This window comes from Eulemur rufifrons, chromosome 19 (assembly GCF_041146395.1).
Source record: "Eulemur rufifrons isolate Redbay chromosome 19, OSU_ERuf_1, whole genome shotgun sequence".
In the NCBI taxonomy this organism is placed as follows: domain Eukaryota; kingdom Metazoa; phylum Chordata; class Mammalia; order Primates; family Lemuridae; genus Eulemur; species Eulemur rufifrons.
Window position 1 is genome coordinate 48,407,365 of NC_091001.1, and position 60,948 is coordinate 48,468,312.

At 48.8% G+C, this 60,948-nt stretch overlaps 1 protein-coding gene across 1 annotated transcript; it reads right to left on the minus strand.

The window, feature by feature from the left end:
* Positions 1 to 42,638: 42,638 nt before the first annotated feature.
* SH2D6 (SH2 domain containing 6) lies at positions 42,639 to 59,931 on the minus strand. The gene is made up of 17 exons (XM_069493869.1): positions 59,783 to 59,931; positions 51,520 to 51,562; positions 51,363 to 51,388; positions 50,953 to 50,987; positions 50,482 to 50,552; positions 50,258 to 50,372; positions 49,558 to 49,679; positions 48,956 to 49,013; positions 47,467 to 47,625; positions 47,001 to 47,079; positions 46,696 to 46,726; positions 46,539 to 46,563; positions 46,067 to 46,125; positions 45,678 to 45,761; positions 45,363 to 45,521; positions 44,592 to 44,704; positions 42,639 to 42,726 (listed from the first exon to the last, which is right to left on the minus strand). The coding sequence occupies exons 1-17, from the start codon at positions 59,929 to 59,931 to the stop codon at positions 42,639 to 42,641; spliced, it is 1,416 nt and encodes a 471-aa protein (XP_069349970.1).
* Positions 59,932 to 60,948: the final 1,017 nt, after the last annotated feature.

The window sequence follows — 60,948 nt, forward strand, 5'->3', positions numbered from 1 at the left end:
GCCCAGTGAGTGAGCATTGGGCTAAAGCTACGCAGCATATAGGAAGGTAAACATTATCTCTGCCCTCAATAAGTTTACAGTCTCAGCTGGGCAAGGTGACTCATGCCTGTAATCCTAGCACTCTGGGAGGCCGAGGCAGGAGGATCCCTTGAGGTCAGGAGTTTGAGACCAGCCTGAGCAAGAGCGAGACCCTATCTCCACTAAAAATAGAAAAATTAGCCAGGCATGGTGGTGTGCACCTGTCGTCCCAGCTACTCAAGAGGCTGAGGCAGGAGGATTGCTTGAGCAGAGTTTGAGGTTGCTCTGAGGTAGGCTGATGCCACGGCACTCTCCCAGGCAACAGCATGAGACGCTGTCTCAAAAAAAAAAAAAAAAAAGAAGAAGAAATTACAGTCTCAGGGAGAGGTGAGACATACATGCATGAGACAACCTGGGACAGGTACGAGAGGCAGTGGAGCATTCATCAAAAGCTAGGAGAATGAAAGACCACCTCCTCTTGAAGATGGGAGAGTAAAGTCAGCCGTGATGAGCAGCTTTGAAGAGGCAGAGGGAAGGCAGAGGAGAGACAGTTAGGGAAGAGAAAACTGGATGAAGGGCATGAAGGTGTTGAATAAAGGGGACACGTAATTAGTTTGGGGGCCGCTAAGGCAATTGGCCCAACAAGCATAGGAGATGAATTTGTCGGGGAATGGTAGGAGCAAATACAGGAAGTTGATGGGAAAGAGGGAGAGATTTGGAGTTTCCTGAAAGCTGGACAGAAGTCCAGAGCTGACATCCCTGGGATGCAGGTGGTGCAGGTGATGAAATCAGTGCTATGGTACCCTTGGTCTAGCAGGGGCGCACGGATTGTCGTTGCTGTTTTGTTTTTGAGATTTAAGGGATCTAAGGGGATCTAAGGGGCTGGAGAGAGGGAGGTTGAAGGGGAAGCAGGCACATCAGGTCTCACAAGTAAATACAAAGTCAAGTGAGGACCTTCTCTCCTTCAATGCTCTTTTCCCACCTAGAACAGTGCCTGGTGCAGAGGAGGCCCTGGTAAGTATCTGTGGAATGAGAGCTGAATCAAGTCTAATTTTGAAAATTTCTGTACAAAGTTTGGCACATCTCTATTCCTGTTCTAGGCCCCAGTGTCACCACCATGAGATGGAGTGACTTTTTCAAGTGCACCTCATGGTCATTTAGGGACAGGTCAGGCCAGGGGACCGTGTGAGTCTCAAGAGCTTCTAATCCTGAGCTCTGCTGAGGCCCGTAAGGATTGGCGCTTGGGGACGCTGACTCGAGATCCCAATTCGTCATCCTGGCAGCTGCTTCCTGCCTCCCTTCCCTTGTTGCCGTCTGTTTGGGCCTCTCTGGGGTGGTAAGCGGATACCGCCCGGACTCATCAATTATTACTGCTGGAGGGCAGCTTACACAGCAGCTCATGTGCCCTCCTCATTGCACAGATGAACTCAGTCAGACCCAGAAGGGAGCGGGGCTGATGGAAACCACATGGCCGCCTGCTGTCAGCCCTGCGAGAACCCCGTGAGCTCACAGGCAGCCTCACTCATTCACGCATCTAGCAGATATCACCGAGCACACGCTCTGCGTCAGGCACCGTTACAGCGCTGGCGGGGCAGCAGGGAGCCAGCAGATACAAATGCTGGGGTGGGGAGACCAACGAGATCAAGGAGATCTAGGTAGATGGTGAGAGGTGCGCAGGAAAAGCAGGGGTGGGGCTTGGGGAACGATGGCGGTGTGCAATTGTAGAGAAGGCAGCTAAGGAAGGCCTCGGTGAGACAATGACATTAGAGCAAAGAGCTAAGCAGGAAGCGGAAGGGAGCATGGGGCTATCTCGGTGCAAGGTGGTGACAGGACACTGAGGCAGGAGTGGGCCTGGCATGTTCCAGAAAAATGAGGAGTGATGTGAGGTTTGCAAAAGGAAATGAGCCAGAGGGTATCAGGGCCAGGCAGTGTGGGCTCTTGGAGTCCGATGCGAGGCCTTTGGTGTTTATTCTTCCCAGTTGCTGCCCGTAGTCTAATTCGTGACCTTGCCTTTTCCTCTCAAGGGGACCAGGACCTCTGTGGACAGAAAGGAGGATGGGATGGCCAACAGGGCTCTCAAAAGCACATAGTGTGGCCGGACGCAGTGGCTCACGCCTGTAATCCTAGCACTCTGGGAGGCCGAGGCGGGCAGATTGTTTGAATTCAGGAGTTCGAGACCAGCCTGAGCATGAGCGAGACCCTGTCTCTACTTAAAATAGAAAGAAATTATATGGATAGCTAAAAAAATATATATATATAGAAAAATTAGCCGGCCATGGTGGTGCATGCCCGTACCATAGTCCCAGCTACTTGGGAGGCTGAGGCAGGAGGATCGCTTGAGCCCAGGAGTTTGAGGTTGCTGTGAGCTGGGCTGATGCCATGGCACTCTAGCCTGAGCAACAGAGTGAGACTCTGTCTCAAAAAAATATATATATAAAAAAAAGGACATAGTGGTGGTGTGGGCAGCTGCCTGTACACCTGTGCTAGGCCTGCCGCCTCACCCCTGCACCAGAAGCCCTTCAGGCCAATGGGACACAGTGGCCTCCCATTTCAGGGTGAGGAGAAAGATGTGAAGCCAAGCCAGACCAACTGAGCATTTAGAATCTGGAATCTATCAGAGGGGGGCAAGTTCACAGCTGAAGTCAGTGAAAAGAGCTGAGTCAGAGGCCAGTAGCATTCGTGTCTTGGCTGAGTGAACCAGATATATTTATGTAGAAGTGCCTGACAAACAGTGATGCCCTTATTATGATCCATTTTATTAGCTCAGGCTTCTAATTTCTAACGTCCTGTGCTTCCTGCCAGCACTCTGTGCCCACGTGAGGGAAGGCCTCTGTTCAGACTGGCTCACCAGGGACCAGTGGGGATGCCAGGCCCTGGGTGGGCAGCTGAGGCATTTCGTGGATTAGCACTGTAGTGTCAGAGCAAGCTCCTGCCTGCCAGGGTTGCCACCCTCTAGCAGAGTCAGGTGGCCAGATCTGTTTCCCTGGGCATCTCAGCCTCTCCCGGTGACCAGGCCCCCCTGCTCCGTGGGTGCTCTAAGAAGGGTCTGGCTAGAGCCAGAAGTGAGGGCAGAGCATCATCAGAGTTCAGTTAAGCTAGACTTGGACTCTGGCTCTGGCTCTGGTCCTCATCTGTGTGCTTCCTCTTCCTCCCCTAAGGGGGCTCAGTGCAGGAGTCAAGGTCAACTCAATTCCACAATCACTTATTATATTTCAGCTGCCAGGTACTTTATCTGTAGCAGGGAGTTGATAAGCCATGAACCCTCCCTTCATGGATATTGAATCTACTGTGTGTCTGTGTGTGTGGGCATTAGATCACATATGCCTGTGGCAGCCCAGGCTAGTAGCAGAAAGAGTCCTGAGCTAGCGTGAGAGGGCCTCATCCCAAGTCCTGGCTGCTCAACCTACTCCCTGTGGGCCTTTGGGTCAGCCACCTGTCTTCTCGAAGTCTTGGCTTCTACTGCTGCTCAACAGGGATCGTGAAGCTTGCCCTATCTGCATCTAGGGGGTTGTTGGGGGGACCAGATGGGGCAATGTCTATAAGTGATAAAGTACTTTACACACACAGGAGGTTGTACACACATGAATGTTGGCAGCATGTATGTGAACATAGAAACAGCAGTTACCAACATGAGCCAAAAAGAACAGGCTAAAATCAAAGAAGGGGCACAATGGGAGCAAGAGGAGAAACTCCAGAAAAGGATACAGATATCACTCCAAATGCATCTCTGTGTGTGAACATATTGGTTGATGAAGGGGGCTGTGCACTGCCCTGACTCCGGAAGTCCCAGCCCTCCAGAGTCCCTCTAGCTCCCCAGCAGAGCAAGAATGTCCCTCCCAACTCTGAGGAAGCTGCCTCCTCCCCAGGTCAAGTCCATCACTATCATCATTGCAGACATTACTGAGTACATGCAAGGGTGAGGCATTGGAGCTGCGAGGAGAGCTAACATTTGTGAAGTACCCAGTACCAGTACGATGTGTACAGCACCATGCAGACATTTCAAAGTCATTATCTCACTTTACTGTTGACCTTAACTCTACAAGGTAGTTACTGTTATCTTCATCTTACAGAACAATAATGATAAATAACACCTATTAAATGCTTACAAAGTGTTTAATGTGTCTTAATGTATTTAATCTTCACAATAACCTTGTGAGATAAGTACCATTATTCTTTATCCCCCCCTTTTGGAGGAGGAAATTGATGCAAACTGAGGTTTTCTCAGGCTTCCAGGTTGGTTCGGCCCATGGGAAGAAGCATTAGTGAAAGCTTGGAGAGAGGGAGGAGGTGGAGAGAAGCCAGGGTACTTCTCCCCCTCTGCTTCCCGTGGTGTCTCTGGCAGCAACTCTGTGCCCTACATGACTCCCGTATCTGCTCCCTCCATGGTCTCAGTTCCCATCAGGCAGCCTCCACGAGGTTTTAGATTCCACCAGATTGCCCCTACTCTGGGATTTAGTGGCACTACCTCCTTGTATTTAACTCGCTGTACGATAGCCTCCTGTGCTTGCATTAGGCTTCTCAGTTCTTCCATCTCCCATCACCAACTCCCTGTATTAAATTCTCTCTGCCTGAAAGACCTAGAAGACTTTGTTTCCCTGGGTGGACCCTTACTGATACCCAGACAGTATGACGGTAGAACCCACAATCTTGACCTTTTCAGATGAGAAAACAGACTCAGACTTATATAATTTGCAAAACTAATGATGTATGAAAAGAGCCAAGAAAAACTGGGAAAATAAGAAAAATGAGAGGATGTCCCTTTTAGATATCAAAACATACCTTAAAACTATAGTAACAAAAACAATGTGCCAGGCCAGGTGCAGTGGCTCATGCCCATAATCCTAGCACTCTGGGAGGCCGAGGCGGGACGATCGCTTGAGGTCAGGAGTTCAAGACCAACCTGAGCAAGAGCGAGACCCCATCTCTACTAAAAATAGAAAGAAATTATCTAGACAACTAAAAATGTATATAGAAAAAATTAGCCGGGCATAGTGGCGCATGCCTGTAGTCCCAGCTACTCGGGAGGCTGAGGCAGAAGGATTGCTTGAGCCCAGGAGTTTGAGGTTTCTGTGAGCTAGGCTGATGCCGTGGCACTCTAGCCTGGGCATCAGAGTGAGACTCTGTCTCAATGAAATAAAATAAAATAAAATAAAATAAATAAAACAATGTACTGACACAGAATCAGTGGAATAAATCAATGGAGCAGAACATAATTCAGAAATAGCTGTGGGAATAAAAGACTATTTTACTTGTTAAAGGGGGCATTTCAAGTAAGTGGGGAAATGCTACTAAAGGGAGTAATTGACCCATCAATTTGGGAAAAGACCCCAGAAAAAATTCCAGATGAATTGAGGAGCTAAAGCTTATGAAATTACAGAAATAAAGAAGGATATATTTTTATATATATTTTTTAAATCTTGGGATTAGGAAAGCTCTTTCCAAGCAAGACTGAAAACACAAAAACCATAAAGAGTAAGGCTGAGAGATTTACAATTTAAAATTTAAAATGTTTGGTCTGGAAAAGAACTCAAAGCTGTAAAGAAATCCTTGCCTCGCTGGCTTTGGGATCTCCACAGTACTCTGAAAACGGAGAAGGAAGCTGAGACTCAATTTCTCTTCTTGTTCCTTGAGCTGGAAAAATTGCGTTTCCAGCCCATTACCCGGCTTGGGGCACTAGGAGTCACCTCACCATGGTGGCTAGATCCTGCCTGCTCCCTCATGGGTGGTTTTTCTTGGGTCCTAAAGCTGCAAAAATGAGATAAATTCAAGCCAAAGGTGTTTGGAAAGTGGAGATGAATAGGGAAGGAATTCTGTATCCTTTTTAAAGAAAGTTATCTACTTGGCCTACTTACTCTTTGCTCATGAATACTTGGGGGAGGGCAAGGATGATGGAACAAAGAAGGTTGTGAATAACTGAGAAGTTGGGCCTCAAAAGCAGTAGGGGGGAGGAGACAGCGCCAGAGCCACAGGACTGCCAAACAGCATTTGATTCTTAATCAGTTTACATTAATAACTGCTAGGCTTTTCCTATGTTTGGCATAGACTGGCTTTACTTAGTTTCCTCCTGTGGCATGCACTGGGTCTCTGAACGATTTATATTATCTCTTGTTTCTAGTTTGAGTATCTTTTTCCACATTATTTTTTTTTTCTGAATTAGAGTTTTTCCTTATATTATTTAAATGCTTATAGTAAAAAGCAAAATAAGCTTAAATATCAGAGGTTTCTTGTGCAGTTGTTAATTGGACATCTTGCCCCGACTCAGGGCCCTGGACATTTTGTCCACTTTTTTGTTCTTTGTACTGCTGTTTGTTACCCCTGTGGACTTATTTAATGAAACTGTTTAAATAAGTAAGATTTATTTTTGTTGGAAAAAATTGAAAAAGAATGCAGTAGATCTATCCAAAGAGGCCAGGCACAGTGGCTCACACTTACAATCCTAGCACTTTGGGAGGACCACTAGGGGCTAGGAGTTCAAGACCAGCCTGGGCAACATAGTGAGACCTGGTCTCTACAAAAAATTAAAAAAAATAAAAATGAGCCAGGCATGGTGGTGCATGCCTGTAGTCCCAGCTACTCGGGAGACTGAGGCAGGAGGATCGCTTGAGCCCAGGAGTTTGAGGTTGCAGTGGGCTGTGATGGTGCCAATGCACTCCAGCCTGGGTGACAGAGCAAGACCCTGTCTTCAAAACAAAAAACAAATCCCAGAGCATATATATAATATTGTCTCTTCTTTGTAAAAGATATAAAAATGAAAGGAAAATTATACATGATATATGTATATATGAGTATTAGTCACCTCACAGGAGTCTGGTAGTGGGAAGGGTCATGAGCCATGGGGAGGATAGGAAAGGAGGAGGGAGAGGGTCCAGGCAAGGGAGGGATGGCCTGCAGGGGGTGGCAGACAACTGCTGGGCAGGTGAGTCCTAGAGGGCTAGCAGATAGGTAAGGAGGATGTAGGTGTGGAAGGACAAGGGACTGAGACTTGACCCTGAGGGGGCGAGGAGCCAGTGCTTTGGGGAGATGATCTGGACAGCAGTACTCAGAATGTGGTTTGGGGAAGACCCTTCCAGGAGGTCTGTGAGTTCAAAACTATTCTATTTTCATAATAATATTAAGATATTATTTGCCTTCTTTGCGCTCATGCTGTCATGAGTGTGCGGCGAGGTTACCAGAGGCTACATGATGTCTGACAGCATTGTCACTCTGTTGTTAACATGTAATGCATTTTTGCAATGAATTAATAAAAATCTTGAAACATTTCCCTGCTTTGATTTCCAGTACAGTAAATATTGATAGATATACCCACATAAACAAAACTCTCTGGGGTCCTCGATAATATTTAAGCATGTGAGGGGTCCAGACTCCCAAAGCTTTGAGAACCGCTGCTGCAGAGAGCAGCGGCAGCGGGGATGAGGAGGAAGGGACTGCGACAGGCAGCTGCTGGCTATGGATGCCCGAGCAAAGTCTTTAGGGAGACACCATTTTCTTCTTGCTGTTTATAGTAAAACACAAGAGGAGAGAGATAAATTGAGGGAAGGATTGTTAAACAAAAAGGGAGTCAGAACTTAATCGTTTAAAACATTCTGATGCTAAAATTAAGAAACAGCTCCTGGCCGGGCACGGTGGCTCACGCCTGTAATCCTAGCACTCTGCGAGGCAAAGGCAGGCAGATCATTTGAGCTCAGGAGTTTGCGACCAGCCTGAACAAGAGTGAGACCCCGTCCCTATTAAAAATACAAAGAAATTAGCTGGACAACTAAAAATATATAGAAAAAAAAATTAGCTGGGCATGGTGGCACATGCCTGTAGTCCCAGCTACTCGGGAGGCTGAGGCAGAAGAATCACCTGAGCCCAGGAGTTTGAGGTTGCTGTGAGCTAGGCTAATGTCACAGCACTCTAGCCTGGGCAACAGAGTGAGACTCTGTCTAAAGAAAAAAAAAAAAAGAAAAAAAGAAAGAAACAGCTGCTGGAAAAAGTTTAAATCCAAGACATCAGGAAAACAGTGGTCTAGAGATAAAGCAAAAGCTGTGACTATTAACCCTTAATGACCTATAAAGACCAAGGGTAGTACCTCAGAATATTATACAGGCACACAAAGGGCCCCTTAAAAAAATGTGTTCTTCACAGATTCTCCCAATCAAACAATAGGGCTCTCAAAAGCCTAAAGGTATTGTCCCTTTGCTGTCTCAGCAGGAGGATAAAGAGAAGGGCTTATCTCACAGATACTTGTGGGTGTAATAGAGTGAACCTCAATAAGATTCATGGGAGGCCCACAAAGTTTTTGTGAGAATGATATTGGCAAAACACTGTCAGCTTGGACTGAAAGAAATAGAGACAATATATACTGAAAAAAGGCCAATGGGCCCCCAAATTCCACTGGCAGGAAGAAGGCTAAGAAAACCACTCACCAGCAAACACATGTGCTACCTTTCATGAAAAAGAAGGCTCGGAGGGCAGAACCAAGAGCCCAGAGGGCAAAACCAAGAACCATGGAGAATTATTCCTAATCCTTGTAATATAATTAGGTAACTTCCAACATTTGCCTGGGTGGATTTTGGAATTGCTGTGAACATTGTGACATTCACTTGTGTCTTCCATTTCCCTTATTTTTGGAGAGGAGTATCTATAGCTTTTCCCCTGTGCCTATTCCATTATGCCTATATGTTGGGGGCAGGGCAGATAACATGCCTAGTTTCACAGGTCCACAGATTGAGAGAAAGTACACTTAAGGAACCTAGGGGCCTGATCTACGCTTGGTCCTGATGTAAATGACAAAATTATGGATTTTGAAGATTCTGTAATGGGCTGAGACTTTTGAGGACCTTGGGAGGGAGCAAATGTACTTTGCACGTGAGAGGGGATGTGGATCACTGGGGTCCAGAGGACAAAGTGTGGTAGGCAGCATCTAAGATGGTTCCCAAAGAGCCCCACCTTCTGGGATGCAGTCCCCTCGAGTGGACCTAGTGATTTGATTCTAACAAATAGGGATGCCATTGTGAGATAATAAATGTTTGGTTTACAATTTTAACAATTTTTTTTTTTTTTAGAGATGGGATCTGGCTATGTTGCCCAGGCTGGACTTCAGGGGCTGTTTATAGGTGTTATAGCTCACTGCAGCTTCAAACTTCTGGGCTCAAGTGATCCTCCCACCTCAGCCTCCTGAGTAGCTGGGACTACAGGAGTACGCACCCAGCTCCATTTTAACAATTTTTAAGTGTACAATTCGGTGGCATTAAATACATTTTACACTGTTGTGCAACCACCATCTACCATCTACCTCCAGAACTTTTTCATCTTCCCAACTAAACTCTGTACCCATTAAATGCTAGCTCTCCATTTCCCCTTCCTCACCCCTGACAACCACCATTCTACTTTCTGTCTGTGTGAATTCAACTATTCTAGGTACCTCATATAAGTAGAGTCATACAGCATTTATCTTTTTGTGACTTCACTTACCTTAAGGGTTCATCCATGTTGTAGCATGTGTCAGAATTTTGTTCCTTCTTAAGGCTGAATAATATTCCATTGTATGTATGTACTGCATTTTGTTTATTCATTCATCTGTTGATGGATACTTGAGTCCTTCCACTTTTTTGGCCATTGTAAATAATGCTGCTATGAACATAGGCATACAAATATCTTTTTGAGTCTCTGCTTTCAATTCTTTTGACTATACCCACGAATGTTTGTGATTTTAAACCACTAAATTTTGGGGTAATTTGTTACACAGCAGAAAACTAATATAGGGGTGTATTTGAGAAATATCACAAACAAAATCTTTTTCTTCCAATATTTTATTTTAAAAAATTATTTATTGTGCAAAATTTCTAATGTACAGAAAAGTTAAAAGAGCTTTTCAATTAACATTTCTATACTCCCACCTATATTAAATTATTTTTAATATTTTGCAATATTTCCTTTATAAATTAGGTCAAATCAAATGCAACATCTGTTTTCATAGGTTAGAAATGATAAAGTATTGGCAAATTTCATATGGTTCAATCTTATATCTTTCTATATATTTTTTGAATCTCCTGAAAGTATGTTGAGGACTTCATATTACTTCACCCCTAAATATTTAGGCATCTCCTAATAATCAGGATATTCTCTCCATAAATAAACACCATTATCACATCTAAGAAAATTAAACTAATGTCACCAAGGAAAATTCCATAATGAAACCTAACATATCTGCCATATTCAAATTTCTCTGGTGGTCCCAAAAATATGTTCTCTAGCTGAATTTTTGAACCAGGATTCAACATGGTCCACACATTGCATTTGGTTATGATGTCCCTTTGGCCTCAACACACATTACTTCTAAAAGCACTCTCAGCCCTGTGTCCATGGTCTTCAGGGGATCTCCGGGAGTGCTGAGAGCTAACGTACAATTGTGCATGTGTGAGTGTGTACATGTGTGTGTATGTGTGAATAGATGTGCTTTATTTCTGGAAAGAGAATCCAAAGTGTTCCTTAGACTCTCTAAGTGATGATCCACCAGAGGTTGAGCACTAGTGAGGTAAAAGTCATAGATGATTGACTTGAAGAGGGAAAAAAGTCACACCCATGGCTGAACAACAGTCCACCAGGAGGCTGATTTTGTGAGGTGACATAGTTTGGATGTATGTCCCCTCTAATCATATGTTGAAGTTTGATCTCCAGTGTTGGAGGTGGGGCTGAGTGAGAAGTGTTTGGGTCATGGGGGCAGATCCCTCATGAATGGCTTGGTGCCCTCCCCAGGTAATGAATGAGTCCTCCTTCTGTTAGTTCTTGTGAGACCTGGTTGTTGAAAAGAGGCTGGAACCTCCTCCTTGCCCTCTTGCTCCTTCTCTCACCATGTGACACGCCTGTTCCTCACTTTACCTTCCACCTGGATTGGAAGCTCCCTGAAGCCCTCACCAGAAGCAGATGCTGGTACCATGCTTCTCACATAGTCTGCAGAACTTGGAGCCAAATAAACCTCTTTTCTTTCTAAATTACTCAGCCTCAGGTATTCCTTTATGGCAACACAAAACAGACTACCATGGGGGAATGGCATGGCTTCAGACAAGTAATGCAATCTCTTCATTCATCTCTAATTCAGGAAGAGTAATGTTGATCTATCAACCTCAGTGGGGAGATGCATGTGGAAACACTTTGCATCATCAAAGATCATCAAGATCTATGTCAATTTTAGTTACGAAACTACAGGGAATTCAAGTTTCTGAGACCTTTGCACATGGACCTCCACCCATGTTGCAGTGAGGAGAGAAGGTATGAAATCTTAGGCTGGTTTCTTGCAGTTCCACTTTTCATCACACTCTGGGTGACGGAACGCGGAAGACAAGGTCTTGGCTCATCTCTTAGTCAGGGTAACACCTGCATGTTCACATATCAGCTGCTGTCACCTTGTCAGGCTAGCGCCTGACTGGCAGCTTGGCTAAACGCCTGCCTAGAATCGGGGTAGGATAGGAATAGGCCGAAACTTGTTGCTTACTGCTAGTGGAGCCCGTTCTCAGAGACTTTCCATTCCCTTGCTCACTACAGGTAGTCTGAGCGAGTTACTTGAATATTCTTCCTATGGAAAATGGTGATGTTATTTTTCCATGCATCTTCTGGACATCTTGGAGTAGTGGGTATTTGTGCCCAATAAGGAAATTTGTGCCCAGGGCAGAGCAGGGTGTGGAGAAGGAGCCAGAAGGAGCCGGAATCCTGACCCGGGCTTCCTTGACCAAACATTTCAGGCAGGTAAGGTAAGAATGATGAATGCCAGGTGGCTGTGAAAACTGAAATCCTCCCCCACCAAAGATTTCAGTTGAGAAGAAAGTGCTATGAAACCATATGATCCCTAATTTAATGAAAACATGGTCTTAATAGATAATAAGCTTAGGAAGATTTAGTTGGGCAAATTCCTAACAATACTTCCTCCAAGTTCTATGCCAGCTTTTGTTCTCAAATGCCAGGTGTGAATTTCTCAATTTAATGTCTTTATGAAACATGGCAAGTTTAAACACAACCATTCCCCTACTTCTCACCTCTAAATTCTGTTTTATGTTCTCAAAATGGTTAAAAACAAAGTAAGATCTTTTAAAAGGTGTTCATTAATCTTTCAGTAGCTTTCTACCTAATAGCTAGGAACTTAGCCAAGCTATGTGATCCTTATAAAACCTTAGACTATTTGGGAGCCGGTAAGAAGATGAAGTCCAACAGATGTGAGTTCGGATTAGCTGGTGACCTAACAGTTGGTAAGCTATTTAGCATCTCTAAGCCTTCATGTCCTCACTTATAAAAGAGGAACACAAACGTCATTCAAGAAATGCATTTTCAATGTTTACCACATACCAGGCACTGTTCTAGGAATACAAGGATGAACAAGACAAGCTTCCTGTTCTCATGGAACTTATCACAGGACGTGGATACTCAACAAAAGATTACATAATTAAGTAGTTAATTCCACTTGCAATAACAGCACCTACCTCAGCAGATGTTGTGAGGATTAAATGAGTCAACATGCAGTCAGGCAAATTCAAAACTATTGTCCTAATACTATTTATAAACTCAAGTGGGCAATGGTAGTCTTGCTAACAGTCCTAAATGGTATAAATATGTGTTGAGTATTAGTTTCTCTTTTATTTAATATTATTTATATATATTTAAATGGTTTAGAAGTAACAGCCATCACATAACTTAGATGTGTATCCCTCATAGCAAATGGCAGCCTTTCCCTCTGATATTGGAGACATGATCTTGCCAACCTAAGGAAAAGAGAAACTGAACTTGTTAATCGTTGTCAAGAAGAACAGTTTAGGCCAGTCACAGTGGCTCATGCCTGTAATCCTAGCACTTTGGGAGGCTGAGGCAGGAGGATTATTTGAGGCCAGGAGTTTGAGAACAGCCTGAGTAACACAGCAAGACCCTGAATGTATAAAAAAGAGAAAAATTAGCCAGGCATGGTGGTGCATGCCTGTAGTCCCAGCTACTCTGGAGGCTGAGGCAGGAGGATTATTTGAGGCCAGGAGTTTGAGAACAGCCTGAGTAACACAGCAAGACCCTGAATGTATAAAAAAGAGAAAAATTAGCCAGGCATGGTGGTGCATGCCTGTAGTCCCAGCTACTCTGGAGGCTGAGGCAGGAGGATCACTTGAGCCTAGGAGTTTGAGGTTGCAGTGAGCTATTATGAGGCCACTGCACTCTAGCCCAGCCAACAGAGTGAGATCCTGTCTCAAGAAGACGAAGAAGAAAAGAAGAAGAAGAAGAGGAGGAGGAGGAGGAGGAGGAGGAGGAGGAGGAGAAGGAGGAGGAGGGAGAGGGGGGGAGGGGGAGGAGGAAGAGGAAGAGGAAAAAGTCTTTAGCATTACCATTACTAGACCAGGAGTGCCTACCCTGTGAGTTTTGAGCCCCAGGGGAGTCAGAGGTAGGGCCAGAGTCCCTGCCAAGTGTCTCTGAATCCTTACCTGTCCCAAGTATTGTCCATACAATGAGAATATCTTTTGCCTGGATATGGACATTGCTATAATCTATGTAGATGCTGATGTGACAAATGCACTATAGATTCCTTTAAATGGATTACTGCAGTCTTACTGTCCCTAGCATTTTTTCTTTACATGTTTTCTCTGTCAAATCTTATCCTGCCTCTTCCTTGGCTTAAACTCTTTAACAGCTCCTCATTGCTCTGAAGATGAAGTCCAAATTCCCTCCTGGCACAGAAAGGCTCTGTTGACCTTTCTTGGCATCGTGGGCCACCCTTACTCTATCTATATTCACTAAGCTCTGACATGAAGACTTTTCTAGGCTACAGCTTAGGGGCCCTGGGGTCCAATTCAACACATATTATGACATTAACAGATCCAGAGCTCCTAAGTGGGGAGAAATATCTGTCCTTTCTGCAGGTGTTATGCTAGCTGACGTGGGTAAGAGCCCCCTCGGGCACCAGATCCAAGCGAGCCTCTCTCGGGCCAGTCAGTTCTCACCCAGACCACCCTCTCTGCCCAGGCTCCGTTCCACTCTCTCCCCCAACCTTCCCTCTGGGAATCCTCGAGGCCAGGCTGAGGCAAACTTGGGGCTGCGGTCCAGTAGCTTCTTCCTCCCTTCACTGTTGCATCAACCTGTCTCACCGCTGCCCCTCCAAACAGCCCACAGCCAGTTTCTGTAATAAAGCCATTTTCCTTTCAGGGGTTTGCAGAATAAGCAAGTCTTTTTTTTTTTTTTTTTTTTGGTTGAGACAGTGTCTCACTTTGTTGCCCAGGCTAGAGTGAGTGCCGTGGCGTCAGCTTAGCTCACAGCAACCTCAGACTCCTCGGCTTAAGCGATCCTACTGCCTCAGCCTCCCGAGTAGCTGGGACTACAGGCATGCGCCACTATGCCCGGCTAATTTTTTCTATATAGATTTTTAGTTGTCCATATAATGTCTTTCTATTTTTTAGTAGAGACGGGGTCTTGCTCTTGCTCAGGCTGGTCTCGAACTCCTGACCTCAAGCGATCCACCCGCCTCGGCCTCCCAGAGTGCTAGGATTACAGGCGTGAGCCACCGCACCCAGCCTAAAATAAGCAATTCTTGAAGTCACAAAACTTCTTCATATCTGTTTTCCATGGACTCACTCTCTTCAATGTTATTTGGAAACCCAAGGTCCATAATGCCTGTGCCTTCACACGCATGTGAACTATTTAATGTCTGGGGCGAGAGTCATGGAAGGGGTGAGGGGGAGTTAAATGCATTTTTAACTCTTCTCTCCACCCTTAAAATCCTCCAAAGAATGAAAAAGAGAAACGACTCCATCTTTCAAAAGATGAGGGAAAAAAGAGAGCAATCACTCCATTTTTTATTATGAAATATTGTGCTAACAAAAGAGTGTACTTAACATAAACGTATAGTTTAGTAACAAAAATGAAAACATGTACCTGTTATTCAGCTTTAAGGAAATGGAAGCTGGGCACGGTGGCTCACATCTGTAGTCCCAGCTACTAGGGAGGCTGAGGTGGGATGATGGCTTGAGCCTGTGAGTTTGAGGCTAGCCTGGGCAACATACTGAGACTCTGTCTCTAAAAAAAGGAAAATAGAATTTAACTGGTGTCTTAGAAAGTTCCTGTGTGCCCTTCCTCAGTCATACTCCCTTCCTCTTCCTCCCTCGGTAACCATTGTCCGGAATTTAACTTAATCATCCCCTTCCTTTTCTTTAGAGTTTTACTCTTCGTGTACATTTTCCCACACAATATGTTTCGATTTGGGAGGAGTTTTTGCATTTCATGTAAATGAAATCACCAAGTATATATTCTTCTCTGACTTAGTTTTTTCACTTGACTCTGTTTTTAAGACCCATCTGCTACCAGGTGCGGTGATAGTTTTGCTCATTTCCATTGAAGAATTGTGTTCCATTGTATGAATATGTGACACTGTATTTCCCTGTCCACCTGGTGAGAGTCATTTGTATGTTCCCAGCTTTTTGTCATTACAGACAGTGCTAAACATTCTTGCACCATCTCCAGCTTCAAAAGCAAGGTAGCTGCACAACCACAAATTGTCAAGGAAGATAAGGGCACTGTTCTGGAAGGCCCAGCTTAACGGTCTGTTGTTTAGAACCACTAGGTGAGCATCTGGAATGACTCCAGGGAAGTCAGCTCCATCTTCAGGATACAGGGAGTGGGGGAGGTGGAAACAGCAGAGAAGCCACGTGTAGATGCCATATAGATGTCATGTTAACTGTCTATGTCCCAGCCTCCCCAAGAGGAAACAGCTACAGGGGTTGGGGAGATGCTGAGGGAGAGGGAATAGGGAACAGTAATTATCAGAAAGTCTGTCTTAGGGGCTGTTGCCTTATCTAGCACTCTGACATCCTAAAAACTGGGGGGAGGCCAGGTGCAGTGGCTCATGTCTATAATCCCAGCTCTTTGGGAGGCTGAGGTGGAATGATCACTTGAGGCCAGGAGTTCAAGACCAGCCTGAGCAACATAGCAAGACTCCACCTCTACAAAAAATAGAAAAATTATCCAGGTGTGGGGCACGAGCCTGTAGTTCTTGGTACTCGGGAAGCTGAAATGAGAGGATTGATTGAGGAGTTTGACACTGCAGTGAGGTATGATCACACCACTGCACTCCAGCCTGACAAGACCCTGTCTCTTTAAAAAAAAAAAAAAGGTTAAAAACTGGGGGGATATGGCCCCAGACAGAGGAGAAGATACATTTGGTGATAGGTTGTTTGAAGAAAAAAAGCCAAATTAAAACTTTGCTCTTTCCAGGTCACTTGCCTCAACTCTCTCTAAACTAATTTTTAATAAATAGCTGGTCTCTTTCAAAGATGAGTGATGATCAGGAAGACTTTTGCTTGCATAAGTAGTGCAGCTTCCAGTTAAACAAGGTGGTATTTTTATCTTCTCCCACTCAAAACCCTACCAAAATGACAGTGAAGGAATAGAAAAGGGCCTGCCCCCACAGGAGTCAGGAGACATCAGTAGCTGAGAGGGCAACGAAGGTAGCCAAGTGGAGGAAGATCGGGTTTGACATGTCTGCAGTCTCCTTGGAGGCACCAGATACTGTGCAAGGTGGGGATGTGGCCTAGGGGGAACACTGCTGACTACTGAGATCAGAGACCCTTTCCTCCACCCCTTAAAGCCAGTGACGACCAGCAGGAAACTGGGGACCCAGGCTCTGAAGAAACTAAATCTGAAAGGCTCTTGATTTGCGGACACAGACCATTAAAGGGCCAGTGTTGTCATGTGGAGTTAGACACACAGCAGTTAAGAGTCAGTCTGCCCTACCACATCACCCAGCAATCCTACCGTTAGTATATTCCCAAGAGAATTAAAAGCATATCTTCATACAAAAACTGTACGCAAATGTTCATAGCAGTTTTTAATATAATAGCCAAAAGGTGGAAACAATTGCACAACATGGGGACTATAGTCCAAAGGTAGTGAATTATCTCAACTAATTTTTTTTTTACTGAGAACAGGTCAGGATCAATTGAATGTTAACAGTCAGTTTGTATACAAAAATAAAAAAATAGATAGAAACAACCCAAATGCCCATCAACGAATGAAAGGATATGGAATATTATTTAGTTATAAAAAGGAATGAAATACTGATACAGGTTACAACATGGGTGAGCCTTGAAAACACTATGGTAAGTGAAAGAAGGCAATTATAAAGGGCTGCAGATTATATGATTCCATTGGCCAGGTGCGGTGGCTCACGCCTGTAATCCTAGCACTCTGGGCGGCTGAGGTGGGAGGATCACTTGAAGTCAGGAGTTTGAGACCAGCCTGAGCAAGAGTGAGACCCTGTCTCTACTAAAAATAGAAAAAAGTAGCCAGGTGTCGTGGCACATGCCTGTGGTCCCAGCTACTTGGGAGGTTGAGACAGGAGGCTCGCTTGAGCCCAGGAATTTGAGGTTGCTGTGAGCTAGGCTGATGCCATAGCACTCTAGCCTGGGTGAGAGAGCGAGACTCTTTCTCAAAAAAAAAAAAAAATTATATGATTCCATTTATACAAAATGTTCAGAATAGGCAAATCCATAAAGATGGAAAGTAAATTAGTGGTTGCCAGGGCCCGAGAGGAGAGAGGAATGGGGGGTGACAGCTAATGGATGTGGAATTTCTTTTGGGGCTGATGAAAATGTTCTGGAATTAGATAGTAGTGACGGTTGCACAACTCTGAATATAAAATACTAAAAGCCACTGAATTGTACATATTAAGAATGAGGCCGGGCGCGGTGGCTCACGCCTGTAATCCTAGCACTCTGGGAGGCCGAGGCGGGTGGATCGCTCGAGGTCAGGAGTTCGAGACCAGCCTGAGCAAGAGTGAGACCCCGTCTCTACTAAAAATAGAAAGAAATTATATGGACAACTAAAATATATATATACAAAAAATTAGCTGGGCATGGTGGCGCATGCCTGTAGTCCCAGCTACTTGGAAGGCTGAGGCAGTAGGATCCCTTAAGCTCAGGAGTTTGAGGTTGCTGTGAGCTAGGCTGACGCCACGGCACTCACTCTAGCCCAGGCAACAGAGCGAGACTCTGTCTCAAAAAAAAAAAAAAAAAAAAAAAAAAAGAATGAATTTTTATGCTATATAAATATTTCAAAAAAAAGAGAGAGAGAATGTATGGGATCCTCCACAACTTTAGCTTTAGGTCTAGAGAGTCAAAATAAGGGATTTTAAATTATGCATCAAGTTGATTACAATACTAATCAAATAGTTATGTCAATGGAATGCTATGCAGCTACTTAAATAATGTGGGAGAAGTATATTTAATGACATAAAAACATGTTTGGGATATATGACATGAAGAAAGATTATAAAACAGTATGTATATGGCAATCTCATTTTGTGAGGAAAAATTACATATATGTGTGTCTGGAAGGATAAATACCAAAATGTTTACCATGGTGGGAGGGGAGGGGAGGGAAGAGTAAATCTGTCCCCTGAATGGTGGAACACTCAACCCCCTTACTTCACTCTGCTCCTAGATTATAAATTGTTCCTACCTGCTATGGTCTGAATGTGTCCCCCAAAGTTCATGTGTTGGAAATTTGATCCCCAATGCAACAATTGTTGAGATGTGGGATCTTTCAGAGGTGATTAGGGCTCTGCCTTCATGAATGGATTAGTGTTGTCATCGTGCAAGCCGCCTCCTTACAAAAGGCTGCATTCAGCTACCTTCCCCACCCCCACCCTCTCTTGCCCTCCTCTTGCCACCATGGGATGATGCAGTAAGAAGGCCCTCACCAGATGCTGAGCAGATGCCAGCAACAGGCTCTTGGACCTTTCTAGAGCCATGGGCCAATAAATTCCTGTTCTTTATAAATTACCCAGTCTCAGGAATTCTGTTATAGCAGCACAAAATGGACAAAGCCATCAGAAGAGGGATTATTTTGGGAAACAGTGAAGCCAATAGTCCTCCATGATCTCAAAGAATATATAGAAGAATATGTAGACAATGAAAGATGAAAATGATAGAAGAATAGTCATGTGCCACATAACAATATTGTGGTCAAAAACAGACCACATACATGATGGTGGTCCCATAAGATTATAATGGAGCTGAAGGCCGGGCGCGGTGGTTCAGGCCTGTAATCCTAGCACACTAGGAGGCCCAGGCAGGAGGATTGCTTGAGCTCAGGAGTTCAAGACCAACCTGAACAAGAGCGAGACCCCATCTCTACTAAAAATAGAAAAAATTAGCCAGGCAACTAAAAGTAGAAACAAAAAATTAGCCAGGCAACTAAAAGTAGAAACAAAAAATTAGCCAGGCGTGGTGGCGAGCACCTCTAGCCCCAGCTACTCAGGAGGGTAAGGCAGGAGGATCTCTTGAGACTAGGAGTTTGAGGTTGCTGTGAGCTAGGCTGACACCACGGCACTCACTCTAGCTCAGGCAACAGAGCAAGACTCTGTCTCAAAAAAAAAAAAAAAAAAAATGGAGCTGAAAAATTCCTATCTCCTGAGATAAGATGTGGAGGTGGAAGACAGTGATACTGATGATCTGTGTAGGCCTAGGTTAATGTGTGTGTTTGTATCTTAGTTTTTAACAAAAAAGTTTAATAAGTTAAAAAAATTTTAATATAAAAACTCATAGAACAAGGATATAAAATTTTTGTACAGCTTATACAATGTGTTTGTGTTTTAAGCTAAGTGTTATTACAAGAGTCAAAAAGTTAAAAAGAATTTAAAAGTTTATAAAGTTAAAAAATTATAGTCAGCTAAGGTTAATTTATTGTTGAAGAAAGAAACTTTTTTTTTTTTTGAGACACAGTCTTGCTTTGTTGCCCGGGCTAGAGTGAGTGCGGTGGCGTCAGCCTAGCTCACAGCAACCTCAAACTTCTGGGCTTAAGCAATCCTACTGCCTCAGCCTCCCGAGTAGCTGGGGCTACAGGCATGTGCCACCATGCCCAGCTAATTTTTTCTATATATATTTTAGTTGGCCAGAGAATTTCTTTCTATTTTTAGTAGAGATGGGGGTCTCACTCTTGCTCAGGCTGGTCTCGAACTCCTGACCTCGAGCGATCCACCCACCTCGGCCTCCCAGAGTGCTAGGATTACAGGCGTGAGCCACCGCGCCCGGCCAAGAAAGAAACTTTTTAATAAATTTAGTGCAGCCTAAGTATGCAGTGTTTATAAAGTCTACATTAATGTACAATAATGCCTTAGGCATTCACATTCACTCATCACTCATCCACTGATTCATCCAGAGCAACTTCCAGTCCTGCAAGCTTCATTTACAGTAAATGCCCTATACAGATGTACCATTTTTAATCTTTTATATCATATTTTTACTGTAACTTTTCTATGTTTAGATATACAAATACTTACCATTGTGTTCCAGTTGCCTACAGTATTCAGTACAGTAACATGCTGTACAGGTTTGTAGCCCAGGAGCAAGAGACTGTATCAGATAGCCAAGGTGTGTGGTAGGCCATACTATCTAGGTCTGTGTAAGTACACTCTAATGCTTGCACAGTGACAAAAATCACCTCATGACACATTTCTCAGAACGTGTCCCTATTGTGAAGCTATGCATGACTGTACAAAAGATGTACAGTCTTGGTGTTCCTAAAGTAGAAAGCACAGTCAATGGAACAGAAAAAATATTTTCAAATATTATAAGAAAAACTTTCCTGAAATAAAAATTTGAATCTACAGATTGAAAGAATAGACCATATTCCAGGAAAAAAACTGATACCCTTTGATAATGCCAACGATTGCTAGTGTTTCTCACTGTTCATTCTCCCTTCTTCCATAATAGTAGAATATTTTTAGCTGGGTACGTGATCACCTGGAATAAAGACTATTACCCAGCATCCCTTGTAGTTAGGTGGGGTCATGTGATCAAGTTCTGTCTTGTGGGATGTAAGAGATTAATATGTGCAACTTCTGGGTGTATACTTAAATGGAAGAAATGTGCTCTTCCCTGTCCCTTTTTCTTTTCTTTTTTTTTTTTTCTTTTTTTTTTTTTTTGAGACAGAGTCTCGCTTTGTTGCCCGGGTTAGAGTGAGTGCCGTGGCGTCAGCCTAGCTCACAGCAACCTCAAACTCCTGGGCTTAAGTGATCCTACTGCCTCAGCCTCCCGAGTAGCTGGGACTACAGGCATGCGCCACCATGCCCGGCTAATTTTTTGTATATATATATTTTAGTTGTCCATATAATTTCTTTCTATTTTTAGTAGAGACGGGGTCTCGCTCTTGCTCAGGCTGGTCTCGAACTCCTAACCTCGAGCGATCCACCCGCCTCGGCCTCCCAGAGTGCTAGGATAACAGGCGTGAGCCACCGCGCCCCGCCCCTGTCCCTTTTTCTATCAGCTAGAATATGCATCTTGGTCCATGTGGACAAGGGCAACACCCTAGGAATGGTGAAGCAACAACACAGAATGAGCCAGAACCCCAGAAGATTTAATTAGAACATTGGCACTATAAAGTTTATATTGTTAAATGAAAACCAAATACATTTCTATCTTTTAAAGTCACTGTTATTTTGTGTTTCTGTCTGAATTTATATCCTAAATAATATACTGATTAAGGTATATGTTGGTGAAGTTGTTGAATTTCAGAGATAAAGAAAGAATCTTAAGTGTTTTCAGGTAAAAGAAGTCGATGTCAGTTAGTCTTAGACTTACCTCAAAACCACACAATCAACATCAGAAGACAAGGAAGCAGGCCAGGCTAATGCCTGTAATCCTAGCACCTTGGGAGGCTGAGGTGGGAGGGTTGCTTGAGACCAGGAGTCGGAGACCAGCCTTAGCAACAAAGCGAGACCATCTCTACAAAAAATAGAAAAATTAGCCAGGCATGGTGGCATGCACCTGTAGTCCCAGCTACTCAGGGACTGAGGCAGGAGGTTCCCTTGAGCCCAGGAGTTGGAGGTTGCAGTGGGCTGTGATCATGCCACTGCCCTCCAGCCTGGGCGACAAAACCTGAGGCCCTGTCTCAAAAAAGAAAAAAAAAAAAAAGACAAAACGATATCTACAAAGATTTATTTTCTTTTTTAAAAAAGAAGACATCAAAGCACTGTCTACAAAGATTTATTTAAAGAAGAAGATGACGACAACGACAAAGCGATGTCTATAAGGATTTATTTGAGGGAAAGAGTGACACAGTAATTTTTTACCCAATTTACCCTTTAAGTAAAAAGACACAGAGTCTTTGAAGCATGCAAGAACTCATGAGACCTGCATGAAAAAGACTACTCAATAATGACTCCAAAAACAAGAATGGAGAGGTCATGATAAAAGAACAATAATGAGCACCAGATCAGTTTAAATATAGAACCAACCAGGCAACTGTGGGATTGTGGTAAAAGAGTGGAATGTAAATATCATTAACCTTTCCAGTGTAAAAATGCTACGGCCAACAAAATTAGAAGGAGGAGACAAGGGAAGAGGAAATGGGAGAAAGTGTAAGTGTGTTCATTTCTTTGTGTTCTTGGCTGGAAATCAATAGATATTGTCTAAAGTTGAAATATATTGTTTTAGAAAATGACTCAAAACTCCTAATGTTATCCTTTTTCTTAATTTAAAGGGCTATTTTTAGGAAGCTGTATTTCCTGTTATCAAGCATTATTTTTTTAAGTTCAAGAATTCCTTTGGTTTTTCCACCCGTTAAACGTTATGCTTTAGTTTTTAAAGAAAATATGTCCTGGTTTTTGTAATGCTATTGTGGGTATTTCCATTCTCTGTAAAACTATTTCTTTGTCCTCTACATACACACACACACAAACATACACTTTCTTTCATTCCCAATCTTATCTGTATATTTGTATAAGAAATATCTAGAATGATGGTTGCTAAATGTCAACAGTAAATTATCTCTGAGTGGTGGAACTTGGATGAAATTTTTTTTTTTTCTTGAAAATTTTCTTCACATTTTTATAATACAATAAAAGTTCAATAATTAAGTGTAGACCAGACTTGGAACGTGCCAGATTATTCGATTTTCTGTTTATTCAGTATCAGTCTCTTGCTATTTCAAGGTATTATGATTTCACAAATGTTTGTGTAATGTACTTCATTAATATGTTCTTAGCCTTAAGAATATAATGATTTAAGTAACCCTTATAATAATATTCTCTGGTTCAATTATATTGTAAATATAATTGGCTATAGTAAAAACATGCTAATAAGTCAATACAATGTATTTGATTATAATTCAGTATATTACAGTAGATGTACTACCTCTGTGTGATTTGAAAAGTGAAATAATTCCTTGCAGGAGATTTGTGTGCAGTACAGCCTCTGTCTTTGAAGAGATATATTTATAAACAATTTAGAAAAACTATTGTATTTGTAACAAACTGAAATTTCCTTTTATTATCAAGAACTTTTGGCTGGGTGCAGTGGCTCACACCTGTGACCCTAGCACTCTAGGAGGCCGAGGCAGAAGAATCGCATAAGGTCAGGAGTTCAAGACCACCCTGAGCAAGATTGAGACCCCTTTTCTACTAAAAATAGAAAAAAAATTAGCTGGGTGTGGTGGCATATGCCTATAATCCCAGCTACTCAGGTGGCTGAGGCAGGAGGATCACTTGAGCCCAGGAGTTTGAGGTTGCTGTGAGCTAGGCTGACGCCACGGCACTCTAGCTGAGTGACAGAGCGAGACTCTACCTCAAATAAATAAATAAATAAATAAATAAAAGAACTTTCACAGAATGCATAATAATTTAACTTAAATTTCTGTACTGCTCGAAACTTAACCAAAATGGTTTACTCCATAATAAAAAAAATTTACTTATTCACACACCCACTCAAAATTTACCTTAAAAATACTACAGTGGATGTTAATGGCTGAATGGAATTCCATCATACGAGTTTATTGGCAAATTCTCTATTGTTAGATAGTAAGGTCATTTCTACTTTGTTTGCTAGTATAAACAGTTTGCTAGCATCTGTAATTATTTCTTGGTAGAGATTTCTATAATATTATAATTGCTAGATCAAAGGGAATGTTTGTATGTATTGCCAAGCTGCCTTCCAAAAAGGCCTGGCTAGTTATACATTCTCAAGGACTGTTCAGGAAAGAGAGTTCTTGTCTCCCCATGCCCTCACTATCATGAGGTGTTATTTCAGGCCACATGAACTCTGAACTTTCTTCTGAGGTTCGCTAGAGAAATGCCCTCACTAATGAAGATTTAGACTATCATGTCTGCCCCTAGAGACTGGCTGGTGGGCGCAGGGCTTTGCACCTTCTAAAGAAGCCCTGGTGCAACCCAGTGTCCAAGTGAGTGACCTGAATGGACAGGTCTGGCCCTGATCCCCATGCTTTGCTTTGCTACTCATCTCCGATTTCCACCCCTCCACCCCAGACTCTGCTTCTCAAAGTTGGTCCACATAGCACCTACTTGTATCCGACCCCACATTGTAGTGAAATGACTCAGTTATTTTGTGCCCCTCTGCCCAGACATGAGTACCATGAGGATAGGAAGCATGTCTGCCTTGCCCACCACTGAATTCCCAGTGTCAAAGACAGCGCCAGGCACAAAGAAGAGGAGCCTGTGACAGAGACTGAGAATAGAAGCCACCGAGGGCTGGGCATGGTGGCTCATGCCTATAATCCCAGCACTTTGGGAGGCCGAGGTGGGAGGATTATTGAGGGCCAGGAGTTTGAGACCAGCATGGGCAACATAGTGAGACACTGTTTCTACAAAAAATAAGAAAAAAAAATTAGCCAGGGATGATAATGTGTGCTTGTAGTCCCAGCTGCTCAGGAGGATGAGGCAGGAGGATTGCTTGAGCCCAGGAGTTTGAGGCTGCTGTGAGCTATGATCACACTATTGCACTTCAGCATGGATGACAGAATGACACCTATAAAAAGAAAAAAAGGAGCCACTGAGGGGTTAACTAGATACCTCAGCATCTTCCTAGTTGTCTCTGCCTTTTCTGACTTATGCTAAGCCAACTTTGTCTCTCAAAACCATTCCCTCCTGCCCATCCCAGGAGTTCCTCTGCCTAGTTCAGGTCCTTAATCCATGGCATGGCCCTTGAACAATTAGCTTGCCCCTTAGCTGTAGCTTTGCTTCCTCTCCCCACCCCCCAGTTATTTTTCCCCTCTCATTCTGTGGTTCTCTTTTGAACATAAGGATGTGATTCTGTGATATCCCTGCTTATAAATTTTCGGGGCTTCCCAATCCCTCCAAAACCACCAACCTCCTTTCCATGGAGGTTTTGGGCCCTTGGCCACCTTATTTTGGCCTTATGTTCAACCAGGGACTCTGACAACTCTATTTTAAAGACACACAAAACCAGTCCAAATTCCCCTATTGAATCCAGTTGTCCATGTTCTCTCCTGCACCTGGAATGCTTCCTCCTCTGTTCACAATTTCTATTCTGCTTGAGACCCAGTTTAATTGTTACTTTCTATATGACTCTTCCCCTATCTCTCTAGACAGAAAATAGGAACTGCTCATTTCTATTTCCACAATTCTTTTTTTTTTTTTTTGCAACAGAGTCTCACTCTGTTCTCCGGGCTAGAGTGCCTTAGCGTCAGCCTGGCTCACAGCAACCTCAAACTCCTGGGCTCAAGCGATCCTTCTGCCTCAGCGTCCCGAGTAGCTGGGACTACAGGCAGGTGCAACCATGCCCGGCTAATTTTTTCTATTTTTATTAGAGATGGGGTCTCGGTCTTGCTTAGGCTGGTCTTGAACTCCTGACCTCAAGCAATCCTCCCCCGCCTCAGCCTCCCAGAGTGCTAGGATTACAAGCATGAGCCACCGCACCCAGCCTCTACTCTCACAATTCTTTGTTCGCATCTTTATAAAGTGCTTTTTCTAATTGTATAATTATATAATATTCGGTTGATTACTCATGCCTTCCTAAAAATTGTGGATTCTTTCAGGGCAAGGACTGTGACATCTTCATCTTTCCCGGGCCCAGCAGCAGCTTCCACAGAGCAAGTGCTCATAGCACAAAGTGCTAGCTGCCTACTTCAGCCTTGGTCATGATCCTATTTCAGGTAGCAACACATCCAGCTAAAAGACTACATTTCCCAGATCCCTTTGTAGCTAGGTGTGTCCACGTGATTAAGTTCAGGCCACTATAAGTGGAGGCATTATGTGGGACTTTCGGGAAGTCTCCCTAAAGTACAAGGGAAATGCCTTTTTCACTCTTCCTCTTTCCTTCTACCTGGAATGCAAATGTGACAGCTGGCTCTTGACAGCCCTGTTGAACAATCAGGGATCTAGGGTCCCCATACCCAGAAAGGCTCCATACTGACCCTGATTTCCCAATTTACAGACTTCTTTTACCTCTGAAAAAGAACATTTCTAGCTCTTTTTCTGTTATATGCAGTGAGACATAATCCCGACTGATTCAGTACTCAATAAATATTTGTTGAATGTGGAATAAATCCAAAATTATGTGATTTCTATTTTGTCTTACTACCAACACACTTGGAACAAGATTTAGCACTTCGCAACATCAATTTCTCATCACACGTTTTTTGAAACATTCCTTTCTCTGACCCTTTTTCTGGAGTTTTGGTCTGTCTTTATTTTTTAATCGTCTTTGTTTATATTTTGTTAATTTTGTAAAGTTGACTCAAATTTGTTTAAGATGTAGATGAGATATAAATTATTAAATATTCGACTTGGAATTTAAAGTGTAGACAATTAAAGCTGCAAGTGGAAAATTGGGGAGCAGTAGAATCACATGTAAAGGCTGGAAACTTAGGGCTCCGTTCTCCCTGCAGCCCTTCCCCCAGGGGTTGCTATCCAGGGTTTCTCAATGTCTCTCACAGTGACACAATCAATGAGGGCCAGGGCACACCGCCCCCCCAAAGGAAGTTTAGTTTTGGGTGTGGCAGATGCTGGTAGGAGGCCAGAGTGGGGGCGGAGAGAGGAGGTGAAGACTTGTTACATGGGTGTGGACTCGCAGCCAGGGATGGGAAGTGACTAGCCGGAGATGATGTTGCTAACACATTAGCCACGATTCTTTCAGTTTCAAGTAATAGAGGAAAACTCTGAGGAGCCTAAGCAAAAAGGGGGAATTAATTAGGCAGCGAGTGATATTGCTCCTGACACCCATGGAAGAGTTGTGGGTGCTATGACTTCTTTTTTTATTAAGGAGAGTGATAATTGACTTTCCATAGACCACAATCTACCCCCCACACACCGCAACCTCCCAATCATCCCAGTGGATTATGTTTCCTTTCCTGCACAATTTACTATTATCTACAGAGTCCTTAAATGTCTTGTTTTTCCTTTGCCTGCCTTTCTATATATTTATGGCGAATTCAACCCCAAACTCTCCCCTCCCCCAAGAAGGATATAATCTCCTCTCAATATGTTCAAATGCAATTGAGTGTTCCATCAATTTCATTATCTGGAAGAAATCTCTCCCAGAGCCTTGGACCTGATTGGGTCTGTACAGGCTGCTCTTTAGATCTCACTTGGTCACCACCCTGGGGACTTCTTGTCTGCACGCATTTAAGACTGGGGCATGCTATGATCACGCCACTGCACTCCAGCTTGGGCGACAGAATGAGACTCTGTCTCTTAAAAAATAAAAGACACCCTTTCTCTACCATTTAAGGCCTGGTTCAGTCTTTTCCCTTTGTATTTGTGGCAAATACAATTGGAAGCCCCCTGTGCATATGTGGGGCTCATCAACTGGAGACTTCACTGTAGAGTGATCTGGCCGGGCCAATCCATTGGGAAACCTGGAGTGGATGAGGGATAGTCACTCACTACAGGGTAACGGGGGCCAGGCGAGGTGGGTCATGCCTGTAATTCTAGCACTCTGGGAGGCCCAGACGGGAGGATCTTGAGCTCAGGAGCTGGAGACCAGCCTGAACAAGAGCGAGACCCGCATCTCCACTAAAACTAGAAAAAACTAGCCAGGTGTGGTAGCACTGCCTGTAGTCCCAGCCACTCGGACGGCTGAGGCAGGAGGATCGCTTAAGCCCAGGAGTTGGAGGTTGCAGGTTGTGAGGACGCCACTGCACTCTAACCCAGGTGACAGAGCAAGACTCTGTCTTTAAAGAAAAAAAAAAAATTAAAAAAAAAAAGGCAATGGGAAGAGATTGGATGTCTGAGTGCTTCTTAAATAGACATTTAATTAGACCTCCTGCTTTTAGGCCCACTTTTAAGCTTACTTCAGGTGTATCTGGTGCCTCCAATCCCTAGCCTCCTGAGGGGTTCTGTGGTATAAGTAGGTTGCTTCTTGGTTTTTCCTGCAGCCAACAGGATTCGGCTTTCTCAGGTCTTCTAACTCAGTTATCATTGATTTCCAGCTTCCAAAATCCTGTTGCTATGTCTCCTGCCTGGTTCCCTTTGTTTTTATTCATTTATGCCTATTTAAAAATTCTTCCACTTTCATTTTTAGTGGATTCCAGAAGGAAAGTATTAATTGTATCTTCCACCTTTCTGTTGTGGTTGATTTAAATTTTACATAGAGAAATACATTTGATTCTCAGTTCATTTTGCCAGGAGGGGCAGAGCACCACGATTGGTCTGGGAGTAGAACCCTGTCGCAGCCAGGAACAATAGTGTACCCTGGCAGTGGAGTCATATTTTATAAACATGGTGGCTCCCACGGTCACAGAGATGGGGAAGGGCAGGCCCTTTGGATCTATTACAGCTAGAAAATAGTAGGTTGAAATCTAGGGGTTCTGGTTCCAAGTCCACAGCTCTTTCTACTCTTCCCATCAGGTCAGTGAGTTGGAATGAGGGCAGAAATAGGGGGAGGGGACAGAGGAGGGAGGCCTCTCTGCTCCTGGGGTAGGGGCCGAATGTCCACAGGAACTTCTGGTGCTTGGTGCTACTGGCTTGGATCAGGGAGAAGATGGAGGCCCCCTGTGACTGCAGGTATAATCCTATTTGGAAATAACATCAAGAGTCTAAGTTTGAGGCCTGTTGTGAAAGTGAGACCCAGGCCCAACTGCCCTCCTGTTCGCCACCTTACCCCGCCTCCCTGACGGGGCCAGGGTGGAAGCCATTTGGGACTGTGGAGAGAACATAGTCTGAGAAGCTGGTCAAAATACCCTCTCCTGGGATTTATTTTGGCTCCATGGGTTGTCAGAGATGCTCCCAAGTTTCTAATCCTCAGTCTTCTGCTCTTTTCTCTCTACACAGATTCAGCGCTTACATCTACATGGGTATCTCTAAACCCTCCACCTCTGCTTGACCTCTCTAGTGACCTTCAGCCCCACACTGCCACCGGCCTAAGGACGGTTCCACTCTGTTGTCCCACCAAAGTTGGCCCCAAAGCTCAATGCTCCAAATTGACTTAAGCATTCTTCCACCTCCCAGGCTTGAAAACTAGGAAGTATTGTCAATTCTGACCCCTCCCTTGGCACAGGACCCAGTTAGTCACCACACAGCATAGTTCCCAGCTGCTAGGAATGGCCGTGACACTTGTCCCATTGTACCTGGCTGTGAGATGACTGTGGGTGTGACCTGACACACAGATCAGGCAGAAGGAACCCACCCAGAGTAAGCTGACATCAGGCGGGGAATTTGTCACAAACATCAGAAGTGGCCAGTGCTGGGAGGGCAACAGAGCCGACTGAGGGGAGGTGGAGCTGCGATCAAGGCCAATGCCAGATTCCCAGGGTGAGATCGGATCCCGTTAGTGGGGCAAACATAGGAATTGAGGTCACAAGCCGAGAGCAGACCCGGGGCTGAGTTGGTGGGGGCTTGCAGGACGGAGCATGGGAGCTCAGACTGGTGGCTTCTGTGGACAAAGTTGTGCTTGCTGGGGGTGGGGTTGCCAGTGGGGGTGGGTTCCCCCTGGAAAGGCCGGGCCTGTGTTTTCTCAGGTGTGTTGTGGCCAGGCTTCGCAGAAACGTGAGCCCCCGACACACTTCCTCCTTTCCATTCTCTTTCCCCCACCCCAGCTCGGGTGATCCCTTCTTTGCCTGAAATTTGGCAACATTCTCTTTTACCAGTTTCTCTACTGGGTATCAGACAAATTACACATTCGTCCTTGCAGCCTCCGGAGGAGGAGCAACTAACATTTATTGCACATCTGCTAAGCCAGTGAGGCCTTTTGTGTATTTTATCACATTCATCCTAGCAGCAGTACATGGGATAGATGTCGAATGCGACATCTGTTCAGTGCTTTTAGTTTTTGTTTTTTTCCATCAACACTAACTCATTTGATCCCACAGTAACCCAGTGACCTGTCAGAGCCCTATTTGGTGGATGAGAAAACTGGCATCAGGAAAGATTAAACTGACTACCTTAAGCCACCCATATCCTCATTAGTCAAAGCGTGGTCATCAGTATCACCTGAGAGCTTGTTAGAAACACAGATCTCCAACTTGTCCCAGGCCCACCCAACCAGAATCCGCATTTCAACAAGGAGCCCCGGCGATTGGTTGGCACATCGAGGAAACTGGTCAAGATAGCTGTTGGAAGAATCTGGGCTAGAAACCAGCCTTACATGGCTAAGCCTGCCTGGAAGCAATGTTTGGCACAAATACCCCAAGGTCACCTGCAACCCTGAGATAAGCTTGGCCATCAGCAGGGAGTGAAGCTGACAGAATCAGGGACTAGGTGGTGAGAGGGGTGGAAAAGGGAAGCTGAGTCAAGGGGCATTTGTGGAGGTTGTGCGGTGTGCACACTGCTGGGGCTGCAGGCACAGGGTGCCCGGAGCTGACAATACAGGGCCATCAGGAGAGATTACAGCCCTGCACACAGAGGCAAGCTCCATGGTGTGGCACGAACAATTAGTGCTGGAGAAGACACAGTCCACTGGGCCCACGTGGAGGGCCTTCCTGAGAGGAGAGAGGAGGAAGGCAGAAAGGAGTAAGTGGGCCTGGGTGTGGCAGGCCCTGCAGACTGGGCAGGTGAGTGCAGCTTGGTTGAGGGAAAGGGGAGTGTTGGGCAGTGGAAAATCTGCAGAAGGTCTTGGCTGGAGATGTGTCCTCTGCTCATTCCTCTCCCTCCCAGGGAAGCACCTGTGCTGACGATCTCCCTGATGACAGCGCCGCTTATAGACCTGCTCCCGGCCACTTCTCAACATCCAGGATTGAGCCCTGCAGACCCCTTTCCCTCTTGTTGAGTCTCCAGAGAGCCACCACTTTTCACCCAGTCACTGGCCACTTGCCTTAGCGGTGATCTCTGACTCCTTCCTGTCTCTTGATCTCCACCTTCTATTGCTTCTGCCGCCAGGTATCAGCCCTAAGTAGTCTCCCTATCTCCACTGTCTCCACCTCGCACTCAGGAATCTGTGCAGGCTTCCTTTGATCCAAATTCCTAAGCTTTTGTGCATAGCTCTCCACACCTTCCCCCACCCTCCCTTACCTGTCACCATCCCCACTGTCACCCTGCCTGCCTCCACCCCTGCACTCAGATCTCCTTGTCCATTCCTGCTCATCTGTCCCCTGCCTGGAGAGACCACCTCTCTTTGCTTCTTCTAGCCAAAGCCTGCCTGTCTTTCTACGCCCATCGTAAACCTTTACTTCTCTTGTGCTGGGATTAGAGCCAAGTTGTGACTAGTAGCCTGGATTATAATGATGATCTCTACTGTGCACAAATGTCATAGAAAAGACTGGAATAAAAATTTTTTTTATTATTTTCTTTTTTTATTCTTTTTCCCTTTTTTTATCTTTTTTTCTTTTTTTTTCTTTTTCCTCTAATCATCCTGTGTTATGGAATAAAATATTAATAACAACATAGTAACTACAGTGGTCTTTGGATTCTGAATGATTGGTAATTTTTTTTCTTTCTACTTTTTAAACATTTTTTTTTAATTTTCTATGCTATAATTGTACAAAGGAAAACTTTATTATATTTTCTTTGTTTTTTAAGGACCCAATAAAGAAGGAATAACTTTATTATGTTTTCTAGAGAATGGATTGAAGCTAGGGAGAGGCTGAAGGGCAGGATGGAGGTCAAGATGGCAGCGGTTGGACACATCCAGATGAGGAGTGAGGGGCTAGTGGTTGCCTTGGGAGGATGGAGAGGTGGAAAGCTCATGGTTACATCCTGTGGTTAATGCAGAACTGGGCTTGCATTCCAGCTTTGTCCCTCACTCTGTGACCTTGGAAGAATTAGTTAACCCTCTGAGTTTCTGTGTTTACTAGTTGTGTGGCCTTAGGAAACTAATCTAGCCTCTTTAGGCTTCATCCATTCAATAGCTTTAATAACTACCAAACTAAGACTATACTTTTGGGATAATTCTATAGTTCATTACTAGGAGGTTTTTCTGAATGTATGGAGCAAAAAACAAAAATTAAAAAATTTAAATTAAAAAAAGAAAACCTAAACTACCAACTGCCAAACTACGTGCCAGGCACTGTTCTATCTGCTGGACCCTAGCAGTAAACAATTCAGACAAATTCTTCATCTTTATGGAGTTTTATATTTTAGAGGGGATATAGTCTAAATAATAAACAACCAGGAAATATGTGACATTTTATGTTTTTATATGCACACACATATATATATGATATGCCAGATGGCGATAAGTGCTATGGAAAAAAAAACGCAAAAAGGAAGAATGTAGGGTGTAGAGGGTGGGGTTTGCTCTGTTAATTACAGTGGTCTAGAGAGGCCTCATGAGGGATGACATCTAAGGCAGGGACCAGAAGGAAACGGGAGAGTGAGCTCTGTGTTTAGGGGAGAGAATTCCAGGCCGGGAGGACAGCAGTGCAAAGCCTCAAGGCAGGAGGGGGCTTGCGGTGTCTGAAGAGCAGCAAGCAGGCCAGTGTGCGGGACCCAAGTGAGGGGGCAGTGGTGGGAGGTGGAGCCAGGGAGGTGGCAGCGGGCCTGGTAGGCCATGGTCAAGGCTTCAGTGGCTAGGGTTCATCGCAGCAGGGGCAGTGGTGGGTATATTTTGAAGGTATAGCCAACAGGATTTGCTGATACATTGAATACAGATTGTGAGTAAAAGAAACACATCAAGGAAGAGTCCCTGGTCTGGTTTTGGTCTGAGCACTGGGAGGATGAAGGTGTCATTCACTGAGCAAAGGAAAGCTGCGGAACGAGCAGGTTTTGGGGAAAAACAAAGGTTTGAATTTGAGTATTATGCTGGCCATGTCTATTGGACGCCCAGGTCAAGGTGTTGAGTAGGCTGTTGGGTATTCGAGCCTGGGGTTCAGGGGACAGGTCAGGGCTGGAGGTATGAATTCAGGAGCAGTCAGCATAGAGAGAAGGGTTTTAAAGCCATGAGCCTAGAAGAGGTCATCTGAGGGGTGAGCAAGGACAGAGAAGAGAAGGACTGAGTCCTGGGGCCCTCCAATATTTCAATGTCAGGAGGATGAAGAAAAAACAAAGAAATATACAGAGAAGGAGGGGCCAGTGATGTAGAAGGAAGAACCAAGACAGAGTGGAGTCCCAGAGGCCAAGTGAGGATGTGTTTAATAAATGTGAACCCAACTGGGCACGGTGGCACACACCTATAGTTCCAGCTACACGGGAGGCTCAGGCAGGAGGATCACTTCAGCCTAGGAGTTTGAGACCAGCCTGGGCAACATAGCAAGACACCGTCTCTAAAAAAATAAGTGAAATAAAATAAACATGAACCTTTGTGTTGCTGTTATTAATGTTACTGATAGACTGAATCCAGACTATAGGTGGGTGATTCTGTAAGCACGTTGTCGACAGTTACTCTGGAGAAACGGCATCATTGTGGCTATATTACAGAAAGGCTGCCATTTTTCAGGGCAATGGCTGAACAAGCCAGTCCCCTCCCATGTAATGCAGCAGTTGTCCCCTTCCCCCTGACCTCACAGCCACTGGTGGTGAAAATCAGGAGGGAACGAGGTAATGGGGGCAAGGTGGGAGGAGAACTTTGCAGAAGACCAAGGATGGAATTCCAGGCAGACCGGTGGGACCTGAGCTCCCACAGTAGAACTCTGGTCTCTGGGAGGCCTGGTGAATGTCAGGCGAGCTCCTGGCCCATGAGGAAGGGACGTGGTAGAATGAGGAAGCAGGAAGGGGAGCTGCTTGTTGGAGCAGATGAGTTCTTTTGTGAGTACACTGATTTTTGGGTGGTAGCAGAACACACAAGTGGAGCCTCCAGATTCCTTCTCTGTGACCCATGACCTGCGACACCTTAGACTCATCATTCCCTTGCCTTTCTCTACACTCAGGAATCCCCTCTCTGACTGCAGCCCCCCGACTTCCACCAGTTCTTTTCCCCGCAGCAGCACGGCCTTTGGATCCCCTCAAGCCAGGGCCCCTCTGCCTCATGGGCCTCTCTGCCCAGGTCCCTCACCCCACTGATGGCACTGAGCCTGGTTTCACAGAATAGCCACGGCAGCTACTTTCTGTTGTCTGAAACAAATAAAAAGTCTCCCTCTTGTTCCTGTTGCATCACTAATCAGGCACAGCTCATACCCTGTGAAGCCACTGTTTCTTCTTCTTATCCTGTTTCCCGAGAACCTAATCCTTCTGGGCACTCCGTGACTTTCAGAGACAGACCTGCTTTACTGAAGTTAGCTTTTACGTCAAAGATAGACGAAGACTCATCCCAGAAACAGCCCTGGATCACAGAGGTTGGGGCGAGGAGGAATAGGGAGGAGCAGAGGCTCACAGAGGAAATCACCCTTTCAGCTAGAGAACTACGCACTTCGCATTCCATGGAGGGACAGTCTCTTTTTTGTCATCCGGTTGTAATCTGCAACACTCTGTTCAGTTCGTGGGGCAAGGAACAGAATGTTTCACCACAGGATGACCTCACCCCTGGGGAGCCAGCCCACGGCCTTGGTCTTCTGAGCAGGAATATTAACTGAGCCACCTGCGCAGAAACGAACTAATGGGGCACAGGGCCTGTGCTTCAGTGAGTTTGGTGGCATCCAGGTAGAAACCTCAGGGCCTCGGGGTGCCCCAGGCAGAACAGCAGACCCTCTCCCTCTCTCACTTGACACAGCCAGGATCCTTGACCACTGCTGAGGGACTGCTCAGGGGCCCAGCTCAGAGCCCAGCTCACAGCGGGTGACAGAGAAAGAGCCCTGGACCCTGTCCTCGAGATGTCCATAGATGAGTTGTGGCGAGCTATTTAAGAACTCAAGGTCATTTACAAAGTGAAAAGAATATATTAGGGGCCGGGGGCCGGGCGCGGTGGCTCACGCCTGTAATCCTAGCACTCTGGGAGGCCGAGGCGGGTGGATCCTTTGAGCTCAGGAGTTCCAGACCAGCCTGAGCAAGAGCGAGACCCCATTTCTACTAAAAATAGAAAGAAATTATCTGGCCAACTAAAATATATATATATATATAAAAAAATTAGCTGGGCATGGTGGGACATCTCTGTAGTCCCAGCTACTCGGGAGACTGAGGCAGAAGGATTGCTTGAGCCCAGGAGTTTGAGGTTGTTGTGAGCTAGGCTGATGCCACGGCACTCACTCTAGCCCAGGCAACAGAGCGAGACTCTGTCTCAAAAAAAAAAAAAAAAAAAAGAATACATTAGGGAAGTGGGCTGATGGTGTGGGGAAATTGGGGGTGCCCCAGTTGGCCGTGTGACCTTGGGTATCTTTAATGTCTTGGTTCGAGAAATGAGGCCAACGCCACTTGTCCTTCTGCCTGGGGCACACAGTGGAATAACAGGTGGAGGGACAGGAAGGGGAGAGAGAACTGGAACGTGGGCCTGTGGTGGGAAGAGTTTATCTCTGGTCATTTCCTGTCTTTCCTCAAGGAATGTTCAAAGCAGAGGAGGTTGTCCTTCCTCATCTCAAGTGTAAGAGTTAAGCAAGACGTGACCTTTCTATGTGAGCTCAGATAATCAAAATCCAGTGGTTAATGTAGCCTCTCTCTGGAAAGATACACAAGAGACTAGTGGCGCTGCTTGCCTCTGGGGAGGAGAGCGGGCAAGTGTGGGAGGGAGACGTGGTTTTCTCCGGATTATACTCTTTTGTACCTTTTCGATTTAATGCCATGTGATTGTAATATCTAGTAAAAAAACAGATAGAATTCAAACTTGAAAGTGATTCAAGGCTGGTCCAATGGTTGCAGGTTATCAGAACTCATTAACATTAGTGTCACTAAAGTTGGTATACACCACCCCCCCCCCTGCTAAACTTGACTGGCTTAAAAAAAAAAAAGTGATTCAAGTGGTTCTGGGGACTGGTTCAAGGCTGGGGCAGAGTCAGAGCCAAGCTTTCTTCTTGAGATCCCCCTTCTCTGACCACCAGGGGTTGGTGAAAGGACAGGAGAGTAGCAGAAAGGGCTTGGGGTGTCCTGCAGGCTGGTTCCTCACCTCTGTCTTTCTGGTGAGCCCCTGGCTCCGCCACAGGCCTCCCTGCCAGGCCTGAGAGCCCCAGTCCGGGAGGGGCTGGTGCGGTTGGCGCAGGCCGTCCCCTCCAGCGCAGGGCGCTATGTGCTCACCTGCCTGCAAGCCTGGGCAGCCCTAGCGCACCAGCCTCAGAAGTTGCATCAGCTGCAAGAGCTGCTGGGAGGGTGAGTGAAGGGTCATGAAGGTGGGTGTACAACCACCTGGAGAGGGTCCGACACAGCTGAGAGAAAGGGCAGGCCCCAGGGAGAATGGCGCAGACCAGGAAGGCCTCATCCAACCCCGGTGTCAGGAGGGAGACCAGCAATGACCACTGCCACTGGTCCTGGGCCAGGACTGGTCCCTCCAGCCCCCAGGTGGCAGCCCCAACCCCGCGGAGGTGCAGGAGCTGCAACTCCAGTGCTCCACGTGCCCTCCCCACAGATCTGAGTGCTTCCCCGCATGTCTCCAGCCCCTCCCAGGTGAGACCCTGGCACCTCTACCCCGGATCCACAGGTCTAGGTCACCCAGCCTCCTGCACCCACTCCCCACTGCCCGCAAGAAACGCTCCTCTCTGTTCCTCTGTCCTAGCTGGCTGTCCAGGGCCGGGGCGCCTGCCTCCTGCAGCACATGAGGATGTGGGGAGACCTTGTGGGTGTGGCTCCTGGTTCTGCCTCTTCCACTCTCTGGTCCTCAGCTTCCCTAGCTAGGGCTTCCCTGCGTCACAGCATTGCCACTAGGATCCCCTGAAGCACTAATGAATCACAATTACCCTTTGTAAGATGAGGCACACATATGACACATGCCAAATTACTGAGCTCTTAGTAAACTGAGATGCAGAATGAATCCTGGTCCTGAGCTAATGACACTTTGAGGGTCCTTGAAGGGTGGCAGGGCCCTGGCATTCCTACCTGGGGCCTCAAAAGTGAGTGGGAGGGCAGGTGGAGGAACATGCACCTTTTAACAGGACAAGAAGGTCTGGAAACTCCCCAGGGCCATCTGACTCTCTCTAAGAGGAAGTAGCTGGTGTGGACAGAAGCCGAGGGTCAGAGCAAGGGGGGTGCCCAGGCCCTCCCTTTCCACTGGACAGGCCCCTGGAGACAGAGCTCCAGTCAGGGCACTGCTCTCAGGCTGCCTGCGCAGGGGAGCGGGCTGACTCAGTGCCACCCCGGGCCCCAAGCAGGGTCTGCCTCCAGAGCCTTAGGTGGCCCTGCTCTGCTTCCAGAAGGAATGGAGCTGGAGACCTGGGAGGGCTGAGGCAAGGAGTTTGAGGGGGTTGAGTGGATGTGCTTGCGAGGGTTGGCGGGGTACAAGAGGCTCCGAGTGCCAGGGACAGGCTGAGCTCACCCACCCCTGGCCTTGCATCAGCGGCAGGGCTGGCTGCCAGGCCTTGGGGATTAGGCAGCTCCCAGGAGCCTCCTGGCCTTGCCTCTTGCTGTCAGGAAGAGGGTAACAAGGAGGAGGAGGCAAGCCTGGGGCTCTTCAGCCCTCCATTTCCAGGTCACCCAGCTGCCCCAGCTCCCAGCTTCCCAGGCAGGAAACAGCCTGTGTGATCAAGGATGGTCACAGCTGAGGGCCTGGGAGATCACCCAGCCCACCCGAGGTCTCTCTGCTGGAAGCCCTCCTAAAGTTGGTGGGTGTCTCCCAGGCAGATCTGGGAACTTTGGGGCTGGTTCCTCTCCGGCCCATGACATCACTGCTTTAAAAATGACCCTCTACCAACAGCTGCAGGTGCCATAGACACAGGCACAAAGCGTACCAGGGAGACTTCCAGTGTGGCCATGCATTACCATTGCCTGTCAGGGTTGAATGTGACAGGAGGTTCACAGGAGGATTCCTGGTCCTGTTGTTCTCCCTGGGACCCAGCCCCAGTGTTTGGATTTAGAGCCACCCTGCGTGGCCCCTCCTGCTCCTGGATCCTCTTGGGGTGCAAAAGTGTATGTGCACAGCAGGGAGGAGTCTGTTGTCAGCATCGGGGCTGCTGTCTGGGATGTCCTGAGACTCCTGGCAAAGGAAAGGAGACCTGAGAGGGGGCCGGAGCAGAGAGCAGCTGGGAGCAGGAACACAGGGCTCACTGGGCCTGGGGCCCTTGTCCTGGATCACTCCTAACTTACTGCTTCTGGTCTCAGTTTCCAAATCTCTCTCCCTCAATTCCTTTCCGCCTCCAGGCCTTTCCCTTAGCTGAGGTGCTGCTGGAGGAAAAATGTAGCTATCTCCCCACTGGATTCTCAGATCCCTCTCCCCTCCCTGGGCCTTCATGTCCTCGTCATAACACGAGATGTCCCAACAAGGCGGCCTAGGGGCTCCGCAGCTCAGGCATGCTAGGAGTCTATGATAGGATTCTTTGGCCAGAACTTCCATCTCCTTCAATGCTCACCCCCCACGCAGTCCCCACCTGGGTGTCCTCGTGTTTTTGCTCCTCATCTCTGCCCTTCTGCCCTCCATACCCGTGTGGAGTCTGGGCCAATCCACTAATGGCTCAGGACAAACATTAGGCTGCCTGAAATCCACGTTTGCCTTTTCTAAACTATGTCTCCTGGGTTATCATTTAATCCAGGGCGCACTGTGAAGGGGGCACTTTTCCTCAAAGGGCACATATTAGGGCAAACCTTGTGGGACTGAGCAGGGAGAGGCTGGGGGGCTCTGCAGGGGAGGGTGGTAGGGAGGGAATGGGAAGGCAGCCCAGGCTGTAAGAGCAGCACAGTTACGGTGTCCTTGGCCCCAGATCCCAGGTCTGGGAATACTGAAGTTGGAGAGGCCCTTAGGGGTCATCTAGGGCAACCACCCTGCTCCTCTCACCCCATTTCAAAGATGAGAATACTGAGGCTCAGCAAAATCACGTGACCTGAAAGTACAATTTAACACCAAAAAAGAAGGAAGAACTTGATTTCAGTTTAAAGATAGTCCTTTAAATGGAATAATTTTGCTCAGAAAAAGCTCACGGATTGTTTTTTCTCCTTTTTGTCACCGATGATGACAAGTTGATTATCATAATGGCCCAGGGGTGTTCTAAGTACCAGATTTGAAAACCACTGTCCTGATATCCTTCTCCTCCTATGACCCCTCTCGCTCTTCAATCAGATTTGCAAAGTAAAGAAAGGGAACACCGGGGAGAATTTACATCAAAACACTTTCAAAATGACCTCAGCATCCCCTACATGGTCACTGCAGCCGTAAGGGCAGTAGGAGCACGGTCGCTCAGCGTGGCATGCAGACAGGAACTCAGCGGTCCCGGCCAGGGCTAGGATTTACTCCATGCGGGCAGAGCTGTGGTAGGTAGGGGGGCAGGCAGCTCAGCAGTCGCTGGCTCCTCTTACATCCTTGGTATGGACAGGTTCTGGGAGTATTAATTCTGTGAAGACAGGGAGTATGCTGGGCCCTGTCCTGGTGGGGAAGGGCTGTTTTTCATGTCCCCTGACTCAAAGGTCTTTAGAGACTGGGAGTGAAGCTGAGGAGGGGGAGTCCTTCAGCAAGTGTGGAGGAGGAATGTGATGCTCCTCTGGTGCCTGGCACATGGTAAGTGCTCACTTAACTATTTGTAAATGAACAACTGGAGTGTGTGGTATAGTTTATGCTTCTACCACTAACTGCTCTGTGCTTCAGACAAATCTCCTGATCTCTCTGAACTTTAAGGACACAAGTGCCTGTACCATGCAAGAGTCATCATCTTCTTTTTTTTTTTCCCCTTGAACAGCACGGGTTTGAGTTTTTTGGTTTTTTTTTTTTTTTTAAGAGATGGGGTCTTGCTATGTCGCCCAGGCTGGAGTGCAGTGGTATTCACAGGTGCAATCCCACTACTGATCAGCTCAGGAGTTTTGACCTGCTGTTTCATACCTAGGCCAGTTCACACTTTTTTTTTTTTTTTTTTTTGAGACAGAGTCTCACTTTGTTGCCCGGGCTAGAGTGAGTGCCGTGGCGTCAGCCTAGCTCACAGCAACCTCAAACTCCTGGGCTCAAGCGATCCTCCTGCCTCAGCCTCCCGAGTAGCTGGGACTACACGCATGCGCCACCATGCCCGGCTAATTTTTTCTATATATATTTTAGTTGTCCATATAATTTCTTTCTATTTTTAGTAGAGACAGGGTCTCGCTCTTGCTCAGGCTGGTCTCGAACTCCTGACCTTGAGCGATCCACCCGCCTCGGCCTCCCAGAGTGCTAGGATTACAGGCGTGAGCCACCGCGCCCGGCCCAGTTCACACTTTTTCAGGCCACCTGGTGTTCCCTCACTCCTGGGATGTAACCATATTGATGCTGAACTTAGTGCAGACACCCGATCAGCATAGCATACTATAGCCCAGAACTCCTGGGCTCACTCAATCTGCCTGCCTCAGCCTCTTGAGTAGCTGGGACTACAGGTGCACACCACTGCGCCAGGCTGGAGTCTTCTTCACAAAAATTAGAAGCCACACTCCCACCAGCTTAAACCAAAAAGGAAATTTCTAGCTCACCCAGCTGGGAGGGGCACTAGGCAAAAACTGGGACCTTGGGGCAGAATCCACACCTCCACGACACTTTCTCCTTGCTTTTGCCTGACTTCTGCAGACAGGTTCTACCCAGGTGGCAGGGAAGGTGGCCATTTGCAGCCCAAAGTCAGATTTGGAAAGGACTTCTCTCTCTCAACATCAATATATCCATCTCAGAGAAGATTTTTGGGGGGGGGGGGGCAGGCAGGGAGGGAAACCAGGGGTCAGCACATCCAGAGTGCAATGTATAAGTCCTACGCTGGGAACACCACCTTCATGACCATCGTACCTGCCGGATAAGTATCCAGAGAAGATTTTGATAGACTCTGATTGATCCTAGCCAGACCTAGGTCCTATTGTGGGGGAAGTGGGTTGTGTTACCAGGAGAAGAGGAATGGAAAACCAGGTGTGCAGACAAAGCAATAATTATTACAGTACCTACAATGCCTAAAGGTTTTACAAATATGTGGGAAGGGGTGGAGAACCCCCGAAATGGAGCACAAAGGTGACCAGAACCAGGGTTTGCCTACTCCCAGTTATGATTACTATTAGGTACCAATCATTTGGCTCCTACTATATGTCAGGCTGTATGTTATATATGTGTTATTTACTTCAATTCTCACTCTCACAACAATCCTGAAACACAGATATTATTAGCCCCTTTTTAAAAGTAAAGAGACTGAGGTTAAGGTTATACAGGAAGTGACTAAGCCAGAATGAAACTTGGGTCCTTCTGTTCGAGTTTTTGCCCAAGGTCAGGCTGCCTCTTCAGAAACCAAAGCTGAAAGCTCGCCAGATGGTTGCTTAGACCACACTTTGAGCCCCAGCAGTTGTGTGCCCAGGGTGTCATGCCTCCCTAGCTGCATTTCCTCAGCTCCCTTGTCCTGCAGCCCCCCCACACACACCAGTGGAGGTGGCACACCACTGTCTAACCCATGGGCTCCTTCACTTCCCACAGTGAAAGAAATGGCATTTCTCAAAGACTTGATCCTTCAGTTGGTGACCCTGCCTAGAATTTTCTAGAGTCTGGCCTGCTGGGTGGGAGAAAATGGGGATACGGTGCTTGGAGGGACACTGGCATGGTGAATCAAGTGGTGGCACCTCTCGAGTGAATTATGGGACCATCTGCAGCTCCTCAGTGTTCTCCTGCCTCGGTGTGGCCCCTCTGCATATCTAGAGTGACGCTCCTCAAATACCCCTTGCCCCACCCTGCTCAGAACCTCAGTGGTCCCCAGTGGCCACACTCCTTCCGGAGGTCTCCCAAGCTCCTCCAGACCTAGCCCCTGCAGACTTCTCCAGCCCTCACCACTGCCTTCATACTTGGGAAGGCAAGAGACTTGAAACAATATGATGGCCACTAGCCATCAATAGCCAGAGGTGGCCATTTAAATTAATTAAATTATTAATTAACAAGTCTGTTCCTCAGTCCCATTAGTCACATTTCAAGTGCTCAATAACCTCTTGTGACTGGTGGCTACTGTGGTGGACAATGCAGACAGAGAATGTTTCTAGTGTCATAGAAAGTTCTATTGGACAGCACTGGGTTGGACTTTTTTATTAACAAAGGGGGCCCTGATAAAGGAATGTTATCAGCTTTAGAGGAATCCAGGATAGATTTGACCTGTTTGGGGAATCTTTCAACAAATATTTGCCACCTACTGTATTCCAAGCCCTGAATATACAAGAGTGGGCAGTATTAGCTAGTCGGTCCCAGGAGTGAAGAGGCAATCACTACTGGGTACCCCTACATACCTGAGCCCAGGCTGGGGCAGTGCGGAAGCCTCCCCGGGAAAGAGGACATCTTCCCACAGACCTGAAGCTGAGGGGGCACCAGGCAGGCAGAGACCGGGCTATGTCCCTTTTTGCTTTCAAGGGCCCTAATTACAAACTGTCCCCATAGCCTGGACGACGAGTCCTCTCTATTTCCCCAGGCAGGGCAGCAATGTAGGCAGTTCCTTGAAGTCAGTCCCCAGGCTGGGACAAGCAGAGAGTCCCTGCTGGGCCATTAACTCAAGAGCTGTGGGCTGTGGCCTCTACTCCTCCACCACAGGCCTCATGGCTTCAGGGCTAGGTAAATCCAGGGCTCAGTAAAGACAGGCCCTAGGGCCCCACGAGTGGAGAGCTCCTCGGGGAAGTTGAACCTGCAGAGCCGGTTGGGGATGCAGGGGTCTGACTGCACCCTGAGGCCCAGCGGGGGATGCCAAACTCCTCAACCTCCACAGCCTGGGTGAGGCTGGGGAGGAGAGAGGCCGCTCCCCCCAGGGCTAGAGGGAGCCTGAGCTGGGCTAACGGGGCTGGAGCGTGTCTTGGGGTCTCCTATCCTCCTGCTTCTACTGGAGGCGCCCAGCTAATTCCTGCCTCGCAAACACATTCAACAGTGTCACCCCGCCCCCCACAGCCCCACCCAGCCCCCTGCCAGCAGCCCTATCCCTGCCTCTTCCCGACGACCTGGTCGGAAATGACTTCCCTGTGGCGACTTTGTGCAGCTAATTGACCCGAATTCGGAGCGTGTTTGTTCCGCCCATCAGGCACCCCTTTATGCGGAATGCCTCACTTAAGCCTCCTAACCCAAGGACGATTACGTAGAGACGATTATCTTCCTCTCTATCACAGATGAGGAAATTAAGGTTCTGAGAGGGTTATCAGCCGGAGCCAGCAGTGAAGGAGGCCACCGTCAACGCCCTACAGCTCAGCCTGGACCCGCCCGCGCCCCGCGCTCGCACTTCACGGTGTCCTCAGTGCCGGTCCTCCCTCCCCATGCCCCCCCCCCCCCAGCTCCCGCGCCTCCCCGAGCCCGGGGTGCAGTGGGGGGTCCGGGCCCTCGGTGCCAGCCTAGCGCCAGGCGGCCCAGACCCGCCCTTTGTTTCGCTGAGCTCTCGGCTTCTGCAGAGTCACGGTCACATGGCGCTTTGGGCACGGGGTGTTCCGGGCGCCGCTCCAAGGCCCGGGGACGCCCCCGCCCCTCGGCCCTGTCCCGGCGGCCCGGACTCCCTCCGCCCTTCTGCAGGCCGAGCCACTTGCCACCGCCCCCAAGCTCCAGCCCGCCGTCCGTCTTCTCAGTCTTCTGGTCTTCTCGATAGCCACTGTTCAGCCTTCCCTAGCTTTGGATCCTGGATCGGGGTGTCCAAATCCAGTTGTTTCCTGTCTACCCTACTGTAGACGATAACAAGTGCTGAAAATCAGGCTCCTGTCTGCCCCGGGGAACGCTGTGCGGTATATAGGTGTTGGATCAGTAGTTAATGGCCTCCGTTCTCACCATTTAACAGGGTGGCAGAGTGAGCGCTGAGCTTCCCTCCTTTCCCCGCCCAACCCCCTCCCCCAAACAAAACAAAAATCAGCCACCCGGCCTCACCTCCCTCCTCCTTGGCACAGACCATCTAAGGGCAAAAGCTCCAATGGGGTAGATAGCAATGGGGCTGGCCTGTGATGCAGTCCGTCATTCCCTGCCAGTCTGCCCGGTGACACTTGAGAACCACGGAGCCTCACTCATGCAGGCCACCTCTGCTTCACTTACCAGATTCAAGAAATACCAGATTCAACAAATGTTTATTGAAAGCAAACCATGTGCAGGGCAGCCCAGTCCCTCCCAGAGTGTGCTAACCCCCAAGAGAATGTGAGAAGATTCTCTGTGCTGTCCAAGGGGTGCTCAGTGCTCGTGCTGTCCCCTGAGGCTTGGCTTCTCTGAGGAGGCCGACCTCTCTAGGCCACCACCATGTCTTCATCCAGAGCAGCGGGGGAGGACCTCACTGCAGTAAACAGCAGGCTAGGAACAGGCTCCGGGCCTGGGGAGGCAGCAGAGAGGGGCAGTGCCAGGCTCTGGGTGAGCATGGGGCGGGGTCTCCAGGCCCCTTCCTCTCTCTGGGCAACCTTGCCCAGTGCCTGTTGTTGGAGCCTGCAGGGATTTGGCTGAAGGAAGGGGAGGGACTGGAGTGGTGAAGCCTGGGGAGGGCCAGGGAGCAAGCTCAGGGGCCAAGGGTGACTGGGTACATCACTGTGGCCGCCTCACAGCTTGGTGGGGAAGAGCAGGCAAGTGAGTTCCCGGCTGCCACTGTGTCTGTCCACAAGGGGCAGGGGGTGCTGCATGTAGTGCTGGACCATGGCGGCCACGGAGGAGAAGAGCTGGACAGGGAGGCAGAGTGTCAGGAGTCCCTTGAGCCTCATACTGGGAGCACCTTCCTGAGGCAGCAGTGGGGCTCCGGCAGGGGGGCTTGTTGACACTTTTCTAGATATCTTGCTTCCTGTTTGCCCCATGAACCTCCACTGCCATTTCGTTGCCTGATTCTAAGCAACTTTCCTGCTACTGCACCCGTAGGCACACTGTTAGCCAGATTCCTATTTGAAGGCTAGATTAAAATAACTTTAGGGCCACGCCTCTGCCCTGGTCCTCCAGGCCAGGGAGCTGAGTGGTGGGTGACTCAGTTTATAGCCCAGCAAATGCTAGTGAAATATTGAGTCCTTGGGGTAGGCAGACAGGAGGCTGGACTGCCTGGACCCTGCCCTACTCCCAGCTGGGTTCATTATAGGTACAAATGCCCTCACCTTGACCCTGTGCAGACTGAGCAATGGCAGGAGGCACCTCCCCCAGAGCAGGGTGGGCCTCTTCCCAAAGTGCCTGGGGTCTGGGGAGGAGTTCAGGGCTCTGGCCTCTGTCATTTTTACCACCCCAGAAAGACAAAAAATGTGAGTCCTTCTCCAGGCAAATGCTCTTGGCTGGGCCCAGGGTACGGCTCTGCTGCAGCCTCCTTGCCCGATAGGCCCTGCCTCTTCCAGCACCCACCTCCTCGCGGTTCCTGCCCTCCCGGCCCAGGGCATAGCGGCGCCTGTCATCCAGCCACCGGATGGGTATGTTGAAGACCCGGCCTCGGAGGAGCACTGCCAGGGTGAAGGCCTGGGACCCATGAGGCCCTGAACTGGGGCGCACAGTGTAGGCCCCATCCTGTGGAGGGGACCCCAGATGTCAACCAACTGCCCATCCACAGGGCTGCCCCATGGTAGGGTCATAAACCCTGGCATCCTGCTCCTCTAGCTCAGCCAGTCACAGCCAGTGAGCAGAGGGGTTTTGGAGAAGGGCCAGGGGTCTATGGCTGCCCACCTTTTGTAAGCGGAGCAGGGCGCTCTCGACAGCATGACGGTCACAGTTCCCTGAGTACCAAGGTTGAGTCAGCAGGCTGCTGTCCTGTACGTACACACACCACACACACACAGCCACTCAGAGACATGCCAGGGCTCTGGATCGGGCCTGGGGAGCCGAGAACCCTGGGGTGCAGTTATCTGTGCTTGTGTCTGCCTTCCCTTGACTGAGTCCCAAAAGCAAAACAAAGAGGCATCCATGCCAGGTGCACAGCATGGTGCCACACATGTGTGTCCTATACGTGTCCCTTATGGTGGTGCACACCTCAGCCCAAGAGGGCTTCTTGGTGAGGACACTCAGGCTCTGCCCCCCTCGGGCCTCCCGCCTAGCCTGTGCCAGCCCCTCCTCACCTCGGTAGCTGAGGTGCTCCTGGAGGGGGCTGCAGAGGGAAGAGACAGTCTCTTTCCTGCTATTATAGAAGAAGCAGGTTACAGAGCTGGGCAGGGCGGATGGGGGTTGGCAAAGGAGGGTTTTGGAGGGAAGCTGCGGGGCGTGGGGGGCGATGGAGGGGTGTACACAGGCTTGAGGCCCAAACCAGAGTGCCCAGTGCTCCCCCACTCTCCAAGTCCAGTGCCCCAGTGCGACCTCCAAATGAGGAGTGATCTTGGGGCACAGACTGGGAGCCTCCTGATTTGGTCCAGACCCTGGAAAATGCCCGAGAGGGTCCCTCAGGCCTGATCTCAGCTGGAATCAGAGCTGCAGGGACCCCTTCAGCAAAGTGGGGCCTGAGGGACTGGGAGAGAGCCTGTGGCCCTCAGGGCTGGGGCTGGGGCAGGCTCAGGCAGGACTGCCCGCATTCATACTGAAGGTGCTTGCACTCACCTTTAGAAGTGGCATCTGCTGCTCCCTGGGCCACAAGAGTTCTGATCAGAAAAGGCTGGGCCCTGCAGGCCTGCTGCCCGGGCCTGAAGTCCCACCCTGAGCCCCCTGCCCTGCCTCCTTCCCTCCCTCCCTTTCACCCTGGCCAACAGCCTCTTACATTCTGAACTTCCTGGGAGGCCATGGTGGGCCTGTAGGGAGCAAATTGGGGGACAGAGCTCAGGGTCTTTATCTCCTTAGGGAGAAAGAGCCCAGTGGACCCAGCATCCCAAGCTGCTTCTGCCACCATTGCCAGCAACCCTGGGACAGTGCAAGGAGAGCCCATCCCAGGGTCAGGGCTCCAGAAGCCTTAGTTGGCACTTGCTCTGTCCTCTCTCTCCCTCCCTCTCTCTTTCTCTCTCTCTCTCTCTCACACACACACACACACACACACACACGTGTGTGCACGTCTGGTGGGGCACTCACCTGGGCACCACTGACGTCCTTGGCAGAAGGACTGGAGGCATCAGGACTTGGGAGCTCGGAGTCTGGGTCAAGGCCAGGACTGAAACAGAGAGGGCAGGCTAGGCTTGGCTGGGCACCAGGCGGGGAAGTCCGTGCTGGCCAGGGAGGGGCTGAGAACAGCTGCAGGGCTGCCGCTTCTCTGCAGCCTGGGCTTTCTGGGAGCCCTTCCAACCAGAGGGCGATGCTGTCCTGGCCACAGCAGCCGGGAAGCCCCACCCAGCCTTTGCTCTCGGGTGGTCACCTCCCAAGTAGGCACAGTGTGGTCGGCTGGACCTAGGGCAGGAGTGTGGGTGTCTGAAAGCAAATGTGTGTTGGTGGGGATGGGAGGAGACAAGCAAAGAAGATGGGGCCAGGACAGTGTATCATTTCTGCAGGCAGCTGAGGGCCTCAGGGGCAGGATGGGTCCAGGGCCAAGGGAACTGCTCACCTGGATTGGGCTCACACTCCAGGTAGATGTTCTCCTCATCAGGTTTATTTGGAGGGCCTGGCACCTTAGGTGGGGAGGGGTGTGTGGGACCATGGATTTGACCAGCCATGGGGTTCACTTTAGGACTAGGGGGCCTTTGCCCCAAGCAGTGAGGGAGTCCTGGGGGAGGAGCCACAGATTTGGGGGGACAGCTCTGGGTACCTCACTCCCTTCTCACAAGGCAGCCCTCTTTCTGGGAGCCAGCTGGAATGATTACAATTTCTCCGGTGCCTGGGAGGGGCATCCTGTGAGCACGTACCCTTCAGGGGTGCCCACAGGCCCCAGCTCTCAGAGAATGTGAATTGGAGTTGGAGCCCTGGGCGGCATCCTCAGGACCAGCTGGTTATCCCCGCCAGGGGCCTGGGGCACAGGGGGAGGGGCTCTGCCCTGGCCCTTTCCCTTGGTTTCCGGGATATTTCCTGGCTTTCCCAGGCCCCCCACCCCACCCACTCCTGCCAACTGCCTAGCCAGAACCCTAGAATGTGAGGTGGAGATGGAGGGGCTGCTCACCACTCTGGACCGTGTGCTCCACTCTGGAGGAAAAGGAGAGAACCACCCGTCATGGCAGCAGGGAGCAGAAAGGAATTCAGTGAAACAGGCTGGGAGATAGAGTGTCCTTGGAACTTCTCTGAGGAGGGGATCCTCAGAGCCAGCTCTGGAGCCCAAAAGAAAGCCACCCTCATCCCCGATCGTTTTCTTCACAGCCCTGTGGTGTTGCCTGTCTTGCCCTCCCGGCTGATTTGCCAGGCTTGGCTCCAAATGTCTTAGGGCTGTTCCAAAAATCACAGCCACCCTCAAGGTCATGAAGGTTTACCAACCACTGAGCGCAGTGGAAATGAATGTGCCTCAGGCCAGCTGTTAGACTTTGGGCAGGAGGAGGCTACCTCTCCCGGGCCTCTTCTGGACAAAAACGCGTTGGCTGAGGTCCCTCCTTGTCCTGACATCAAGGGTTATGGGGTTACAGGCCTCAGGGTACAGATTGTAGGGACAAGTCTCTGGACAGTGGTGGCCAATAATGACGTGACTAGTATCAGAGACCGGTGGCCCAAGGGAGCCCCCTTTGATGGGGGATGGCGCACAGATGTGCCTCCATGGTGAGGGTCCTCGGGCAGAGTACCCTGCCCTTCGACCTCTTCATTCTGGGGGTGTCCCTCGTCTGACCCAGCAATCACACCAGGTGCAGAACAGGACCTGTAGGTCTGGGACTCTGCCGTGTGATCTCAGGCACAGCATTTCATGTCTGTGGGCCTCAGTCTCTTCATTTGTTTCATGGGAGTCAATGCCACCTGGACTGCCACCTCAGAGGACTAGCAAGTAAAAAGGACACCCAGCTGGGGCGTGCGATGAAGCGCAGAGTAGGGGCTCAGTGTCAGGCAAGCACAACTCTATCCCCATTAGGGAGGACGCCCTTTCCCAGGGTGGAGCCACGGAGAGAGGGCATCCCCGTTACCTCGCCTCCCAAAGAGACGTCCCTCCTCGGCCACGTGCGGGCTCGACGCTGCCTTCAGCTGTGGGCACAACGGGGCCAGTGAGGGAGGGGGGAACTGAGGCATCTGGAGGGCAAGGATGGTGGGGTGGGGTGGCACAGGACCATGAATATTTGTGTAGCTTAAAATCACCAATGTGACTACACAAGAGGAAATGTACAAAAGGGAGGACTCCTATTTGCCTCTACTTTGTGGCTTTCTTTATTGTGAATCTCTCTCTGTTTTTTTTTTTTTATTTCTAGTGAAATATATGATGAAAGCGGTAGCTTTCAAAGTCCACACCCGGGATCAAGGTGGGCATGGGAGCTGGAAAGAACTGCAGCTGAGCAGGGACTTCTTCACTCTTTAGGCAGGGAGGGGTCCTCAAGCCCCCGTGTCCAGGCCAGGGGCAGCTGTGCTGTCACCAGCAGCTGGAGTGGGAAGAGTGGAAGGACCAGGCCAGGCAAGTTGGCAGAGCCACTGACAGTAACAGGGCTGGGTTTCTGAGGGCCTGATTGTTCAGGGGCCTCTTGAATGCAAATGTGGGGGGATCTTTGCAAATGAGATGCCTCTGAGAGTCACTCACCGGGAAATGGCAGCCTGGGGTGGGGCGGCAGGGGAAGCAGGGACTTGTGGGGAGGCATCGGGCTGCAGTGGGCTGAGGCAGGGGTGGCGATGACTTGGATGAGTCTGGGGGGCCAGAGCGATCTGGAAAAGACCCCAAGAGTTGTGAGTTGGTGGGTTCCTCCCATGTAGGTTCCCATTGTCCTCCTGCCCCCATCTAGCCTCACTTCCTCCTCCCTCCCTCCCTCCCAAACACTCACTGGCTTCCTGACAGCCCTGTCTCTATGGCAACTAGAGGCGGCCAGCTTCCCTGCCCCCACCTGGCTGAGGGACCGTGGGGGTGGGATGCCCGCGGCAGCCAGGCTCTCCCAGAACTCCCGCCCTTGGCCCCAGGAAGTGCTGGGATCTTGCAGGGGGAACGCCAGGCCCCCGGACTCTTGGGCTTCTTGCCGTCCTGCTGTTGCCTTGGTTACACCGCCCCTCCTCTCCCCGTCCTACTCTTCCTCCTCCCGCCCTCCCTTCTTTCCTCCATTCCTCTCTCTCTCTCTCTCTCTCTCTGCCCAGCCCAGAGGCCCTGTGACTGCCAGCTTAGGCCTCCCTCGCTGCCCCAGCACAGGCAGAGGGAGGAGAGGCAGGGCCTGTGCTCTCTTGTCCTCTGGGGCCCCTCCTGTCCTGCCCAAGCACCCACCCAGTCTCCCTGCCTCCTCCTTCCCAGCCCTCACCCATGTACAAGGAGTCCTCCCCTGTGCCAGGAAGGTGGGCAGAAGCCAGAGTGAAGGGCAAAGCCTCACAGGGGGGCAGCTCATATTTATCCTCCTCATCCTCCTCTTCCTCCTCCTGGGCCTTCAAGAAAGGGTGCTGGCACGGGAGCATGGAGGGTGGAATATGTCCAAGCACAGGCGGGTGGCTGCCTCCCCCCACCCCCAGCCTCAGTAGCTGGACTTACCCAGTGTCTCCAGGTCTCTGGAGCAGGCAAAGGAGATGGGCTGGGGGCATCTTCTCTGCAAGCTGGGGGGTCTGGACAGACAGCCTGGTCTCACCTCCTCCCAGCCCACCCCTCTCTAGCACAGTGCCTCACTCTTTCCCCAGGGTAATAAACCATCTGCACTTGACAGTGGGTGCAGATACTTCAACTCAAAGGACCCATTCATGATGGGCATTTCCAACTCTGCAGCAGGGCCAGTGACGTAGGCGTTTTGGAAACAAGAGGGCCTCCCAGCTAGCTGCCTGTTCCACCTCTGCCAGTCTCCCACCCCTGCACCCCTGATTCTGACCACAGCAGGTGGGAGAGCTAGGCCCCAGCAACATAGCAGTGCTGGACTATGGTGGGTAGGAGGTGTCCAGAGCCACTCATAGGAGACTCAACTTGCAGGGGACCCCAGTCTGCTGGCCTCTTCTGGCCCACTGTGTCACTTACCCACACATCTGGGGGGTGGGAGGGGTGGCCCCAACCTGCAAACAGACTCTAGTCAACTCCCCCCAAGGGGCCCTTGAGTTTGTGTCAGCCAGATGCTGTGCTAGACATTCACATCTGGTCCATGACAGTGTGAATGACAGAGGCCCTGGGACCAGGGCAGCAGGAGGAGGCAGCTGGGAACAGAGTTAGTGGCTGTGGGGCACAGCTGCATGAGCTGGTGCCCCAGGGAAGCCGGGAGATGGGGAGCCCTAGTGCTGACAGGGGATGGAGGCACATGGATGGTCTCAGTGGACAGGGAGGGCACAGGCAGAGCCAGCACAGATCCCGGGATGGCAGTGCCCAGCAAAGGAGGGGTTGGGGAGAGGTGGAGACAGGAGGGCAGAAGGAGAAAGAGGAGCTCCAGTACTCACTGAGCCTTGTTCCCACTGAGCTTGTCCTGGAAAGAGCCAGGGAGGGGAGTAGAGGGGTGGTCAGGGCAGCTGTCTCCCTGCCCAGAGTCTTGGCCACAGCCCCCTCCCCGGGGTGCACAGGTTTGTGTGTCTGGAGCTGCCCCAGGACAAGTCTCACCATGGCAGAGGCAGAGGACCTATGCTTCCCTGGAGCCCAGGATCTGCGACAAAATGGACAAAACGACCTAGGGACAGGGGCCCTATTGTCCCTATCATTTGCATCTCCTAAGCACAAGGAAGGTGGGCCTGCTGTGGCCTTCACACTCAGACCAACTTCACCCACTTCCAGCACACTCCCAGAGCCCAGCCCCAGCTCTCCCCACCTCCCCTGGGCCGGCCTCCCCCAGCGATGGTCTCCAGCCCTCTGCCCCCCAGGAGGAAGAGCTAAGCTGGTCCAGGGCTCACAGGCTGCCTTCAGCTCTCTGATCACTGTCATCTGTCTCAGTTCATAGACAACGTCACAGTAACGGGCAGATATAATTAAAAACAGGTGACTGGACTTGCAGACACTTTTCTTAAACCCTTTACTCCTGCTGTCATTTGCTGGCAAGTGGTAATCAGTAATCAAGGAAATGGGCCGGGCGCGGTGGCTCACGCCTGTAATCCTAACACTCTGGGAGGCTGAGGCGGGTGGATCGCTCGAGGTCAGGAGTTCGAGACCAGCCTGAGCAAGAGTGAGACCCCCCCCCCCCGCCCCGTCTCTACTAAAAATAGAAAGAAATGATCTGGCCAACTAAAATATATATATACAAAAAATTAGCCGGGCATGGTGGCACATGCCTGTAGTCCCAGCTACTTGGGAGGCTGAGGCAGGAGGATCCCTTACGTCCAGGAGTTTGAGGTTGCTGTGAGCTAGGCTGATGCCACGGCACTCACTCTAGCCCAGGCAACAAAGCGAGACTCTGTCTCAAAAAAAAAAAAAAGAAAAAAAAAAGTAATCAAGGAAATGATTTGTGGAAAAAGTCAAGGTGCCAAATGAAATCTATATCATACATATAATTTATTTTAATAATAAATTTAATTAAAAAAATTTTTTTAAAGGCAATGAAGTTTAGGGGAAAGCTCAGAAACCGGCTTTCATATTTAGTGTGACAGATTCATTTTTTTTTTTTTTTTTTTTGAGACAGAGTCTCGCTCTGTTGCCCTGGCTAGAGTGAGTGCCGTGGCATCAGCCCAGCTCACAGCAACCTCAAACTCCTGGGCTTAAGCAATCCTCCTGCCTCAGCCTCCCGAGTAGCTGGGACTACAGGCATGTGCCACCATGCCTGGCTAATTTTTTCTATTTTTAGTAGAGATGGGGTCTCGGTCTTGCTCAGGCTGGCCTCAAAGTCCTGACCAGCAATCCTCCCGCCTCCGCCTCCCCGAGTGCTAGGATTACAGGTGTGAGCCACCGCGCCTGGCCGACAGCTTCAGTTTTTGATGTATGTGTTTACTTGTTCAGTGGGTATTTACTGAACACCCACCATCCGCCGAGCACTGTTGCTGAAGATGCCATAGGAAAACTGAACAGGCAGGCGTTGCATGTGTGTTTCTTCACTGGATTCTCACAATAGCCTCATGATGCAAGTCCTGGTTTTATCCTTGATTTTCAAATGAGGAAACTGAGTGTATATTAGTCAGCTCAGGCTGCCTTAACCAGAACACCATGAACGGGGTGGCTTAAACAACAGAAATCTATTTTCTCACAGTTCTGGAAGCTAGAAGTCCAAGATCAAGCCTCTCTTCCTGGCGTGTAAATAGCTGCTCTCTTCCTGTGTCCTCACATGGCCTCTTGCCTGTGTAGCACTCTGGTGACTCTTCTTATAAAGACACCTATACTGTCAGATTAGAGCCCTCATTTATGACCTCATTTAACCTTAATCACCTCCCTAAGGGCTCTAGCTCCAAATAGTCACACCGGGGGTTAGGACTTCAACATATGAATTTTAAAGGGACACAATTCAGTCCATAACACTGAGGCTCTGAGAAGTCAAACGCCTTTCCTGAGGTCATGCCGTTAGGAAGTGTTAGAGGGGATTCACCCTGAGGTCTGCCTGACCCAGAGCCCATGCGCTAAATGCTGAGCATCCGGCACCTCATCTACAACTGGGTCCAGACCCTCCTTTCCTGTGAGGGAATTAGACACTGGTACTTGCAGGCTTCCTTAGGAGCCTGTGACTTCCAGGTGCTCTGTTACCCAAGTGAATTTTATTATTTTTTTTATTTCAGCATATTATGGGGGTACAAATGTTTAGGTTACGTATATTGCCTTTGCCCCACCCGAGTCAGAGCTTCAAGCGTGTCCATCCCCCAGACGGTGCACACTGCACTTATTAGGTGTGTAGATGCCCATCCCTTCTCCCCCCCCCCCATCTGCCTGACACCCAATGAATGTTATTGCTATATGTGCACTTAAGTGCCGGTCAGTTAAAACCAATCTGATGGTGAGTACATGTGGTGCTTGTTTTTCCATTCTTGGGATACTTCGCTTAGTAGAATGGGTTCCAGCTCTATCCAGCCAAATGAATTTTAGAACCTTGACTTTCTGAGAAGTGTTGGGATAAAAAAGACTTGGGCCTGGTGTCTGACTCTGTTTATACCAAGGAATGAGGAAACACAGACCATGCTCATGAATGATGAGATGAGAACTTCTATTAAAGCCTGTAACTTTCTTGTGTTTATTATTGTGGAGATGTCCCGGCTGTTGGCACAAGGCAGAAATGAAGCCCATGTGCTTGCATCTTTGGGAGCCACCAGGCTGGAGGCACTGGGGAGAGACCCCCAGGGTTGGAGCTGGCCACAGCTTTAAGAGAGGAAGACCAGGTGATTCCTGGGACCTTCAGGCAAAAGGGCGCTTAAGAAGCCATGAAGTGTCATAGGGGTGGCTTAACAAGGAGCCCATCTGGTGCAGTGGGAAAAACACGGAAAACAAAGAACCAGTTGTTCCCAGGAATCAGGGAACTGGGTCTACTCCTTGTCTTCCACTCCCAGCTGACCTTTTTTCCACATTCGGACCATAAGGTAAGGGGCAACTTCCCCCACCCAAGGGGACCTCCCATGGAATCAGAGTCAGCAGGAGATTTTGGACACCACTGTACTGTCAACCCCAACCTGAGCGAGTTTCCCAGTCTATGCTGCCTCACCCCAGCCACTTCCTCCCTCTCTCTGTTCAGGGCTTTGCATAGGCAAATGCCAAGAACCCGGTGAATGAAAGGGCCCAGGCAGAGATGGAATCTATGCCATGGGGTGGGGGGAGGCGGTGGTGGTGGTGGCCTGGACAGATGTGGAGAAGGGGAAGGAAAGAGGCCTGCTTCCATGCCTTGTTTCACCCACACAGGCAGATCTGGATATACTCTATCCATCTTTGGCACAGGATTGCTTTGTGCACACCATAGATATTCCCTGGGGATGAATTCCTGGAAGTGGAATTACTAGAAACTCAACATTTTGAAGGTTTAATGCCACATCGTCTGGCAGCACCTGAGTGTCTATTTTATGGTCCTTCCATAGCACAAAGTGATTCTCCAAATTTTTTAGGTCTCAGCTACTGATCTTCAATGAGAACAAGCTATGGGCCCAGGGTAGTGTAAATCCATCCTCAGAAAACAAACAGTGGTCTGGAGCAGTATTTCCCCCATTTGTATGATTATAAGAATTGCTGGAGAGCTTGTTAAAGGTCTTAGGTTCTCAGCTGGGTGTGGTGGTTGTGCACCTGTAGTCCCTCACAGCTACTTGGGAGGCTGAGGTAGGAGGATTGCTTGAGCCCAGGAGTTTGAGATTAGCCTGGGCAATACAGCGAGACTCCATCTCTTTAAAAAAAAAAAAAAAAAAAAGTCTTAGATTCTTAGACCCTCACCAAGATTGCAAGAACTAGATTCTCTGAGGAAGGGGCCTAGGAATCTATATTCTTTTAACAAGTCTCCTAGATCAATCCTATGCTAAGTCAAGTTTGAGAAACACTGCTCTATGGGAAAAATTCTGAAAAGAGGCAACTTCTCCCAGGACATTTTTAGACTCACATACAGCTCTTGGCTCACTGGGAACACAGGGCACCTAGCAGAGAAGGAACATGACACAGATCCTGCCCTCAGGGGGCTAGTGGGATGGAGAGGGCAAGCCCAAAATGGCCAGTCTCTCCTGGCTTCAGTTTCCTCGGCGTCAATGGGCATATTAATAAGGCACTCCTCACTGGGGAGGCTTCTGAGGGTTGAATGAAATGATGACACATAAATATCAGCTCCTCCTGAGGCAGTGAGGCTGTGGTTGATGTCCTTGTCGCCAGTGGACAGAGAAGGTGGTGAGGTCTAGCTGGGATTCCTGGTGTGCGTGGAGTGGGATGAATTGCAAGGAGGGTGGGGGTGGTTTCTGAGGACTTGAAAGAAGACAGGCAGGCTGTGGTCAGAGGTGTCAGGGGTGGGAGAGTGCAGCAGGTGGAGTGAGAGCCACTGGGACATGGGTTGATGGCTCCCAAAGAACTGATGGGGTAAGTGCCATTCTTTGTGGCTGTTGAGCACATGTTATGTTTGGAGTGTTCTCGACCTTACAAATCCTCACTTCCAACCACAGAAGCCAGGCGAGGCCCTCCCAGGCTCCCTTGCGGCTGGGGTGCAGGCATTCAGCCAGTCAGGTGCCCCACGCCAGACTTCGAGTCTGAAGCAGGCACCAAAAGGAATTCACCCTGGGGAGGATGGTGACAGCCAAATCCTGCTTCCAGAGGCTGAGGAGGCTGAGACCTTAGTGGCGTCACCCAGGGCCCAGACCACTGGTAGTGGCAAATGGTGGTAACTGCCCAGGGTGGCTCTGCCAGGCCACTTTTGGGACATTGTTCCTGGCTCATTCTTTGGCCCTCCTGGAGATGCTGTGAACTACAGAATTTTTTTTTTTTTTTTTTAATAGAGATGGGGTCTCACTCTTGCTCAGGCTGGTCTCGAACTTGTGAGCTCAAACGATCCTCCCGCCTGGGCCTCCCAGAGTGCTGGGATTACAGGCTACAGAATATTTTTAATAAATTATTTTTCAGCCTGAACTGGCTAGATTTGGTTTATTTCCTTTTTTTTTTTTAAATTTATTTTTAGATACAGGGTCTCATCATGTTGCTTGGACTGGTCTCGAACGTCTGGCCTCAAGAGATTCTCATGCCTCAACTTGCTAAGTAGCTGAGATTACAGGCATGTGCCTGTAATTTTTTTTAAATTATAAAAGTAATTCAGGCTTGTTATTAAGAAAAAAAATCACTCTAGCCCAGGCAACAGAGCAAGACTCTGTCTAAAAAAAAAGAAAAAGAAAAAGAAAAAAAATCCCAAGAATATAGAAGTATAAAGCGATGACACTTATTTCTACCTGGTCCCACCTGCCCAGGCCATATCCATACCTGTGCTAACTGTTTGGGCTTCTTGGCAACCATTTGCTGACCCCACAGATGCTGCAGTTTCATCTCTAGATTAGAGTTCTTAATTGAAAGTAAGAGAAACTGGCCAGGTGCAGTTGAAAAATTAGCTGGGCGTGGTGGTGCGCACCTGTAATCCCAGCTACTCAGAGGCTGAGAGGTTGCAGTGAGCTATGATGATGCCACTACACCCTAGCCTGGGCAATGCAGTGAGACCTTGTCTCAAAATAAATAAATACATAAAATTTAAAAATCAACCAATATAGATAGAAAAAAAAAACAAAAAAACGAAGGGCGGAAGAGAAATGGGAGTGGGTGGTGATGTGGATTTTAAATATGAGGAAGCACAGGGGGACACAGGCACTGGGGGAAGGCAGGGCCCAGGGAGAGGGAGGCCAGGCCAAGGCACGGTCACAGGGATGTAGAGTCACCAGGAGAAAGCCAGGTTTCCTTCAGCCAGGGAGAGGTGCTGATAACACAAGGATCTTCTCCCAGGGGCAAGTGACTCATATACGGGGTGTAGAAAGAGGGAAGAGAGAACTTCCTAAACAGAAGGTCAGGGCCAAGAAGGTGGTGTGGGGAGAGGCCCAGCCACAAGGGGATAGGGGGACAGGGAGAGGACACCTGCAAGTGCAGGAGGCCCTGCGAGGGGTCACGAGCATTGAGTCCTCAGGATATTTTTGCCAGATCAGGTGCTCAAGTTAGAGGCCTAAGATGTTCCTGGTGGAGGGGCCTGAGGCCGGTTGAACTCTGTCTGTGTGTTGGGTTCAAGTTTAAGTCAGGAGGAAGGCAGTTTGCATTAGGGAGGGAAGGGGCCCCCCGGGTTAATGGATGACGGAGTGGGTTTAGCACACGTTGGCAAAGGCCCCTCTTCCTCCCTTACCTGCTGCCTTCACAGGCCTGTGGACTCAGCTTACGCTGGTCACAGCTGGGATGGGTGATGGAGAGCTGACAGACAAAGGGACAGACAGCTCCCTAAGAGGCGTCTCTGTCCTGTCCCTCCCTAGCAGCTTCAGAATTTTGTGACAGACCCTCCCTCCATCTCCCCTGAAAGTGGACAGAAAGCCTGTAGTGTGTCTCTGCGGGTTTTCGGAGGGCAGTTCACCAGCTCTGGTCGGGCTCTCCAAGGGTTAGGGCCAGGGCTGAGAGCGGAGCTTGGCTGTCTCTGGCCTCCAGGATAAAGTGCACGAGCCAGCACCACCCCCTTCCCTCTGCCCTGCAGGGTGCTGGGCCTCTGCCCCACTCACTGCCCTGCCCTGTTCTGGAACCTTTGGACAGCAGCTCTGGTCGTGTCACGGCTCTGCCTAAAACCCTTGAGTGACTCCCCATGGCTGCTTGAATGGGAACAAATGCTTCTTGTTGCCTTGTAGGATCAGGCCCTACCTACCGCCCCAACCCTGAGCCCCTCCATTTTTTTTCCCCATGAACTCCCTCACACTCAGTTTCTCTGTGTGCTTCCAAGGTGACCAGGGCCCAGGTGGCCCATTCTGTATCCTGGAAAGGAAATTTCAGTGGAAAGAAATTTAGATCTTTACTTAGTCCTTAGAGAATATGACAGAGACTCTAGCCTGGGTGACGAGGGAGACCTCGTCTCAAAAAAACAAGAGAGAATATGACACAGAGAGGGCATTCTTCATACATAGCAAAACACACTAAAAAGGGGGAAAGAAAGAAAAAAGACTCTTCTATATGAATATTATACTTTAAAAAAATTTACCAAAAAAAAAAAAAATGGCAATACCCTCTTCACAGATGCCCCGCTCCAGAGCCCAGCGCTCCCCCCTCCACCTCAGCTCTTTATTCTGCACGTCACCACAGCTCCAGCTGCCTTTCTGCTTGATCCACTAGCCCACTGCCCAGATTCTGCCCACAAGGGAGCCCAGGAGGTGACCCAGTATGCAGGAAGCCTGGGTGAGGCTGGTCGGGAAGGAGAGTGGCTGCAGACACTATAATGTGACATGGCTTCTTCCAGTCCTTTCTAGTCTCAAACAAGCTCCTTATCTGGGGTTGTGCACTTGCTGTGCCTCTGCTAGAACACCCTGGCCCTTCCCTCGCTCGTCCTGCAGGCCCCAGCTTAGGTGGCCCTTCCTCATCGGGAGTCCCAGACCAGGGCCACCCCCCCCCCCCCCGCCCACTCTCATGACTCCCACCATAATTAAACCTACAGGTTCATTTCAGAGCTAGACTGTGGACTTCCATATTCGACTGTAAGCTCTTTAAATGGGCAGCCACTGTGTCTGTTAGGTTATGGCCAAATCCCAAGTGCCTGGCCCACAGCTTGGCACACAGCAGGCTCTCAATCAATATTTGTTGTAGCTGCTATTCAAATCTTACTCATTCTTCACAGCCTGCACAAAGCCTGCCTCTCTGCAAACATCCTTGGTCTCTTTTCTCCAAAAGGCCCTTGTCTTGCTCATTTCCTGTCCATATGTCACCAACTACCAGGCCTGACCTGAGGCACAATGCCCTAAGGGCCATTCTGTGTTTATCTGCTGAAAACGAGTCCCTTTTTCCCCAATGCAGATGGATCACCAAGGACTGTCTTTTCTGGATACCTCTGATCAACCTCCCCCATCCCACTGGGTCCTTTCCTCCATTTACCTTCCTTAGGGAGGCGGGGGCATCTATTCCTCCCCTACTCTCCCTAGCACTCCCCCTTCTTCCCTCCCGCCTCCAACCCAAATGTCATATGGCCCTGCTCAGGCTTCCTTCTTCCTCTCAGAGCCTGGGAACCAAGCGTCTGTTCCCGCCGCGTCCATGTTCCTTTCTCCCAGGACTGGTAAGGGCAGAGGGTTTGGAAAACCGGCCAGCCTTCTACCCTCCCCCTTAGGAGAGACCGGACACTGTGGCTCGCGGATGTGTCTCCATCCCCACATCCTTCCTTGATGGGCGTGGAGGGCCCTGAGATCACCCTTCCTACCTTTTACCAACGGAAAAGCTGAGACCAAAGAGGAGATGGATGCGGGCCAAGACCATCTTATTACGTACACAGGGCCAAAGCCCACAGTCCCCTCACCCCGGGCCCGGGCCACTATAGCGACCTAAGCAGTAGTTCCGCGGGAAAGGGCGACCCCTGGTGGTCAGGAGAAGTGTGGCGGCCTGTCGCTCGTTCCCAGGACCCTGAGGCTGACAGAGGAGGGGCGTGGCCTGGAGGACCACCGACATAGGCTTTGATTGTCTGGAAGGTAAACAGAGGCAAGCCATTAGGGGGAAAGAACCCAACTTTTGTTGCACCTTGCCCTTAGCCACATTCCCTGTAATGACCTAACAAAGCTGCCCTGTGACTTTAACTGCACCAAGCCGCCTGGATGGACAGGAAGCCGGGATAGGCATTAAATGGCTTTTGGCACATCACAAGTCACACAAGTTCTTACTGATGCAGGGGTCTGGTGCTAAGCCTTGGAATGTAGAAGCTCACATTCTAATAATAAGATTTCTAATAATAAGAGAATGGGCTCTCATTAAAGAGTCCAGAGACTGAGGCAATAGCTATCTACCTCCAAGTTTCTATGGTACCTATCTCTCATCTCTAGGGACAGAAGGGCTACTCACAAAAGGCTGGTTGTCTTAACAGAAATCCTCAGAAAGACAAGCCTTTGAGAACTTCCCAGGCGGAAATGGGCATGCTTAGAGACCACTTGATCAGTTCATGTGAACCCCACCCCTGCTACCAAGAGAATCTGGGTGATCTACTTTGAATATCCCTTCTGGAGCTGTTTCTGTTTCAAGATTAAATGGAATATTTCTAGGAAGTAGCTGGTCTCGACCTAACTACCTAAGAATGAAAATCTCACTGACATTACAGGGTCATGGCTATACCTTCATAGACTAGTTATTTTCCTACTTTGATGCTCAGGGATGTAGCAGTATATGCCCGGATCAGTGTAAAACATGAAAATGGGGTTGGAGACAAAGTCCAATGTGTTGCTGGCCACTGTGGTGTCATTGCTCCCGATACTAGTGTAACCTGAGTCCCCACTTGGGAGCCAGAAATCAGCTGAGAAGAGGCCCCTGGAGAGAGGCTGCCCTGGCTCTGGAGGGTGGATGAAGTAGGGCTTCAGCACAGCTCATCCCACCGAGCAGGCTGGACCCCTGAGTTCCTGGCTTGCACTGAAGGGTTTGGGTAAGTCCCTTCTGTAGCGCCTCAGAAGCTCCATGGGCAACCTGTGAAGTTAGGACAAG

Excerpts from the sequence above, each read along its gene's own strand:
- SH2D6 (XM_069493869.1), bottom strand. The coding sequence starts at position 59,931 with ATGTCGGTGGTCCTCCAGGCCACGCCCCTCCTCTGTCAGCCTCAGGGT. Across the intron at positions 51,389-51,519 it reads GGTCCTCTGCCTCTGCCATG|GACAAGCTCAGTGGGAACAA; the intron begins GTGAGACTTGTC and ends GGCTCTTTCCAG. Across the intron at positions 50,373-50,481 it reads CAGAGACCTGGAGACACTGG|GAGGAGGAAGAGGAGGATGA; the intron begins GTAAGTCCAGCT and ends TTGAAGGCCCAG.